Genomic DNA, 72,089 nt, shown 5'->3' on the forward strand with positions numbered 1-72,089 from the left:
CTCATTTTCTCCTATAAATAGTCTTTATGCCCTCAAAAGCATCTCGGTTACAGGTGCCAATGTTCTTGGGTTATATTTAAAAGCTTAAAGAATTTGAGCCAAAGGAAAGGGTCTTCATTCTATCCTATATATGACAGGAGACTTACCAACTCTATACTGGATACAAAAGCAGTTGAGTTGTGGTAAGTAATGAGAAAACAGGTATAGATTAATTGGTATGTTATAGAAACTTCACTTTATAATTCATTACAGTCTTTTTTTCCTGTGTATCTCCTTCTTCACTACTGCCGTAGGTATCATAGGGCTTGTCTCCCAATATCTATTCTTGTGGTTGTTTTAATCATTTGACCCGCCTCCTGTCAAGAGGTAGGGTGTGTGCTTTCTTCCTTTGAACCTGGGTGGGCTCCAAGACTGGCTTGACCAATAAAGCACAGTGAAGTGATACTATAGTTTCCGAAGTTGTCATAAAAAGCCTTGCCACTTCCTCCTTGGCCTCTAGGAACACTATGGTTCTTGGAACCCTGAACCACCCTTTGAGTACATCTGTCCTGGGACTGTCGTGCTGAATGCTCTGGAAGATAACCCCCTCTGAACCTGTCCTTCCACCATTCCAACCCAGGAGCCAAGCATGTAAGTGAAGATGCCATCTGGGGATTGAAGGTGCTTCAGCCAGAGCTTCTCTAGCCTCCAGCTCTTTGAGTCATCCCCCAATACTCTAGTCACCCAGCTGAGGTTCCATCTCTCTGTGCCCTTTCTACATTTTGGACCTATGGAATCTCATGAGTATAATAAAAGATTGTTGTTTTACACCACTAAGTTTTGGGGTGGTTTGTTATATAGCAAAAGATAACTGGAACATCTCTTGGAATCTATTTTAGTTGAAAAGATGGCTGTTGGGCTAAAGGCTGTATTTTCTAGCGTCCACTCTTGCAGGTGAGTGTGGTCATGAGTCTTTCTTGCCTGTGGTGGGTGAGTGGAAGTGATGCAATTTCCAAGTCATGTCAATAAAATGTTAGTGCTGGTCCTCCACTTGCTCTCCCTCACTGCTTCTTGTTGACTGATATAGTGATAATTGAAGCAGCTATGTAGGATCCACAGATATTCCAGAAGGCTGTCACAGACTGAATTCCCCAGGTAGCACATACTGAGCAGAATTCAATGTGCAAAATACTCATTAAATAGTTCCATGGGGATCAACACCTGTAAAGAAGGGGAAGAAGGCAGAAGTGGGCAGAGGGCAAAGTTAAACTGCAATGCAGGGCCAATGACAGCCTCAGTCAGGCCCATAGAAAGCCTGGATGCTAAAACAGCCCTTCACATTTGTCCTCCACTAGGTCTAGATGGCCAGGCCTTTATAATCCCACAAGTCAGTTATTAGATTTGGGTCACCCTAGCCTTTGCCTCGGAGAAGGCAATGGCAACCCACTCCAGTATTCTTGCCTGGAGAATCCCAGGGATGGCGGAGCCTGGTAGGCTGCCGTCTATGGGGTCGCACAGAGTCGGACACAACTGAAGCAACTTAGCAGCAGCAGCAGCCTTTGCCTAGATGTAATCATAGTGTACTATCTTTTTTTTTTTTTTTTAACATTTGGCTGTGTTGACTCGCATGCTCTTTAGTTGTGACACGTGGTCTTAGTTGCCCCACAGCACGTGGGGTCTTAAGTTTCCCAAGCAGGGATAGAACCCACATTCCCCGCATTGCAAGGTGGATTCTTAACCACTAGACCACCAGGGAAATCCCTGTACTATCTATTTCTACATAACAAAATAACATAAAATTTAATGGTTGAATTAAATCCATGGCTGATTCATGTCAATGTATGGCAAAAACTATTACAATATTGTAAAGTAATTAGCCCCCAACTAAAATACATAAATTTATTAAAAAAAAAAATTTAATGGTTGAAAACAACAAGTATTTATTAGCTCAATTTCTGTGTCAGGAATCCAGAAATGTATGGGGTTGCAATTAAACCCCAGGGCTGCAGTCATCTCAATTGGCAGCCAAGATTCAGCTCACTTACAAATGGTGGCTGGAAGGCTTACCACACAAGATCTCTCTGTAGGCTAAGTAGGCTAAGTATCCTCCAACATGGCAGGTAGTGATCTGAGAGGGAGAGAATCAGAGCGAGCCCAAGACCGAAATCACAGATTACGTTTAAAACCTAATCTCAGCACAAACAACTCTACTCATTAGAAGTGAATCAGGAAGTCTGGCCCACACTCGAGAGATGACAACAAAGGGGAGTGAATCCCAGGAGGCAGGGATCACTGGGGCCATCTTAAAGGCTGCCAAGCATGCAGAGGATGCATACAATTTTGTATCCTATTTTTTAGCTTTCATCAACTTAAGTTTCGTTTTGCCATTCGTTTATATACTGTTTTCAAAAATTATAAAAGCAATATATTCTTATTGTAAAAATCTTCAAATATTCAAGTGATAGAAGTGTACTGTTTTCTTTTTTTGCCATATGGCATGTGGAATCTTAGTTCCCTGACCAGGGATCAAACTTGCAACCCCTGTAGTGGAAGCAGAGAGTCTTAACCACTGAACCGTCAGGGAAGTCCCGACAATCCTTTTCCTTAAGCTGTTTCCTCAGAAACAGCAAACTACCCTGAGGTAGTTGCATCTAAGTTACCTTTCACACATAATAAACATGTATGTATGTCTCTTGTAGTCCTAGTACTTATTACACCTCACACACAGCAGATACTCCGCAAATGCTACATAAATGTTGGAGCTGAATTGAAGGCTTTTGAGATGTCACTGAACCAGGAGTCAGAGGGCTGGTTCAAATCACAAAATCTCTCCCTAATTTACCCCTTCTCCTCTTTGGCCTCCAATTCCATAATTATCAAACGCATGTGTCATACTAGATTTTTTCCTATAGTCCTTTTCAGATTTAAAAATACATGTCTAAGAAGGAAATGGCTCAGAAGGTAAACAAATCCATCTGCAACGCGGGAGACCCTGGTTCAATCCCTGGGCAGGGAAGATACCCTACGGAAGGAAATAACAACCCACTCCAATATTCTTGCCTGGAGAATCCCATGGACAGACAGTCCTGGAGGGCTGCAGTCCATGGGCTTGCAAAGAGTTGGACAAGACTAAGCAATTAACACTTCACTTTCACTTTCTTTCAAGAAGTAAATTGTTATTCATCTTATGATCTCTTTACAAACCAATTCAAGTTAAATATTATAATCACTAGTCCTAGACCACCGACTCGATGGATATGGGTTTGGGTAGACTCCGGGAGTTGGTGATGGACAGAGAGGCCTGGCGTGCTGCAATTCATGGGGTCGCAAAGAGTCGGACACGACTGAGCAACTGAACTGAACTGAGTCCTAGACCATGCATTTTACCCTCTTTTTAAATGCCCACATATGTTTCATTTTATTTTAAAAATTATAAAGATGTCAAAGATTCTGAACATCAATCACAGTTTGAAGATCAGTTATAGGTAATTAAATCTTTAATCTTTTTGACTTCAAAAAGTCTTTATCAAGGTTCATTTTTTTCATGAGTACTTGTTTCCAAAAGTTGGGTCAATCACAAACCTACGGTCTAGCTATAAGGTAGGATTAGCCTTACAAAATGTCCTAAAAAATTGTCATACTTATGCATATCATTTATTTCTGCTTGGACCCTTTCCCAGCCACACTGGGCCTTTGGTAACAGGCATTTGTAATGATTTTGCTAGTGACATTTTAACAGTGGTCATGAATGACATTGTTAACATTAAAAAACAAAACAAAACAAACCTTACCTCTTACCACTGCTTTGGTTGCTAAGTTGCCTCAGTTCCTCTCTCCTTGGGAACTTGAATCCTGGTGGAGTTAATTTGTTTGGGCAACAATAAAGCTGACAGTTTATATTGCTGCTGCTGCTGCTAAGTCGCTTCAGTCATGTCCGACTCTGTGCAACCCCATAGACGGCAGCCCACCAGGCTCCTTCGTCCCTGGGATTCTCCAGGCAAGAATACTGGAGTGGGTTGCCATTTCCTTCTCCAGTGCATGAAAGTGAAAAGTGAAAGTGAAGTCGCTCAGTTGTGTCTGACTCTTCACGACCCCGTGGGCTGCAGCCTACCAGGCTCCTCCGTCCATGGGATTTCCCAGGCAAGAGTACTGGAGTGGGGTGCCATTGCCTTCTCCGGACAGTTTATATTAGCCAAAGGCTTATGCTAGCAAAAAAATCCTCCTGTCCCCTTTTATGTACATCAATAGCTCTCACACTCCTTCTGTTCCCTTTCTATCAGCATATAGTTTTCCCTCTTCTGATATCAGTGCTTTATATTGTTGCTTTCAGAGTAATCTCTTTTAAGGGTTAGAATTCAACAGATTCAGTAAGTCTTATTCTAATAAAAATTCCATCAAAATCTGCAGAATTCTGCATAATAAATCTTCACAACCCTGGTGGATAGTTTGTAGTAGCAGTATTCTGTTGATTGGATTGACCTTGGACAAGTCATTCAATTCTCTTGAATTAAAGAAACAGTTTTCTTTAGGAAAACAGAAGTTAGAGGCTTGACTTTCCCTCACAAAGTTCGAGGCTTGACTTTCCCTCACAATTGACAGAATTGAGTTTTTCACTTGGTTCACTTAGGATGGGGACTTTAAGGACTCCCATGGATGGTTAGCTGCAACTTCCCGAAACTCAGCAAAATTTTGAACACACGCTTTCACTATAATGATGGTTCTCAGTTATTAACCACACTGAACATTTACTATATGTCAAGAAATAGGCTAAGAAAGTTTTAAAGACTTTCTAACTTAGTCCTCATTACAACACTGTGAGGTTCATAGTAGGTACAATCATTAGAATTTTTATCATTTTACAGATGATGAAGCAATCTTCAATTTTTCTAAGGAACATTTCCAAAGTTGAACCAACAAGGTCTGTCTGACCTTGCAAGAAATGGTGTTTAAATAACTCAGCAACAAACAATAGTAAATTATTGCATACTGAGTGTTATTAATGTTTTATTAATGTATTCATTATAATACAATTCACAATAAATTTGAAGGGCATTCTGTATGGAGTTAAGGCTTTTAAGATTTTTCCTATATATCTATTCAATTCTTTTAATTGTCCCCAACATTTTTTGAGGCAAAATGGAACAGTAAAAGTATCTCTAGTTAAACATTCTTGCCTTTAGTCTTTAACTGGGTAAAAATGGGAAAGTTATTTGATATTTCTTGGGTCTTAATACCGATTGTTAGCATGGCTTTAACTAGACATAATGTACCTAAAGCTCTAATGGCACATATTAGTGGTCTTCTCTAAATGGTATTATTCCAGGGACTTTCCAGATTGCCATCTTCACCTAAAAGGACTTGGCTTTGATTCTTTGTAGTTTTCTCATTGTTGACTCCTTCATTGCTTAGAATTAAAATTCCATCAACAGCGTTATTCTTATCTATACATATTTTTCTTCTATCTGGATCCATTCTTCAGAAAGTCTTACAACCATCTTCAATGTTTATGCTCACAATAACCTTAATATGGGCTCTTCCCTGGTGGCTCAGATGGTCAAGAATTTGCTTGCAATGTGAGAGAAGGGAGAAGGGAATGTTACCCACTCCAGTATTCTTGCCTGGAGAATTCCATGGACAAAGGAGCCTGGCGGGCTACAGTCCATGGGGTAGCAAAGAGATGGACACAACTGAGAGACTAACACTTTCACTTTTCAACCTTAATATTTTGTATTAAGTGACTGATAGGTGCTCATGGGACAGACTTTCATATTTAATTTATGCAAAACCAACAAATTTTAATGAGTACTACTTATCCCAGACAAGATAATCTTTATGAAATTACAAGCTCAACACATGCTGCCTACATGGCAGCCCTAGGATCCTGGACCATCTTAGTCGTATCACCATTTCTCCATCTGAATGCAACATTCCCTCACCAAGAATCCTATGAAGTCTATACTCATTCACTGAAGAGTATTGTGTAAAATAAAAAACCGAAAGTGTTTGCCCCTGTGAGGTCAGCAACAGGCTAAGGGGTAAAGAAGGTAGAGAAAGATAAGGAGTTTGTATTAAATTCAAAGTCTTTCAGTAAGAAGTTATATTTCAGGCAACTGAGAATTTAAAACAAAGTACACAACTTTATGACTGAAATGAATAAAATAATTCTGGAAAAGCTGTTATGGGTGACAAATTCTGAACAATTTTTGAAGATGACAAACTATATTCTAAAAATTTTACCTTTTCTCGTATCAGTAAAATTGCAACCTGTAGTTGGGCTAATAAATCTCTGGTGAAAGCAAAAAGGAATAAGGATTATAAAACAAATGATTCTGAATATAAGATTCCAAAAAAAATTAATACAGTATTAGATCATCTCCTAGATTATTGTAAGTTTTTTACTTTTTTTTTGACAAGTGAAAATTATGAAAGCTGTTAGCTTTGTCTTTTATTACTGGAGTAATTTAGTTGACTTAAATACTATAGATGGCGTTAATATAATAAATATGGAACATCAATGAGAACCTAAATTATATTTCTTGAGACCTCACTCATTCTAAGGGATGTGTGTGCAATCTATTATACAAAGAAAAAATCACATAAATCACCATGACATTATATTGTATAAACAGATTTAAGAAAAAAACAGAAAAATGTGTTATCCATTAAGCTTCTCAGTACCAATTCTTAGAGGTAACAACCTATGGAATCTGTATTAATGAGAGGAAATTATGTCCAACACTTAAGAACAATGGGCTTTGAATTTGAAGTCAGAGAAGCAGGTTTGATTCTATGACTTTTTTTGCTGTGGACTCAGGCAAACTATCCACTATCTCTGGGCTTCACTTTCTTCACCTGTAATATGAGATAATACTGTCTCACACGGAGGTAACAAGGACAAAACAAGATGATGCATGTAAAACCAGAGTGCTTAGTACACAGAAGATCCTGAATAATCATTAAGCTATTATTACTATGATTATTATTAGAGTTGTCCAAGATACATACCTGATGTATGATTTTATTATATATATTTTTTCTATTTACCCAGTTTGACAGAATACTTAAATCTTTTCTTTAGCACTAGGATAAAACAGGAGCAATGGAAGCTATTCTTATTTTATCCATTTTACAAGCATAAGTGATCAATGAAGATAAAAAAATTCATATTTTAAGGATTTTCTTTTTTATGTCACAAAGATTATTAGTGCTTTTACATGAAAAGTCCTCTATATGATGTTTATTAAACTATTTAACATTTACACTCAACACATAATTGTTTTGAAACCTCAAAGTTCTCTGATAATTGCAATATCATTTTCAAATAAAGCATGGTAGAACCTTAAATATTACATCAAGATTATTTTTTAAAGAGATACACCTTCAAGAGATCGTGCCAACATAACTGTCCATTAACTAGCTGGGCCTTAGTAGATGTTTCAGCATATGGATGGTTCCTCTACTGCATGGGCACCCTCTGTAACAGCTTTGACACATTTAGCCATTGTCTGTGAGGCTCTGCTAATTGAATCTGAAAGATATCAAGAAAATGTGCATTTTGATAATATAACTTCAACAGAGGCACATAGTAAATAAAACTTTCCTACTGCGCATATTCAGCAACAGCAAACAACAAAAGGACTATAAAAGTCTATGTAACAATATGTAAATATTGTAAAAATCAACTGATAAATTCAGAATATAAGCCCCATAACAGCTAAATGGTTTTAATAAGTACTCATAGGAATGATTAAATAACTAGATATAGCCATACAAAGAGCCAGTATGCAACCATTAAGAATATTATAGAAAAGTGTTGAATTAACAACAGGAAAAGAATATGCATATATACTGTTATTGAAAAAAAGGTTACAGAACAGTATACTAAAATCCATAAATCATACACTTTATGGGTGAATTTTATGGTATGTGAATTATATTTTGATAAAGCCGTACAAACCCTCCCTCCCAGGGTAAATGAATAATCTCATTTATATTTAAATAAATATATGTGTATATTCCTGGTTGACTGGCCAAAATGTTAAACATAAATATAGTTATTTCTGGGATGGTAGTGTTTTTCCCTTGTTATGGTGGCCTTGGGTATGTATTCTACAATGAACATAACTTTTACAATATAACTAAAAATCCTATTAAAAACAATATTAGATACAAACTGCACCAAAAACTTAAAAATATCTACCTGCTTTTAGACAGAAAATTGTTTTAAAATGTCTATCAACTACCTCATAACCTAGATGTTCTATCATGTATTATAAAATCTGTAGGTTAGTCTGCATCCCTTAAGAATATTCTTAACAATTTACATCAGAAGCACCATTTAACACATTTCACATTTTAGTGTTTTGATTCTTCTACTGTAATTCTCAGAAAAACCTTCAGTTTTTTGTCACTCAGAAAATTATCCCCATATTGCTGTATAGTAATTCTATATATAATAGTGAAAGTTTATATTTAAAATCTGCTAATTCTTACTGATTTTCAAACTCTACTTACATTTCAGAAAGAAAAGAAATTAGAGTAAAATCAGAATATATAGTTATATTAGTTCTGATATTTGAAAAATCTTGTGAGATTAGACACATCAAATACTACCACTAGCACGTGAGAATCATAACACTAAATTAGGTGATTATATCCCTTCCCACCTCCCATTAATGGCAGTCATGCTAACAACTGCGCACCTGTCATGTAGAAGTCTTTTATTGTTAGCTGAGGTGGGACAAGTGGATCAGCAAGAAGCTGTTGGTTCACTAGCTGCAAAAAAGGAATGAGAGATCAGTAATAGTACTGAAAACTAGCACTGCTACATCAGAGGATACATTGTTATGAAAACTGCAAATAGACAAGTTTTTACCTTGGAAAGCTCACTTGCTTGCTGGAAATAATTAGCTCCTTCAACATCATCATATCGAACAAGATTAGGAGAGACTTCTTCCAATCTGTTTCTCACTTGATCCAGAGTATCATATGGAAGAGTCATACCTGCGATCTATAACATAACAGGTTCCAAAGCATTAATACTTATAAATTTCAAATAACACATCATTGCAACTATGGTAAAATAAGGCAGTACTAGTATGAAAAATATACTGGTGTCCATTTGCATGTATATTAAGCAAGTGGTTAAGTGGGGAATATCAGAATATTCTTCTAATTCATAACTAGCTGTCAACACATTAATAATTTATTTTTAGAAAACAGAATGATTATGAAATAAATGCTTTGCTAAATCTGAATATTTCAGCTAACCTGCTATTGCTCATACACAAGGTTTATAGACAACTGTATATTATTACTTTAAATCTCATGATGCTTCTTTTAATAGTAAGAAGTGAGTCTTTTTAGGCAAAAGACAAGTCAAAAATAAAAAACACCAGTTTCAAATTCCCATTGTCTTTTTTTTTTTTTGGCCAAGTCACACAGCTTGTGGGATCTCAGTTCTCTGACCAGGGATTAATCAGTGCCTCTGGCAATGAAAGCGCACAGTCCTAACCACTGCACTACCAGGGAATTCCCCAAAGCCCTGTTTGGGGCTTCTCATGTTTCTCCTACAGATTGCTTAAATCATCTCTGCATTTCAGACCTGCATCCCCCTAGACTCAGGAAATCATTCTGACAAGCTAATATGTCAAACATGCTACTAGCAGCATCACTAAGGACAAATACCTCAGAAAGGGCTCTTATAATTTTCCAGTCTTCTCTTGCCAAGCCAGGAGGTGTCACTGCTACTTTTGTCTGCTGAGCTCGGCCCTCGGTATTGACATAAGTAGCAGACTTCTCTGTGTAAGCAGCACCAGGGAGAATGACATCAGCTATAGGAGCTCCCACGTCGCCATGATGTCCTGTGAAAGAGATGGAAAATGGCAAATCACATTTTAGCACAAAACTGATTACGTATTAAACATGAACACAGTAGATATCCTTTTAAAATTTCATTTTTATAAGTGTTAAATTCCATCTTATGAAGTGTTTAAAAATTTATTGTTAAAAAAAATTAAAACAATACAGTATTGAGTATATGGAATAAAAATTAAAGCCCACTGGGCTCCCAGTTAAACTCCCTTCTCCAAAAAAAGGTACTGTTAAAGCCTTTGGTATCAGATCAATATTTACAGATACACAAATACATAATACCACACATACACATCTAATGGGCAACTAGGTATATTATCTCACTTGATGGTTACAAAGTGGAAATGCTCAGGTGTCTGCTAGTGAGATTTGGTAAAGTAAACTGAAATGGTGCAGGAACAAGAAGTGTGTGACAGGGGCATGACAGGAATACTACTAAAAAGAGCATGAAGAGAAGATTACAGAACATAGTATGCTAAAGACTATCAGTCATTAACTAAAGTGTTGGAAGAAAAAAGAAACTTTGCTTAAGTGAAAGAAAGCTATAGAACAATACATAAACTTTGATCTCATTTATATACTTTTGTATATGTATAGAAGTATGTATGAAGCATGCATATCTAAAACATCATCAATGATTATCCCTGGATAGAACTAGGACAGGATTTTAGTTTATGCATTTTGGTTTAAGTTTATCAAATAAAATCATAATGCTTTTTATGTGGCATGGCAATAAAAAGCCTATTATAAATTAATGTTGTTTCTGTATAAAACCAGGTTTCCCTGGTAGCTCAGCTGGTAAGGAATCCACCTGCAATGCAGGACACCCCAGTTTAATTCCTGGGTCGGAAAGATCCCCTGCAGAACGGATAGACTACCCACTCCAGTATTCTTGGGCTTCTTTGGTGGTTTAGGTGGTAAAGAATCCACATGCAATGCAGGAGACCTGGGTTCAATCCCTGGGTTGGGAAGATCCCCTGGAGGAGGGCATGGCAACCCACTATAGTACTCTTGTCTGGAGAATCTCCATGAACAGAGGAGCCTGGCGGGCTACAGTCCATGGGGTTGCAAAGAGTCAGACACGACTGAGCATGCATGCACAAAGTGTAAAATATAACAAAGGACTCATGATTTTTTAATTTTTACACTGTTTATATAAAAGTGCTAGCCCTTGAATATATAATCACACTAAATATTCTTTGAAAAACTGAATTGAATGCTATATAATATTTCATAATTTAAATTACTATTACTGGGGGCATTAAGTTTCTTCCAATTCTTTGTTATTAAATAATGTAAGGTGATAATTCTTAATAGCAATAGCAACTATGTAACTAATAAAGCCTATTTTTAAAAATATAAAATCTATAAAAATACATATTGTTTTGAAACTGGTGAGTGTATAGGGGAATTCTCAAATGGAAAACATTCATTACACTAAATATACTGCCATGCAGTTTCTAATATACAAAATGTACTATTCTCTTCTGTTTCTAATGTCACAGATGCTACTAACCTTGATAAACAATGAAACAATCCTTTGGCAAATCCTGTCGAGTGATACAACTTCCATCTGCTCCGAGGAGAAACAGCATTTTGGGGGGATTCTTCCGAACTGCTTCCACCCCAGGCTTATAGCCAAGGTCCAAAGCAGCTACTTGGCTTGCAATCCTATAAAACAATTATGAGATTTTAGCATACTTGCTGTTCTCATTATAAAAAATTAAATGTGATTCTTGAATAATACCAAGTCTTGTTTTTCTGTTCGATGCTGTCAAAGATCTTCCCTCATCTTTTTTTACTCATGTGAAATAAATGTCAAAATCAGACAAAGCAGTCTTTTACTGTTTTAAGAATGCCAAACAAAGAAATAAGATGCTGAGGACACTGTTTCTTCATGACATGACACTTAATAGAGTAATTCAGGAAACTATGCCAACCGCAATTGTCTTAAGTTGATTTTTATTCAATACAGTGACTTGATGAGTCAAAGATAGTCATTAGAGTAGAAGACTGTGAAAACCTAAAAGGAAAAATTTAAATACCACTCATAAAACTGTAATTCAGAGAAAAGTATAATTAGTACACTGGTGTATGTCCTTGAGGAATTTTTTCAATGAATATATATTATTGTTACACAAGCAGATAAAAATCTTTTAAAGAAGTTTCAAGTAATTATACTTTGAACATTTGGGAGTTTTTGCTCTAGCTAGGTATTATCAATTTTCTTTATAGAAATAGTAGCCATTTTGAGAACCTACTATGAATAAATCTAGCCAATCTTTATGTATTTGTTACGGGAGGAGGGCCGATCAAAGAAACTCCCACTAGATGCTGCTTGCTCTGTAAAACTCTCTAATAGGACATCAAAAGAATAAAATACTTTGAGAGTATTTAACAAAAGAAGTGTAAGATTTGTATGATGAAAATTACAAAACTCCAAAGGAAATTAAAGACCATAACAAATGGAAAGACATCCTATGTTCATGGATTGGAAGACTTAATGTTGTGAAGATGGCATTATTCCCCAAACTGATCTATAGATTTAATGCAACCCCTATCAAAACTCACAGCTGAGTCCTCTGCAGAACTGAGAAGCTGATCCTAAAAGTCACATGGAATGCGAAGGACCCTGAAAAACCAAGTCTATCTTAAAAATGAACAAAGTCAGAAAACTCAGACTTTCTAAATTCAATTTCAAAACTTAGCTCCTCCTGCCTCTCTACCTACACAGTATTTTTTTTTTTAATATCTCTCATCCTGAGCCTTGATGTCTCACAAAGATCTGAGCAGAGACTCACATTAACTCATGACAGAGCCAACCTCATCTTGGAAAACGAAGTGGGTAACATAAGTTTGCCTCTGAGAGAATGATGAGTAAAAAAAAGAAACTACAGGCTGATTAAAAGATTCTTCAAGAGTGAGAAAATATGCTTTACTATGAAATAAACTTACTGTAAGAAATTTTTAAAAGGTTTATAATTACTCTTCATGTTCTCAACAACCATTAATTAGAAGGTATGTCTTAACAAACTGCATTGAAACAAGCTGTTCTCATGAAAATGAAATCTTATGTAAGAATGAAACGAAATTAAAAAACAAGTCTAATCACTTAAAAATTACAATGGCATTAGTGCTCTCCATAATCAAAGCTCACAAATGACAAAAGATAAATAAGAAATTCTCCCTAAACACAGGAAAAAAGTGAGAAAAATTATGAGAGAGAAGAGACAAAAGTCTGAAAGGCCAACCAGTGCAAAATAAATAGAAGCTTCTGCATGAGAGCAAACAATAATGTAAAAGTAGACAAACTGGCTTTTTCTGAACTTACATGAAAAAACAAATAAAAATTTTCAATTTGAAAATGGGGAGTTCTATGATATTCCCAGGCAAAGGTGATGTCAAACAAATGTCACTTAGTTATATCCCAGTATAATTTTTTTTTTCCTGGCCAGGCTGTACTGCAGAGCATATGGGATCTTAGTTTCCTGACAAAGGATTGAACCTGTGTTCCCTGCACTGGAAGCAAGGAGTCTTAACCACTGGACTGCCAGGGAAGTCCCTCTAGGAATCCAAAGGGTGGGAAGGCAGACAAGAACACATACATATATAAAATCAGGTTATCAGAGACAAAAAAACCACACAAAAAAACAGGTAAGATGAGATCTTCTCTAAAATGTGAAAGGAAGGGTGAAAAAAAATACTGAGTATTAAAGGAAAAAAAATCTGTGATTTATGTATTTAGCCAAGTGGTCCTCAGTGAAAAGGAACCATAAAGACATCGTTAGACATGCTGAAATAAAAGTTATTATGTTATTGATTTTCAGACAAAAACAAAAAATATTAATACAGACGTATGTTCAAAAGTGAATTAAAAATAGGAAAATAACTAGTCTCTTTTCTATTCTAAAAATTGTGGCTAGAAAGGATCTGGAGGTGATCAATGCAAATAAACTAAAAAATATGAAGTTTTAAAAAAATGTTTATATGATGACCTATGATGCCAAATTAATCTATTAAGAGGGGAAATATAACACTGAAATGAATGTTTAAGAATGCATTCGAACACTTTTAAAATAAAAAAATTTGCTTATCATGGAGTGTTTATTTCATTATTGTTTAGTTGTCCAGTCATGTGCAACTCTATGTGACCCCATAGATTCTCCAGGCAAGAATACTGGAGTGAACTGCCATTTCCTTTCTCTGGGAGGGTCTTCCCAACCCAGGGATCGAACCTGCACCTCCTGTTTGCGTCTCCTGCATTGCAGGCAGATTCTCTACCACTGAACAACTGGGGAAGCCCACTGAGTGTTTACTCTCAATCTTTAAACAAATTTGAAGACTTGAAAAGTAACACTTAAGGTAGAAAGAATTGTGTGAAATGGGAAACTCATTCACTAATGCAAAATTGGTACAATCTTTCGAAAATAAGTTGGAAATATGCATTAAAAGCCTCAAAAATGTTTATCCTGTTCACTGCAACAGTTCTACTTTCAGAACAATTCTACTTTATATTTATAAAGAATTTATAATCACAGGAGGAAATTCTTATTTCAATTTTTGAACCACAGTATATTAATATGATACAAATTTTCAAGATTTTTTTCTAGCATTTACTACAATTTGGATATTTTAAATATTATTTATTATCTTGGGTTCTTCTCACACAAAATAAAAGTTGCTATTTCACATCTGCTACTGAGATAATGTCACTAAATATTAACTTTTTAAAAAATAAATTTGACAGAGTACGGGAACACATATACACACAATTACAGATTACAAAACAACTATTCAACTTACCTATGAAGGATATTCATAACTTTCCAATCACCAGTAACACCACTACTTGTCCGAACCTTTTGAGCAATGTTGGAAACAGCTGCAAGAATTGCTGCACCATCATTTCTTTGGAGTGCAGAACTGCCTAAAACCACCATTGGTTTTTTAGCTTCCTGTAGGACCTATTTTTAAAAAGAACTTTGAATTAAAAAAAAAATTAGAACTAAATCTAACCAAATTTGTATCTACAATATGCTTTCCCAAGCTTTGGTTCTAAGATGAACATCGTGATTTGCTAGTAAACATATGGATATACATACAAACCGGATTTACTCAAAAACCTCTTGCCAGTGCTACTGTGAAATAGCTAAATGAGTATTAGACAAAATAGTTTCAACAAGGAAGCACTGGGAATAAAAGCCTGAGCCAAACATCCTTCAGTCAGAATGACTATGGATAGGTCCCAGAAAAAACCGGAGAATATGTGCACAGAGGTTCAGATGATACAATGTTTAACAAGAGAAATCAAGCTGAAGTACCACGTCTACCGTCTTCCACCTACTTTCCATGTTCCAGTCAGGGAGGAAAAGGTAGGGAAAGCAACGGACATAGATCACAATGCAGAATACTTTAAGGGCTTTGCTTTAAACCACAGTAACTACCTGAATATCAGAAACTGAGAAGGAATGCATCCCAAGTGCAAAAGAAACTACAGATATGGTGGAGGACAGAAAAATTAGAAGTAAAGCTGTAGCCTGTTATAGTTCACTCTCCTGCCCATCCATTGTTTGATAAAGGGCTGGTCCCAATCAACGAATCAGCATGAAAATCATTTCTAGATACTACAAAGAAGAGGACATTCATCTTAAGAGGAGTTTCCCAAGAAAATGTGAAGAGTTTTCAATAGCCTTAAAAAACGAGAAACAGTTTTCAACAGCCTCAAAGAAAAAGAAATATTTTAAAAAAGAGCTCAGAGAAGTTACATAATAGACAGTATCATAGAGGATTTTCATCAGAAAATTCAAGAACTAAAAGAGAAACAAAGCAGAGATGAACATCATTCCAGAAAAAACAAAAAACAAAATTTAACATGACTGTAAATACAGGAGCAAGAAGTATATAGGAAACTATATAAAACAAATTGAAAAAGAACAGAGGAATAAAGAAAAAAGTGACAGAAAAGACAGAAAAAGGGATTCCATATCTGCATTAAGAGTTCTTAACAGAAGTAATTAATGGAAAATACATCTAGATCTATTATAAAAGAAAACTTTCCTGAAGAACACTCATCACCTTCTGGGGAATGGGGAAGGGAACTATAGAGAAGAGAGGGCTTCTTCTCAATAAAAATTTTTTAAAAATATTTTTGATGATAGTAATAATAAAGATGTTATTCAAAACCGACAACAAAGGAGCTGGGTTTGGCTGCTTTGTCCCCTCACACTTGACTTTCTTTTGCCTACACCTGGAGATGTAAGTGAAGCAACCATCTCGAAATCGTGAGGAGAGGCTCACACTCAAACACATGTGGGTGAGCTAGTACACCGAGGACAGCAAAGCAGGAAGGCAGGCTCCTGCCTGGATTAGATCCTTGGACAGCTGCACAATATGTCAAACTGCCTACCTTCAGAATCACTGCTATGTGAGAAAGAGAAACCTTTTTTATATTTTTTTAAATAATCACTAGCCCACATGCCACATACAAGCACACATACAACTCCTAAAATAAAGAGAATCTTGAATATTCAAACTGAAGGAGGCAGCATATCCCATTTAAAAAAAAAAGGCTAGGGAACCACCATCATTAAGATATATTCTAGTGAAGTCACTAAATTTCAAAGATAAAAAACCAAGTATGAAATATCAACAAAAATATCTAGACAACAACAACAGGACAGGGTTGAAACAGAATAATACCTCAAATCAGGCTTCTCTACAATAACAAAAGGCAGTGTCTAGAATTCCCTGGTGGTCCAGTGGCTAAGACTCTTGTCATCCCAATGCAGGGGGCCAGGGCTCAATCCCTGGTTGGGGAACTAGATCCCACATGCCACAACTAAGAGTTTACATGATACACTAAAAGATCCTGCATGCTGCAACTAAGACCCAGCACAGCCAAATAAATACACTAATTTAGAGGGGGCCCATTTCTATAAAGTTCCAGATGTTCAAGCTGGATTTAGAAAAGGCAGAGAACCAGAGATCAAATGGCCAGCATCCGTTGGATCACTGAAAAAGCAAGAGAGTTCCAGAAAAACATCTACTTCTGCATTATTGACTATGCCAAAACCTTTGACTGTGTGGATCATGACAAACTGGAAAATTTTTAAAGAGATGGTAATACCACAGCACTTGACCTGCCTCCTGAGAAATCTATACGCAGGTCAAGAAGCAATAATTAGAACTAGACATGGAACAACAGAATGGTTCCAAATTGGGAAAGGAGTACGTCAAGGCTGTATATCGTCACCCTGTTTTTTTAACTTATAGCCTGCATGCTGCAGTCCATGGGGTTACAGAGTCGAACACGACTGAGTGACTGAACTGAACTGAACTGAAATAAAAATGTAGAGTATGATTTCATTTTTTTGCTTACCTATCCATCCATCTTTCTCTATATAAATAGATGACCATAGGACATTTCATCAATACTTGTTTCTAGTGGGATTTTTGATTATGCTTACTTTCTTATATATTATTTTCTATATTGCTATATATTTTAACAGCAATCTCACAGTTATCACGAAAACAATAAATTAAAAAAATAAAACTTAAAAATCATATACACATAACTTAAAAATCTTATACATGTAACTTAAGAGCACCTGGCTGAATGGATGGCTACCCGAAGCAATGTCTTGAAGAATTTTGGGAGAATCTCCCAGATGGTCATATCTGTAAGTGAGATCCACTGGGCTGCCTATAAGGGCCACTTTTAAGTCATTATGAAGCCAGCTGAAATAAAAACAATGAGGTTTTTAGAGCTAAATCACTAAGTTGGTACAGTTATTGGTCTCATCAATGCTAAGTGCTACATCTATTTAAATTAAAAAATGTTAAAAAGGATTAAAGCTTTCCCCAAACATTAACAGATATTACTGTGTACTTTTCAAAATAAAGTGTTGTAAAAATACAGGTATACCTGTGTTTGGTCGCAGACCACAAGAAAGCAAATATCTCAATAAAGCAAGTCACACAAAGTTTTTGCTTTCCCGGGGCATATACAAGTTATGTTTATACTACACTGTAGCTTATTAAGTGTATACAAGTATTACGTCAAAAAAACAATATATACACCTTAATTAAAAAATACTTTATACTGAAAAAAAAAAACTTTATTGCTAAAAAATGCTAACCATCATATGAATGTTTAGCGAGTGAAAATCTTTTTCTGGTGGAGACGCTTGCCTCAATGCTGAAGGCTGCTGAATCATCAGGGTGGTGATTTACGTAAGACAAGGATGGCTGTGGCAATTTCTTAAATAAGACAACAGTGAAGTTTACTATATCAATTAACTCTTCCTTTCATAAGCAACTTTTCTGTAGCATGCAGTGCTGTTTGATGGCATTTTACCCAAAATAGAAATTCTTTCAAAATTGGGAGCCAATAATCTCAAATCCAGCTGCTGCTTTATCAACTTGAGTGTATGTCACATTCTATATCCACTGTTGTTATTTCTACAATTTCTTTATAGAATCTTCACCAGGAGTAGATCCTATATCAAGAAACAACTTTCTTTTTGCTTATCCTTAAGAAGCAACTCCTCATCCATTGAAGTTTTATCATGAGATCACAGCAATTTAGTCACATCTTCAGACTTCACTTATAATAACTCTAGCTCTCTATTTCCACATTTGCAGTTACTTCAACTGAAGCCTCTCAAAGTCATCCAGAAGGGTTGGAATCAACTTCTTCTGAACTCCTTTTTAACACTGATATCTTGACCTCTTTCCAAGACTCAATGTTCTTAAGGCATCTGGCATAGTCAATCCTTTCCAGAAACCTTTCGATTTACTTTGCCCAAATCCATCAGCAGAATCCTATATATCGCAGCTACAGCCTTCTGAATAAGTATTTCTCAAATAATAAGACTTGAAAATTGAATTACTCCTTAATCCATGAGCTGCAGAATGGATGCTGTGTTAGCAGACACAAAACAAGATTAATCTCATTGTATATCTTCATCTGGAAAAGGCAATGGCACCCCACTCCAGTACTCTTGCCTGGAAAATCCCATGGACAGAGGAGCCTGGTAGGCTACAGTCCATGGGGTCGCTAAGAGTCGGACACGACTGAGCGACTTCACTTTCACTTTTCCCTTTCATGCACTGGAGAAGGCAATGGCAGCCCACTCCAGTATTCTTGCCTGGAGAATCCCAGGGATGGCGGAGCCTGGTGGGCTGCCGTCTATGGGGTCGCACAGAGTCGGACACGACTGAAGCGACTTAGCAGCAGCAGCAGCAGCATATCTTCATCAGAGTTTTTGGGTGATCAGGTACAATTATCAATTAGCTGTATCTTGAATCTTTTTTCCTTTGCAGTAGGTCTCAACAATGGGCTTAAAATATTCAGTAAACCATAATGCAAACAGATGTGCTGTCAATGAGGCTTTGTTGTTCCATTTATCAAGCGTAAGTAGAACAGGTTTAGCAAAATTCTCAAGAGCCCTAGGATTTTCAGAATGGTAAGTTGAGCACTGGCTTCATCTTAAAGTCACCAGGAGCATTAACCCCTAACACAGCCTATCCTTTGAAGCTCTGAAGTCAGGCACTGATTTCTCCTCTCTAGCTATAAAAGTCCCAGGTGGCACATTTTTCCAATAGAAGGCTTTTTCGTCTACACTGAAAATCTGTTCTTCAGCGCAGCCACCTTCATTATCTTAGTTAGACCTCTGGGTAACTCGCTACAGTTTCTACATTAGCACTTGCTGCTTCACCTTGTACCTTTATGTTATGGAGACAGCTTCCTGCCCTAAATCTCATGAACCAACCTCTGTTAGTTTTAACTTCTCTTCTGTAGCTTCTTCACCTTTAGAAATGAAGAGAGTTAGGGCCTTGCTCTGGATTAGGCTTTGAGGAAATGTCATGGCTGGTCTGATCTTCAATCCACACCACTCAAACTTTATTCATATTAGCAATAAGGTTGTTTTGCTTTCTTATCATTCACTGCACACTTTGGAGTAGCACTTTAAATTTTCTCTGCATTCACGACATGATTGTTTGGCACAAGAGGTCTGTTTTTTGGCCTATCTCTGCTTTCATTATACCTCCTTGAGTAAGTTTAATTATTTCTAGCTTTTGATTTAAAGTAAGTTGTGTAAGACTTCCTTTCACTTGAACACTTATAAGCCACTGTAGGTTAACTGACCTAATTTCCACACTGTTGTGTCTCAGGGAATAAGGAGACCCAAGGAGAGGAAGAGACATGGAGGAGTGGCCAGTTGGCAGAGTGATCAAAACACACCAACATCTACTGATTAAATTCACCATATTATATGGATATGGTCTATGGTGCCCCAAAACAATCCCAAGAGTAACAGCAAAGATCACTGATCAAACATCACCATTAACAAAATGTAGTAATAATAAAAAAGTTTGAAATATCGTGAGAGTTATCAAAATATGACAGAGAGACACAAAGTGAGAAAATACTGTCGGAAAATAGCACTGAAAGACTTACTCGACCAACAGCTGCCATAAACTTTACATTTGCAAAAAACAGACTGTATCTGCAAAGTACAATAAAGCAAAGTATAACAAAATAAGGTAAGTCTGCACACACCAAGGGAAGTCAATGAATTAACTTGCTGTGTTAGAATGCTAACTCTAAGCTAGCTATAAACAAAGACTTTAACTTTAGAATAAGTGATGTTTTTCTTTTGCCATATTTACACAGCAGAGTCCTAATTATCTGCTAAGGACATTTAAATAAAAGTTCATAAAAAACAAACCACATCATTCATATTTATTGTCTACTGACAAGGAAGTATGGATCCAGCTCCTCCAAAAATAGTAATAAATGTGGTAACCATATATTCTGGTTTGTCAGAGACAGTAGTGGGTTTTACCTGTCACCCAGGAATAATAACTCCCCTTTCTACTCTCAACATTGTCCCAGTTTAGACAACCAACTATATGGTTGAGCTATTACAAGTTTCTAAGATATAAAAAGATAGAGAGGCATTCTACAAAATAACTAGTCTGTACTGAAGAGTCATGACACTAACTGCAATGTGTAACTCCAGACTGGATCCTGGGCAGAAAAAAAATTATTATAAAAGAAACTGTGGGAAAAAATTCAGTGAAATTTAATCACAAATAGATAATAATATTGTATCAATACTAAATTCTTGATTAAATGAAGACTCAAATTCTTAAATGGAGAATATCCTTGTCCTTATGAAACCCACACAGATGTGTTTAGTTTGGGATTAAAAGAGCATCATGTATACAGCCTACTTTCAAATGATTATGTTCACACAAATATATAGATGGAGAGAAAAGAAAAAAATATAATCATTGGCATTGATTAATCTGGGTGAACACTACACAAACATGGGTATACAAAAAACTTTTCAAGTTCCTTGAATTATTTCAAACTAAAAAGACACAAAAATGATTAGCAGGGAAGAAGTAGGGAATGGAGCTGTTAGAAACTGCCCTTCAATTATTTTTTGGAATCTCACTCCCCCTATTAGGAATCAGCTAAAACAGTCATTTTTCATATATAAAACAAATTATCATGTAAATGTTTTTAAAACCCAGAATATTATTACTAACCTCTTTCGAATTCTAGCATTAAATAGCGGTGCCTCAAAACGTGGATTTGTACCAACTAGAAGGACAACATCTGCCTCCTCCACACCAGCGATTGTAGTATTAAGAAGATAATTGGAACGTAGATCTGTGCTAGAAACATTAAATATAAAATCCAAGTTTACTTTAAAATTAATACACACTGACAATCCATGAAATACTCTGTCATTAAACCCATGGCTCACTGCCCAACAAAAAAATTTTTGCAGTATTCTTAAACTGCATCAAAGGTTTAAATACTTTATTAATAATTAGATTTTATAATAGCTCCTGGTTTGACTTTGGTCTATATGTGAAAATAAACCAGTAGGTATGCTGGAGTATCCAAGTTGTCACTTGTAAGTCACTGATGCCACAGATGTGTTGGTTTAAACATAACCTATAAACAGAAAGAAAAAAAGAAAACAAAACAAAACACCTAGATCCTAGCCTCAAATTTCTCACCCAGCTCCTGCTGTGGGGAAGACCTCTTCAGTGCACAGGGTGTCAGAATCCACTCTATTAAGTAAATCTTTGAGAGCTATGAGGGCTTCAGCATCCACCAAGCCACCTGCAATCGCTGCCACATCATTGCCTTGAAAACTCTGCAACTAGAAATGGATGAAAAGGCTATCACCAAGAAACCTTCGTTCAGAAAAAGACCACAACTGACTCATTCAGAAAACAAAACAATAACGTCATTTTCAAGTAAAATAAAAGCAACAAACTTCTGACGAAAAAGCTTTTACACCAATTATTAGTCTGAAAGCGAGAAGCAGAAAGTGTATGTGGGGCCAAGGTTAACAACATTGGCTTGTAATAAAGTTGTTTGTTTTAAATTAGGAACAAAAGGCATCAAAATGAGGTCAGGAAGATGAAGACTTTGGAGTTATATAGTTAAATACAATCTTCTGAAGCAGCTGTCATTCCTTCAAGCCCTTTATGCATCTTGCTCTGGCAAGCTTGTTCATGGCTCATCTACTAGAGACCATCAAAAGCATTCTTCATTTCTGGTAGTGTTTTCGATCCCTAGCTTTTGTCTTTTGTTTTTTCTTAGAATTTCCATCTCTCTGCTGACACTGTTCATCTATTTTTGTATGTGGTCTTCTCTTTCCAATATGGTCTTTAACATTTTAGTCATAGTTTAAAAAATACCTGGTCTGATATATCCAATATTCTTGTCACAGATGACTCTGGGTCTAATGCTTGTTCAGTCTCTGCAAGCTGTGTTTTTACCTTTTAGTATGCCTTGAAAGTCATTGTTGAAAGATGGATGTGATGTACTGGGTAAAAGGAACTGAGGTAACAGGTGTTTAGTAAATATGGTGGTGAGGTTGAGTGGGCAGGGGAAGTATTTTCTAGTCCTATGATTAGGTTTTAGTCTCTCAATGAGCCTGTGCCAGTGGACAGTGAACTTTCACAGTTTCTCTCATCCCCCACCCCCACATGGTACAGGATTGCAAGAGGTGGCTGAGGTTAGGTATTTCACTTCTCTCAGGTAGGCTAGGCTCTGATTAGAAACCCAGTAAATTAGGATCAGGGCTTCCTAGGTGGTTCAGTGGTAAAGAGTCTGCCTGCCAATGTGGGAACCTTGGGTTATGACCCTGGGTCAGGAAGATCCCCTGGAGAAGGAAATGGCAACCCACTCTAGCATTATTGCCTGGAAGATCCCGCAGACAGAGGAGCCTGGGGGGTCTAGAGTCCATGGGGGTGCAGAGTCAGATATGACTTAGCAACTAAACAAAGAAGTCATCTTACCTAGGTAATATGGTAGCCCTGGTAGGCATCCATCCAATGCACTCTCTCATATATCATCTTCTGCATGACTACCCAAGCAGCACACAATAATTGCCTGATTATGGGTCTTTTCCTACTAAATGATTGTGGAAGTAGGAACCATGTGTTGGGATCTTTACATCCCTACATCTAGCATGACATCAGATGGCTCTCAATAAAGGCTTGTTAAATGGAAGGTAATCCTGGTAAGAGGAAAGAAGTGAAGAGAAACATAACTCCTCTTCATTAGAAAGATGTTCCCTGTGGGACCTCCCTAGTGGTCCAGTGGCTAAGACTCTGTGCTCCCAATGCAGGGGGCCTGGGTTCAATCCCTGGTTGGGGAACTAGATCCCACATGCCACAACCAGAGAGCCCGCATGCTGCAACAAAGACAGAAGACCCTGTGCGCCACAACTCAGACGTGGTACAGCCAAAAACAAATACACAAAAGACGTGTCTTGGGAACCGCAAATACAGTTATTCTATATTTCAACGTTTTACCATTCCAGCTACACGAGAGAGCGCATCCTCCCAGGTGGTATGTGTTAAAAGTCCCTTTTCACTTCTGACCATCGGTTCGGTAAGTCTTTGACGTTTTAGCCCATCATAGGCAAATCTAGATAATAGAAATTATACCATTTGTGGAATCTTTCTAAAAAGGCAACCATAATTTTCAAATTTAAAATCTAAAAGAAATGTAATTTAAATGCAGTGTTAGTTAAAGGTCAAATAGAACAATAAATATATGGATACAAATAATTATTCCAGATTTTTCTGGAGATGAATTAATATTTTATAAACATTATCTGAAACTAAAATGCCACCTAAAATGTCTGAGGTCTTATCATTTATTTTCAGCTACCCAAAGAAACTTAAAATTACAATCCGTTTGGTAGCCGAGAAAGTCAAATCATTTATAAAACCTGAATATCTCTAGATATATCATAAAATTATGTTATGCAAACTCAAACTTGTATTTAGCTTCTATTCTCCAATGAAAAGGAGACAAACTGAGATAGATTAAGTATCTTAATTTACTTCAATTTCTCCGTCTGGGAGAAAAAAAGATATTTCTCAATATGAAAACCAATAAATATGAAAGCCAGTAATATACCTACCATTATTATTAATGTCAGTTTTGTCCAATTCGCTATATATCCTAACAATCCAGATTTCAATAGTTTATAAACAGTAATTTGCAAATATAGAAGACTGTTCCTTAAAATGAAAATTATTATAAAATTTCCTTTAAATCAACTGCAAAAGCTAAAGGAAAAAACATAGCATATACCTGGTTTTATCAGAGATCCACTCTTCATTGATGTCCTCATGCATCCTTGGCAAAATCCTCATTACCTCTCCAGTTCTTGTGCTGACCACAATATTACTTCCAACTGCATCCATTACATCAATGGATTCTGTCTTTCTAAGAAAATAAACACATATATTTACTAGTTGATTTTGAGACTAAATGGACAGAGTTTCTGTTACCTGGTTTACCAAAATCAAAAAACTTTAATACTCTCCTTTCCTTACATATATAGACACACACTCTCATATTTGAGCAGACCACAACACAAAAACGAAGCTTTAAAACTGTTATCTAAAACAGAAGCGACTTAGAAAGGCTGTAAATAGCCAAACTGTGAAAACTTGACTATCAAAATAAATACATTTTTGGGTATGGCTGATTAAGGAGCTTGACAAATCCTCCCTCCAAAAGCAAAAATAAAGCCAGACAAAACTGACAAAAGTAACCAATTCAACTCTCTGGAGAGCTAACAAAAGCATAAAACATCATGTTTTTATGTTTAGAGAAACTGTTCAACTTCCAGAAAGAATGGTGGAAACCAGTGGTGTTCTGGCTTAGGACTATTCTTATTGCCCTTCTCACCACCTTGAATTGGAGGTTCTGGTAGGATGGGGCAAGCTATAAGACAGGGGATTTTTTTCTTGCAGATAAAGACTCACTTGATTTGGAGAAATGGGAAAAGTTGTCTATGGAAGTGATATACCTTGGAGGTCACTGAGCTGAGGAAAGTCAAGGACCTACCAGCATGAGGCTGCAGTCACAGTCAGGGTAAGCATTCCTAGCAGAGGCATTTGTGCAGCTGAGACCAGAGACAGCCCAGGCTATTCACACTCTCCTGGACAACACAGAGACCCAAAAGACCTAATGTAAAGTACAAGTTGGGCAGACTTGAAAACAGCCTGAACTCTGAATATGCTTTTCTATCCACACACAGGGGTAACCCACGTGGCTCAGTGGTAAAAGAATCTGCCTGCAATGCAGGAGATACAGGTTCGATTCCCGGGTCAGCAAGATCCCATGGAGAAGCAAATGGCAAACCACTCTTGCCCATATTCTTGCCTGAGAAATTCCATAGACAGAGAAGCCTGGCGGGCTACAGTCTATGGGGTCCCTAAAGAGTCAGGCACAACTTAGCAACTAAACAAGAACAACAATCCACACACAGATCCACTGGCAGAGGATGGAAGCTTTATTGGCTCAAAGAATTTGAGCACGATCATTATCTGACTACTAAGCTATACAGACAGAGAAGCAACTCCTAAGAAGCCCTGTCTAAAAATAAAAACAAGAGTATTAAAATGTTCAACGAAAGAAGGAAAATCATGTTTAAAGATGAAAGCGAAGAACTTCCCTTGTGGTGCAGTGGTTAATACTCTGAGCTCCCAATGCAGGGGACCTGGGTTCAACCCCTGGTCAGGGAACTAGATCTCACATGCCACAATTAAAGATCCTGCATGCCACAACTAAGACCTAGCACAGCCAAATAAATAAATAAAAATAACTATTAAAAAAAAGGATTAAAGGGAAATACGAAACCATGAATCAACAAGTGAAGATCCCCAGTGAGGATACAAAAATTATTAAAAAAAAAAAAAAACTAAACAGAAATTCTGGAGTTGGAAAGTATAACTATAATAAAAAGCTGACTATAGCAGTTGAATAGAAGATTTGGGATGGACTTGATATATCAACAGAATCCATCCAATCTGAAGAACAAAGAGAAAAAATATTTAAGAAAAATGAATAGTGTCAGAGATCTGTAGTACATTAAGTGTACCATCATATGTATTATGGAGAGGAGAAAAAACTCTCTACTTAAACTTTTCAGTTATGTACTGTCTCCTCCCTGCCCAAACCCCCTAAAGCTTTTTTTATACATAAACACATGGTTTAAAGCCTGGAATTTTAAGATGCTCCCATATACCCTGGTAGGAGTTTAAAATTAGAGGGCAATTTAATATGTTTCTAGAACCTGAAAAGTATTCAAATTTATTTCAATGATCTATTTAATTTCTAGTTTAATCAGAAGAATCAGAGATAGAATCAGAGAAAATATAAATATATTTATCATAGATTTGTAATTATACAGAAATAGAAATACACTAAAAGTCTAATAAGAACTGATTAAGTAAAGTATGATATGTATACATGGTTGAAAATTTAATATACAATGAGAGGAAACTATAAATTTTTAAAAATTAACACAATTTTACTCTTTGGAAGATGTAAATAATTTTGTGATTAAGTACTCTGGAATTAATTTCCAAGGAAACAATAATTGACTTGCACAGGTTCATCCTATCTATCTAACAGCTTACATTCCAGTCAAAGGGTTTTACTTTAAGCAAACAAAAACTTAGCAGACCAAAACAATTAGAACTCAGGAAGAAAATGAATCAAAATGTTTTGAACAGTACTGAAGTAAAGGACAAAAAATACAATGATACATACCTTGTTTCCCAAGGCCGAGCGGTAAAGGCATAGGGCTTAGAGGTCAGGGCACCTACAGGGCAGATGTCAATGATATTGCCAGAAAGTTCAGACATGAACATCTTTTCAATGTATGTGCCAACTTGCATATCGTTTCCTCTGCCTGTAGTTCCCAAATCATCCACTCCTGCAATCTCACTTGCAAACCTACAGGATAAAAATGCACCAAACAACTGGTCAAACCTGCAAAATCACCTCCTTTCTTATTATCACAAAGATAATGATTTTTAAAACACTAAGAAGGTTTGTTTTCAATGGTAAGTGCAGTCCCTGAATAAAAATTAATAATAAATGCTGGCATTTGAGGTATAACACACATATAGGAAACTGTACAAATCATGTGTACAGCTCAACAAGTTATCACAAAGTTAACGCTTGTAGATTCTGATTTTTAAATCCAACCGAAGTGGCTATTAACTAAAATTGAAAACTTATTCACTCTATCGGCTTATATAAAAAACAACGAATACAACATCCCTCTTTTTCCACCAAATAAAAGTTGCTATCCTTTCCAGTGTTATTATTCCACCAAGTTTTGTGACTATTAGAGCTAAGAATACAAATGATATTCCAGGAGAGAGACAGAAAAATAATTACCTGATGCAGCGAGTACACTGTATACATCTAGTCATAATGGTTTTTACCAATGGCCCAATGTTCTTGTCCTCCACAGCACGTTTCCCCTCTAAAAACCGGCTCCTATCACTTCCAAACATCATGGACTGGTCCTTAAGTAGATTATGAAAGAGTTAACCTAATTTTGCTAACAAAATTAAAACTTGAGACAGCCAAAAGAATTAAGAAACTAAGACTACATACCTGCAGATCACATTCACCTCCCTGGTCACAAATAGGACAGTCCAGTGGGTGATTTGCTAATAAGAACTCCATCACACCTTCTCTGTACAGAAAATTGTAACATATAAACTTAAATAAATTGCTGGCATTCAAAATGGTTTACATATAGGCTATTTAAATAACCATGACAGATGTATGTTCTCATACAGTTAGCATGGATTTTATATTTACTATCAGAAACACCACTGTCAACTATCACAAAAGTAATACTAAATACATAATTTTAAAAATGTTTATGAATCTGGACTAAAACATCATTAGAGAACCTATAAAATTATGACTTTTAACAACACAGAATTATCAAAAGTTGCTGAATGGGCCTCAGAAAACTCAGGCATTAATTCAGAAAAATATGAATGCAAAGCAAAAACAAACACAATCAGTGCCAGTACAGTACAGTATCACTGCAATAATCTCAGTTCAATAAGCCCCAGACTCACTGCCATCACAAGCTGAGCAAGGTTCTAAATAAGAGTTTTTAATGCTGATTCCACTACAGACTCAAAAACATAAACACCTGACTTCACCTCCTCTATGTGTACTTACTTCCAACTGCTGCTAGAAGCCAAGCACAACTTCTTCAGAGTTTGATACTGAATTTCTCATCTATGGTAAGGTCTATATATTGAAACATGCAATTTTCTGCCAAGAAAAGTCACTATGCTGAGTTAACGATAAAGTACCTGGCTTTCTTAGTTTTCTCAGAATTTGTCAGGATATTCCAACCTTTCATTACCGGCATGGCACAAGCAGCTACAACCTGGAATTTCAATGGAGAACTCTCTAAGTATTCGTAATTATACAAATTTTATTTGTAATTATAAGTAACCCAATATATAAAAATATTAAATCATATATTTGAAAACAAGCAAAGAACAGAGTATTTTTCAAGACTGAGTTTTTTAGTTTTCACATTTATAATATGATAGTCTGGCACTTTACATTTCTCTTAGAAATAAGACATCATCTTAATTTTATTATAATAATTAATATGATTTTTTAATAAGAGGCTCTGAAACAAAACATCAAATAACTGTGTTTTGATGAGCAGGCACTACTGAACTAAAATTGCATAAGCCAAAACAGAGTCAAATTGAAAGTGAACCTTTTCACTGCAACTCTTTTCTCTGGTGAAAAATGGCACAGTATAAGCACTTCCAATGTGCTGCTTGGCAGCTCCACATCCTAGTTCTGTGCCATACAGTCATTTGGAAATACTGACTGCTCTAAGAAGGTCCCTTTAATTTCTAAACATTACAATTATATGGGACTTGCACTTATAAAGTACTTTCTTCAATATGTTTCCAGTTGTGAAATGAAGAGAATCAATCACACAGAAAATAAATTTATAGATAGAAGTAAACAGGACCAGACTCTTGGTTACAATAATACTGATTCTAAATAAAGTTTGCTGCATAATTTAAAGTTTTCTACCTTCTACAGCATGGTGTGTACTTTTAGGTATTAAGTACCTTAGGAGCTTTCTCAATTTCAACTAGGCACATCCTGCAGTTTCCAGCAACAGACAACCTTTCGTGATAACAGAATCGAGGAATCTGCATGCCAACCTTCTCACAAGCCTAGAAGAGAAAGTAAAAAATATTTGCACTAGAATAACTTGACCTCATCCGTGTCTTGTCTAAAACACAGGAAAAAGAAAACAAACAAAAATCAAACAAACAAAAAAAAAATGAGGCCATCCACTACTTATCTAATTACTCCTACCTCCAAATATCTGCATCTTCATTCTAACTTCATCCTCAAAGAGATTTCCCTCCTTTTCTTTGGTCTTGACGCCAACCTCTGTCTGCTCTGAAGATACCTCTTTAAAGATCCTCACCATGCCTGAAAACTGGATAAAGCATCCTCAGCCTGTGCTTGACTACTCACTTCTCCTCTGAACCATTCTCTACAAAGATTCCTCCTTGAAACTCTGTCCCAGTGGTTTCATGTCCCTGGATTTCCTCATTGACTAGCTCTCCTCCTTTAGATTAGACTTCATTTCACACCATCTAAGTGACTGTAATTTGGTTCTGTCTTCGGCCCCATATATCCCACCCAGGACTCCCCACTGTTGGCTAAGGGCTATTCTCAGTTACCATTTGCCTAGTGAGGGGGATTAGTTCAGCTCTACCAATTATCCCTGCTCCTTCTCTGAGCCTATAAATGCACTTAAATTTCGAGAGTTAGTTATTCCATCCTGAGCCCTCACCCTCACTCTAAAGCAATCTCATCAATTTTCAATATTTTTAACAACTTGGTAAAAATGCACCAGGTCTTCCTGTGTGCTAGATGCAGTGGGTCAACTGTCCCCACCTTCACACTAGCTTGTTTTACATAATGATTACATTCGAACCTTCATCTGCAATCCTGGCAGTCCTCCACTTCTTTAGATGTAGGCAGGCATTTACATGTGTATGCTCTTTAGACAGCTAAATTCTATCTATCTCTGTCCCCTACTTCTCCAGATTTTCCCCACCCAGGGATCGTACCTGGGTTTCCCGCATTGCAGGCAGATTCTTTACCATCTGAGCCACAGGCAAGCCCTGTCCCCTCCTATATATCCCCAAATAAGATAACAAAGCCCAAAATCACAAAAATTCCTCTGCTCTTCATAATTCCAAAACGCCTGACTATCTACATCTCACTCTCATGAATATACCCTTTTGTTTCCATTTCCATTGCCACTATTTTGGGCCTTCTCATTTCCTGCTCCACTAATGCAAGATATACTCTATCCTTGTCTCATTCTAATCTTAATCTCCAAACCACCATCCTCTACAGTCAATGTCACACTGCTTAGTAGCCATGAAAACTCTTGATGGGCCAAACTACAAGCTCTTTAACATTGCACTGACTATCTTTAATGACTAGACCTTCTCCAACACCACAGTTCTGATTTCCTGTTATCTCCTCTTCTACACATACCTTGTTTCACCAGTACTAAATGACCTGAAGTTTCCTTGTCCACATATAAACACCTCTTCATCCTTTAAAAACTTCTCAGGGATTACCTGAGATATTTCTGACATTTCTTCTACCACCTCCTATTCATGCCAAAATACTCTCCACTATACTCTGAACATATTTTTGTTATATATTTATTGTTTATATTTCTATGCCTGACAGTGCAAAAGTTACTGCTAAAATGAATAAAGAGCATTTAGCTCTGCAATGATTTACAATGGAATAAAACACTACTTCTCCATGACCAATTTTGTTAGTTCTGGAAGAAACTGGAGAAATTAAGTGTTTAGGGCATAAATTCAAGAACTTACTACCCTCCATTTACCTCCTTTGTAGGACACATTCCTAGAAATATTGTTAAAAATAGGAAAGTTAAATTTGCATCAAGCAGGCTCACAACAAAGATTACTTTTCTCCCAAACTTATTCATACTAGCTAATAATTTATTTTACATAACTTAAAATTTCTAAATGGGAATTTATTTGTAAGGCAGAAGTGAAACAAAAGAATTGCCATAGTTCATTAGGAAAGTCAGAAACAGAAAAAGTTCATTCTGATAGGCCAAGATTTCAAATCAAAGTTATTTTCATATAATTTTCCTATCTATAGTTCTTTAATGAGCATTTGTCAAGGAATCTTGAAAATTTTAAAAGTAAACAGTATCAAGAAAATAAACTTTTTTTTAAAATCAGATCATGCACACAAATAAAGAATTAAAATTAATGCCTACTTGAAGGACGGTAGTTCCTGGTTCCACCATGACAGACTGACCATCAACAAATACTTCAATTAAGTTGCTTGCTGCTGTGGCAGTTGTTCGAACTGATCATCAAAAAAATTGAGGTAAAGATGAAATTAACAGAGTTCAAGTTATTATAGCAGAGGATAATGGATTAATTAACTAACCTACAGGTCTATTTTTTCCTAATTTTATACTATTCCCTTCTACTTCTCTAGATGCAAACTTTTACAATACTGAATTAGAGGAAAGCTTTTCCAGTCCTTAACAGCAAATGGAATATAGTTGTCTATTTCTAACAGCAGTTTAGGCTGTAACTTTTTTTTTGGGCCCTGCTGTGTGGCATGTGTACAATCTTAGTTCCCCACCAGAGATTGAACCATGCTTTCTGCACTATTAGTGTAGTCTTAACCATGGGACTGCCAGGAAGTCCCAGCTATAACTTTCAATGCCACTGAACACATGTTCCAGGGAAGATCACTTCTCAAAAGCAGAATGACTGCTTTTTCCATTCTGGCACTGATGGGCAATTCCTACTACTTTCCATTTCTATGAACTGTTTAAAGCTGTATTATTCTATTCAACTATTCTATTTTTAATAAAAACTATTATATTTTTAAATAAAAATAAACCACTGACTCAACATTGTTTCTACTTTTATTTAAAATCTATTATGGATTTAGGGTCTTTCAAGAAACATTCCATAAACCTATGAATTTACAAAGATAGACAGTTTAGCGCCCACAAACACAATTTTAAAAAAAGATACTCACCACATCCTTTAGAAGACTTGGAAAGGCCTACTAAGGCCCTTCTTACAGGTATCCTTAACATACTGCTAAGACTAAAACAAAGAAGAGCTATGTTATGATAGAAAAAACAATCCCAATAACAAACTTTTCAGTAATATTTTACAGGTTTAAAGCACTTCATATACATATTTTATTCCATCGAACATTTCACAAGTCCTGATATTGTTTCTCAAATTACAGAGATGAGAATACTCCATTTCAGATAAAGTAACTGACTTTTCCATCATCAAGAAACTAAGGAAGAGCTGCTAGTATATAAATATGAGCCTTCTAATTCTATACAAAGGGCCATTTTGTTGTTTTTAATTATAAACAAGTGGTCAAACTTAAATACAACTATGTAGTAAAATAAATTTCAAGAATTAGATTATCATTAGTTGCTGTGTAAAATAAAGCCTACCTTTCTGCCTTCATTTCCTGCTAATACACATTCCAAAACGCTATGTTCTGAGCAGTTATCTACTAAATGCTCCTGAGATATTCTGAGCTGGTTCACAAGCCTAAGCTTGAAAAAGTCTGGAGTGCCATTTTCTGCGTCAACTAGTACATTTATCTTTCAGATTTGCAATTATTTGTTTATGTGCTTGTTCTACACACCCCCCACCCCCACCCACTATATTATGAACTTCTTGAATCTTTCTATCCCTACCCACAAGGCTTGCACACAGTAAGCTCTAACAGAGTGGTTCTTTACAAGACACAGTTTTATTTCCCAGGGAACATTTAGTAAGGACCAGAGAAACTGTCTGTGGTCATGATGAGGGGAAACCTATTGGCATCTAGTGGGCAGAGGTCAGGGTGCTACTAAAGATCCTACATTGCTCAGGACAATCTCCCATAATATAGAATTACCTAAAGTGCTGCAGCTGAGAAGCCCTCTCTATAGGATTTGCTGAATTACTGAAATAAATGAAAGTGGATTACATAACACCAATTAAAGGTGTACATAAGCAAACACTGAAAAGTTATTTGATTTTTTAGAGTTTCCTCTCCATTCACTTGATCATATGGATGAAGCATTGCTGGATCAGAACAGGACAGATTCAAAATCAGCAATCAATATTTCATACAACAGTGTACAAAGTTTTAATTACTTTTTTGTTCATGTCCAATACAATATGAAACTGGTGCCTACTTTAGCTAGGAAATCCACGAGGACTATTTGTATTGAACACCCAGCATCATATGGAAGACTGCATAACCCCAACATAAGAAATACAGATTTGCAAAACTTTGATAAGTGCTTTACACTTATTTGGCTACCTTGCAGGAGTAGAAAAAATCAAATATAAGATGGGAAAGTGCTAATGATGAATCATTTCTAAAACTAGACTGGACACACTTTGGTATAGGGATAATACCACTCCACATTCACCATGTAGCCTGCATCCTTCCACTTCTCTCCCTCCAAGGTACTATCCTATTCCAAGCCACCATCATCTCTTGCTTGGACTATCAGAACAGCCCCCTAACAGGTCTTCTGGCTTCCACACTGCTCCCATTGCCTCTCCCATCTTCCCAGGAGCCATGGCCTCAGACTGAAATGTTCTTTCCTCAGATCTTTCTGGGCCCTCCTCATCCTTCAAATTCTGCCTTAAAAGGTATTTCTCAGGGAGATTTTCTTTGACCAGTCTAACTAAAACTATTATTAACTACTCCCCAGTCATGTCACCCATTTAATTCTTCCTTGCAGACTCACTTCTAGTTTATAATAGACGTCCAACAACTATTTGCTAAATGAGTTCTATCTCTACCATCTGGCCATCACTTCCACCTTCCTGGCATTAAAGAGTGTAGGTGCTCTGGCAGCCCTGTAACACCCTGCTTAAAGATGCACAGACAATTCAGTGGCGAAAAATAAAAAGACTTTCAGTAAAAAACCAACTTGATATTTATTCATCAGAAACAGTTCATGTTGCATCTTGCATACGCTCAGAAACTTTTGTTTCTGAGCAGAGTTGTATCTGATCCACGCTTTTATAGTACATGTACATGCATTAGATCCCCCAAACTTAAACAACGTAGCTTTGTCATTTGCAGTGCAACCTTCGGGCCAACTGTTTAAATGTCCTTTTCTTCCCCACCAGTGAAAATGCTAAGAAGTGCTACCCAATGCAGCCCTTGCACAAAACCAAAAAACAAAACAAGAGGCATGCACAGTTGCTAAGGCAACAGCGGCCAAAGATGCCCCGTACCAGGTATGTGTTAATTTGGGGGAAAAGGCTCAGTCTTTAGGCCTAAGTCGCTGACACAGGTCCTCTCCAGGAAAGGGACTGTCTTGCATTCCCGTGCAAAGGGAAGGTCACCCACAAGGTGCACTCGGGCCAGCGTTCCCCAGGGCCTCCAGGTTTCCTCCTACTCTCTGCTCCATCAGACCAGAGATCTTGCCTAACAGTCCTCACCTGCCGGCTCTCGGGGGTTCCCGAGGAGGCGGGGTGGAACGCCGCGCAAAGTCAAGGACAAGAGGAGAATGAGTGGGCTGAGACAAAGGAAACAGTCATGTCAATAAACAAACGCCGGGGGCCGGGGCACCTCAGCCTTCTCACCCAAACACGACCTCACCTCCTCCCTGGAGCCGCCGAAGTCACCCTGCAGAACTGCAAAACACTGACCCCTTCAGAGGCCGGGTTGCTTATTCAATATGGCGGTCTTGGGTATCTCCGCCAGCCGGGCCTGGAAGAACGGAAAGCCGGGAGGGACTGGAAACCCCAGTTCGACAATTTCCGGCTGATGGAGTTCGGCAACTTCCGTCTGCTTGACAGGGGGGGCGGAGGGTGTAGCACCCGGGAGGAGGTCGGGGTGGGGTTGGGGGTGATGGGGGCCGGCTCGGACCCGCAGTTCCGCCGGAAGTGGCCTGTCGGCTGAAGCCGAGCGTCTTCGGACATCTCCGGCACCCCCCCCCCGGGGGCGGTTCCTATAGTCTTCGAGAACCTTGGAGGTAGCAATTTAAGAAATACCCATTTTATTAATTGATTGCCAAACGCAAAGAAAGGCCAACGGATAAACTGCGGGCCATTAATTCAGAACCTTTGCTTTTTACGTTGAAGAATCTTAACGCACTTTGACCTTTAACCTGCGGCCAGGGGCCTCGGAGAGAAACGCCTCCGTTTCTATATAAGGGATTTCCGGCCTTTTGTGGCCCTTTTTTCTTCTTAGCGCTCGCTGCTGACCGGTTGCGCGCCTCTTTTTCTCCGCTGCCTCCCAGTTCTAGATTAGCCGTCGCCATGGGTTTTGGAGACTTGAAAAGCCCCGCTGGCCTCCAGGTGCTCAACGACTACTTGGCGGACAAGAGTTACATAGAGGGGTGAGCGCATTGGCCCGGGTCGGGCAGGGCCGGGTTGGTCGGGCCACGTGGCGCCGCCTCGGCTGCGGCTGGAGGAAGGGAAACCCAGTCCCAGGGCTCTCCTGGGGGAGGGGGTTGCGAGGGAACAGGGGCTAAAATGTGCTTTTTCCGCATGCTTAACTCCACTAGGTTTTTCCACGTCTTTGCTCAGTTAACAGATGTAAGCCTGTAGCTCCATGTTAGCAGTTGCAATTTCTGAAGAGGTCTACTGGGCAAGCATGCCTCAGGGTATCGCGGAGAACCAAATAAATGATCCCTGATCCTAAGAAGCTTATTTCTTACAAAAGACAAAGCAGCTTAGGTACCCTGGTGACGAAAGGGCGAGTTCGTAGCGTTTGTCATTCATTTGCTGGTGTTTGTATCTCTGCTTATAAAAGTGTGTGTAATTACGTTTGTATCATCGGCAGGTATGTGCCATCACAAGCAGATGTGGCAGTATTTGAAGCCGTCTCCGGCCCACCACCTGCCGACTTGTGTCATGCCCTCCGTTGGTATAATCACATCAAATCTTATGAGAAGGAAAAGGCCAGGTAAAATTATCTTTGTGTTTGCTTGAAGAATAGAATGCTTTCAGAGCTTAAACTCGGGGTTTTCACGTGACAAATTAGGGTTCAGGATATTTTAGTTTTGTTGGAATATTGTGAGTTAATTTCTCCATGACTTGAGAAGGGCCAAGAGACCAAAATCCTCCCATTTTTTTCACGTAGCAGGTAGAACGTGACAATATTGAAGAAGAAAATTGGTCAATCTAGGAAATAGAAAATTTTATTCAAGCCACACTGAGGATTATAACCTGTGAAAAACTCCTCCAAAACCTGACAACTGTTCCCTCCACATAAGTAAGACAAGGCTGTACATTAATTAATGTATTATTTAATGACAGTTTATATAATCTAGATCTACAGGTGCAAAGCAGTTCATGATTCATCATGACCCAAGATTAAGAAGAAATATTTCTTCAGGGGGGTTGGTTAATGCACATATACAATACAGCCTAGAGGGGAGGGAGGTGGTTCAAATGGACTAAGAAAAATTTTATGTTTAATTTTTATTTTGTCTTGCCACAAAATATGAATCTTACTTGATCAAAAACAGCAATTCATCTTTTCCCTACACTGCCCTGCCAATGTGCCTGACCTTGACCTGGAGGGGGGCCTACCTCTGGGATGAGCGGGCCCTTCTCCAATCTTCTGAAACGGCTAACAAGAATGGAAGTTTGGGGAGGTGGACTCCAGTTAACTAAGAATGGAACTGAGCATACTTAATGAAATCTCAAATAGAAATACTCATTCTGAAAGTAAATCATTGTCCATATTGGATATAATGTTTCACCTGGTACTGATGTTTGTTGGGTGAGGAGCCAAACATATATATAAAAGTATTTACCAGGGAGGGTTGAAGGGTAAACTCCTAGTACAAAAGAGACTCTTTAATTGTAATGAAAACAAGCTCTCATGTGTTATGTGAAAGGGGACATCACACTGACCTAGTAATAGTTGATTGATTTTTTTTTCAAGCCTGCCAGGAGTGAAGAAAGCTTTGGGCAAGTATGGCCCTGCTAATGTGGAAGACACCACAGAAAGTGGAGCTACAGATAGTAAAGATGATGATGACATTGATCTCTTTGGATCTGATGATGAGGAGGTATGGCATAACTTGACTTATGTGTGTATCATTGTGCTTAAGCACAGACTCTGTAGCCAAAATCCCTGGGTTTTAACCCTGGCTTCACTTAAAATTACCTGCCTTTTTAAAAATTCTGACTGGCTACATGATGAATAAAATCAAATCACCATCTTTCGGCTGAGCTCGTGATGGATTTGCTTTTTTCTGACAAAGTCAGTCTTTCTTACAACCCACCAGGTTTAAACTGAGGAACAACCCATTTTGTGAAATACATGAAATTTTTTCCTTCACAGGAAAGTGAAGAAGCCAAGAGGCTAAGAGAAGAACGCCTTGCCCAGTATGAGTCAAAGAAAGCCAAAAGTGGGTCATTTTATAATTTGTGTCTAATTGACTTAATAGATTTCATAATGTGAATAATCTTTTTAAAAAACGAACCTCCAAAGTAATTTCCTTTCCTCCCCATTTTGTTGAAGTAGAGCTTCAAAACTTCCACAGCTACTGGTCTGCAGCTGTTCTTAAAGGTAGCAGCTGTGGCATTCCACTGTGGGAAAGAAACTGTCACACAACTCAACACCTCTTTCTCAGCACAACAGAAAGTGGGCATGTGTGTGACAAACACAAGGTGTGTGTTCTATACTTTCGTGTGGCTAAGGAGATGATCCGTTTAGAAACAAATTTAAGATTTGTTAAGTGACTTGGAGTAGGGCAAAAGGAATTGTTTGAACAATGCTGTTTCCTGTACACTTTTTAAATTTTTTTAGAACCAGCACTTGTGGCCAAGTCTTCCATCTTATTAGATGTGAAACCTTGGGATGATGAGACCGATATGGCAAAACTGGAGGAGTGCGTCAGAAGCATTCAAGCAGACGGCTTGGTCTGGGGCTCTTGTGAGTTTAGTCTTCTCTTTTTGACACTGGCATCTGCATAGTTTCCAAGTGTGTCAATTCTAAGATTTTTCTTGATCCTCTTTTCAGCTAAACTAGTTCCGGTTGGGTATGGCATTAAAAAACTTCAAATACAGTGTGTAGTTGAAGACGACAAAGTTGGAACAGACATGCTGGAGGAGCAGATCACTGCTTTCGATGAGTACGTACAGTCTATGGATGTGGCTGCATTCAACAAGATCTAAAATCCATCATGGATCAGTGCCCTTAAATAAAAGTTTGAAAGACAACCCTTGGCTCTTGATTTCTAAATAAGAAGGTGGTACTTATATTCCATTTTTGAGGGAAGAAATTTCAGTGGCTAGGTAATTCATAAATAATGTAAATTTAGGTCAGCATTGTCGTTCAACATTTAGCCAAAAAAGAGGGGGACTACCTGTTATGAATACTGTGGCTATGCATAGATGTAAGGTAGATTTTATAAACAAAAGTGGACTTAGGACAATTTCTCTACCTGTTAGTGACGTCCTCTGTAAGTGGTGATACAGCTTTTACTGCAGTAGTTCAAGTGTTTATATTATTGGAGAGGTATACTTGACTGAGAATTTGTACTAAGTTTTTTTTTCCTTTGATCACATCACTTGGCTTTTGGGACTTTAGTTACCCAGGTCCAAGGCAGTTAACTGCCAGGAGTTGATTTTAAATTAATATGGCCCATATATAATGGCTCAATTACAAAGTTACCTGATATGTGAGCTGACTCCTCAATGAGAATATTCATAATATCTTGAATCAAAAGAAATAAATGAAAAACAGGTAAAGTGCTTATGGCAATACCAGACACGTGGCAAATAATATCATTTTGTTGGATAGTTAAACATTTGGAGTTAAAGGAATTAAAGGCCAAGACTAACTCATTTTGTAGTTGGTGACAATGGCTGACAGTAGTTTGTGGTGACCTAACATCTTCAAGCTAGGGTCTACTTGTGACTAAAATCACAATTACAAGTCCCAACTAAAAATGTTACGTGTTACATGAGTTAGGATGTGTGACTTACTAAAGGACACCTACCTAACCCAGAGCTTGATTTCCCAGTGGCACTAGTGGTAAAAAACCCACCTGCTAATGCAAGGGACATGGGGTTCAGTCCCTGGGTTGGGAAGATCCCCTGGAGAAGGAAATCAAAGCCCACTCCAGTATTGTTACCTGGATAATCCTATGGACAGAATAGCCTGGTAGACAATGGTCCATGGGGTCGTGAAGAGTTAAGACATGACACAAAGTGACAGCCTGTAGGCCACCTAGAGGAGGGGAGGATTCTCAGAGTTTGTCATGAGTTGCAACCTTTATCAAGGCAACATTGCAAATTTTAAGTGATGCCTTCTGTACTGTTGAGGGAGAATTTGTGTTGAGGCTGTGTAGTAGTGTGTTTGGGAAGGGAGGCCTAAAGATTCTTCAAGAGGTGGGAATACCAGACCACCTTACCTGCCGCCTGAGAAATCTTTATGCAGGTCAAGAAGCAACAGAAATGGACATGGAACAACAGACTAGTAACAAATTGGGAAAGGAGTCAAGGCTGTATATTGTCACCCTGCTTATTTGACTTACATGCAGAGTACATCATGCAAAATACCAGGCTGGGATCAAAATTGCCAGGAAAAATAATAAAACTCAGATACGCAGATGACACCATCCTGATGGCATAAAACAAGAACCAGAGCCTCTTAATGAGAGTAAAAGAGGAGAGTGAAAACACTGGCTTAAAACTCAACACTGAAAAAACAAAGATCATGGCATCTGGTCCCATCACTCCATGGCAAATAGATGGAGAAACGAGGGTAACAGTGATAGACTTTTATTTTCTTGGGCTCCAAAGTCACTGCAGATGGTGACTGCAGCCGTGAAATTAAAAGACGCTTGCTCCGTGGAAAAAAAGCTATGACCAAACGACAGCATATTAAAAAGAAATACTACTGACAAAAATCCGTCTAGTCAAAGGTATGGTTTTTCCAGTAATCATGCATGGATGTGAGAGTTGGACCATAAAGCTAAGTGCCGAAGAATTGACGTTTTTGAACTGGTGTTGGAGAAGACTCTTGCGAGTCCCTTGGACTGCAAGGAGATCAAACCAGTCAATCCTCAAGGAAATGAGTCCTGAATATTCACTGGAAAGACATGCTGAAGCTGAAATTCCAATACTTTGGCCACCTGATGCAAAAAACTGACTCCTTGGAAAAGACCGTGATGCTGAGAAGATTGAAGGCAGGAGGAGAAGGGGACGACAGAGGATGAGATGGCTGGATGGCATCACTGACTCCATAGACATGAGTTTGAGTAAGCTCCGGGAGTTGGTGATGGACAGGGAAGCCTGGCGTGCTGCAGTCCATGGGGTCACAGGGAGTCGGACATGACTGAGCAACTGAACTGAACTGTGTAGTAGTGTTTGGGAGGGAGGCCTAAAGATGGGTGATTGATCCCTAGGCTGTGATTCATGAGTCTAGCTTGGGTGAGGAAATAGGACATTCTACCTGAATTTGTAAGTCTGACTCAGTCTGTCGGGGTGGGGGATCTTCAATACTGAGGTGGTGCTACAGTTGAATGAATGTGCTGAGAGGAGAGTGGTACTGTAGTCAGATGATATTCCAGTATTGGAAACAGCTGCATGTTAACAGTTTGCAATATATTGAACGTTTGAGTATATATTATATATGTATTTTTAAATGTTTTTTACTTATTTGGCTGTAGCCGGTCTTGGTTGCAAGAGGAGACAACATGATGAGAGGGATGGCATCACTGACTCAATGGACATGAGTTTGAGCAAACTCTGGGAGATGGAGAGGACAAGGAAGCCTGGCGTGCTGCAGTCCATGGGGTGGCAAAGACTCGGACACGACTGAGCAACTGAACAAGAAGTCTTGGAAGTGGCATGTGGGATCTAGTTCCTTGACCAGGAATCAAACTCAGGACCCCCTCATTGAAAGTGTGAAGTCTTAACCACTGACCACCAAGGAAGTCCCTTGAGTATATATTCTTTGCAGCAGTAGTTTTCAAAGAAGTAGAGCTTGGGAACTGTAGACCTCCAAAAATGTTCATTTTGTAGTCTGTAGGCCAAAGAGATTACAACAGACCCTGTCTAAAATCACTGGAGCTCTTTTCAGGTTTTCATGATTATGAGAGCCAGCAGAGGGCAGCACTTGATTTTGTGGTGAACAGCGGAGCCTGGGGATTCTGTAAATGATATGGAAAAGCAGAGATGTAGTAGTCTAGTGAATAGCCAAAAGTAATTCACAGTCACTGACTTGAGTACCAGATAGCTTGAGTACCAAGTAGCTTGACCAAAATGTTAAGTATGAAAAGTCATTAATTTTAAACTAATGATTAAAAATGTTTGTAAGGGGCTCCCCTGGAGTCCAGTGGTTAAGGCACAGTGCTTTCACTGCAAGGGACACGGATTCCTGATCTGAACCGAGATACCACAGACCATGCTGCCTAAATATAGGAAAAACAATGGTTAAAAGTAAGAGTTAAAAAGTTTAGAATAGTCAATTCAAACCACACCTGTCTGGTAAATCTTAGAATTACAAAGTATATGATTTTAAGATATTGACTCCATGGCCTTGAATGAAAAATTAATGGTATCTTTTAATTAATGTCATTTAAGGAGATAACACATTAATATCATTCAAAATTCTCGAGTTTATACAGTGAAGTCTTCCCTGTCCCCCAGGTTTCCCATTCACTTTCATAAAAGCAACCAAGGTCACCAGTTTCTTAGGTCTTTCAGAGCTAGTCTAAGCATATGTATAGACTAATTGTAGCCTACTAATTATAGCATATGATGCAAATTTCTGCATCTTAAGTTTTGTCCATAGAAATAGACTTAGATATCTTTTATTCTGTAACGGTACATAAAAGACTTCATTTTTTTAACAGTTATATAATCCATTTTCTCATATCTTACTTAGTCTGGTTATTGGATCTTTAGTTTGCTTTCAGTTTTTTGCTATTATGAGCAATGCTCACATATTCACATGAGCCAGTATACTGAATTGTTTTTTTGAACCAGTATGTTCAGGAGGCATAGGTATACATAGAGAAAGAGATTTTGTTTTCCTGTTTCTGGCCTTGGAATAAGAACACCATCTTTTTTGATATGCTCCCTGAGTGATTACCTGATGCTGAAACCTTATTTATTTTTTCATATTCATCCATCCAGTATAAGAACTGGGCACAGTGTGGGAATTCAGACTGATTCATTCAGTGTCACTATGTTAGATGTTATAAAATTACAAAAGGAGTAAGAAAATAGCCATAGGGTGGTGGTTCAAACATCCTTAAAATCGTTAAAAGTTATTTTGTGATTAAACAAGTACAGTCATCCTTCAGTATCCAAGGGTGGATTGGTTCCAGGAACCACGCCCAAACCTCAGGTACCAAAATCCAAAGATGCTCAAATTTCTTATATAAATATAAAATATAGTATTTGCATATAACCTATTAGCATCCTCCTGTATTAAATCATCTTGACTATTTATAATACCTAATACAATGTAAATGCTAGGTAAATAGTTGCCAGCACGTGACAAATCGAAGTTTTGCTTTTTGCAACTTTATGGAATTTTTTTCTTTTTTCAGATATTTTTGATTTGTGGTTGGTTGAATCTGCAGATGTAGAACCTGCAGATAAGGAGGGGTCACAGTAATCCAAAAGTCCAGAGAGTCAGGGAAGACTAGAATTGAATAAAAGTTTTTTACAAGAGTTAGGACTTGAGTCGGATAGATCTTAATCAGTCATTCATTTTAAAAAAAGAAAGTTCCAGGATGGTGTGAAAGGCAGAATGAGAAGGCAAGAATGAGAACAATTTTTGGAGGCAATTAGACCAGCTTGGCTGGATTTTGTAGTGTCAGTTTGGGATTATTAATAGACAGGGCCAGGTTGTAGACACATCTGAGTTACAGGCTGGCTTATTCTGTGAGGGCAGTGGGGAGCCTGGTTTCCAGCCAGAGAATGACAAAGGCAGAGCAGAGGTGGAGGTGGGAGTGGATGGGAGGGGTGGAGGATGGTGAAATAGATGAAAGGAATTAAGAGGGACAAATTTAAAATAAGTCACAGCAATGTAATGTACAGTGTAAGGGTTATAGTCCGTAAAATTGTAGTAGCTTTTTATGGTGACGGGTGTTTACTAGATTTAGTATAGTGACCAATTTTAATGTACATAAATGTCAAACTACTATGTTGTACACCTGAAACTAATATAGTATTGTATGTCAACTACATTTCAGTAAAAAAAAAAAAGCTCTGATCTGGAGATCTGTGGACAGAAGCAGCAGGGAAATAAGAGGACTGTTTTAACAACAGAAAGGGCTAAATCATGGCCTATAAAAGTTTTTATAAATTTAATAATTTACTTTAGAAAGTAATGGAGACTATAGCAGCAATGAAAATGCTTGATTTTTTCACTGACTATGAACTATAAGCTTATGGACAAAGATACAAAAAAGAGTTACATTAGTGTTTTTGGATGTGTGTATAATTTTTTTCCAAACAAATACATTTGGCAATGACAGTTATTGTCTGTAAAATAAGTATATAAAAAAAAGTGCATGCCTCACATACTTCGTCTAATATGAACCTCATTATAAGCCTGTGAGATAAAGCAAACACTATCATCAGTACTTACAGATAAGGATACACCTCTGAAAGATCATTCCCCAGTCATTCACCTAGTAAGTGAGAGAGAAGGAACGCAAGCCCATGTCTTCATGGGCCAGGTAATATATTGGCAACAGAATGGGGAAAGTTCTTCATTCCTGCATTCAGACAGTTTGATCCTGTTTTGTCTAACCCTTGCTTCATACCCTCAACTAGCTAAGGTAAAACAACAGTATCACATAACGATAAGCTTAAAATGAAAATTAAGAAAGATAAACAGATATTCTCTCCATACATGCCCTGTATGAATAATAGTTGCATCTAGAAAATGTCCCAAATGGAAGTCTGTCATTTGGAATGTCATTGTCCTGAATAGCTTTTAGCAAAGTGAAGTGAGGGAAAATCGCTAAGTCGTGTCCGACTCGTTGCAACCCCATGGACTATACAGTCCGTGGAATTCTCCAGGCCAGAATACCGGAGTGGGTAGCCTTTCCCTTCTCCAGGGGATCTTCCCAACCTAGGGATCGAGCCTGGGTCTCTTGCACTGCAGGTGGATTCTTTAGCAACTGAGCCACAAGGGAAGCCCAGCTTTTAGAAAAGTGAACATCAAAGGAAACTGTCCACAGACTTCTAAGTGTGCATCCCCAAAGAACTACTGCACACGTGGAAGAATATTGAACGGTGAATTACTATTCAAGCCTGACTCCAACCTGGGAATCTTCTTTACCATCTGAGCCACAAGGGAAGCCCCCAACCTGGGAATCTTCTATCCTTGCTTTGTCCCTATAAAATGGGACTCCTCTCTTTTCTGAACACAGCCTGTTTTCCGTCCTCTAAACATATGCTCTTGTGGCGCCATCTACCTGAAATACTTTTTCACCTGCACTTGTTAAAATTACAGTCATTCTAGCTGCACTTAAATCACCTCTTTTAATGTCTTTCATTCTACTTTTCCTGCCTCTTGTAGCCTCCCAGCCCATAATATCCTTTTATAGTATTTCTAAACTTTATACATTTAAAAAAATATTTATTAATTAGGCCACAATGTGCAGCTTAAAAGATCTTAGTACTCAGACCAGGGATTGAGCCTGGGGCCTAGGCAGTGAGTGCACAGAGCCTTAACCACTGGACTGCCAGGAAATTCTTAATAAATACACATTTTAAAATAAAATTCATAAAATTTGAAATTTTTTGTATAAGTTCCCTTCTTCTTCCTATGAGATTTTTTTAATATTCATTCAAGAGGAGAAAGGGCTCTAACATTAATAAGTAATTACTATGTCAGAAGATGAGAGTTTCACTGAATAAGTATAATACCAGGTAATATTAAGTATTTATAGGACTAAGCACCCACTTGAAGTACTTCACATTTGTCAGTTCATTTAATTTTCACAATAACCCTATGTAGTAGGTACTACTATTATGAATCCATTTTGCAGATGGGGGAAACTGAGGTCTAAAAATTTAGGTCAATTTAGCCAAGGTCATAGAGCTAGGATAAATTGGGAGTCATAATTCAAAGCCAGATATCTTGCCTCAGGAGGCCCTAAAACTTGCCCTCTGTTTGGCAGTTTCCTTCCATTGAGAAGGAATCAGATCTGTCTTGTTGGGTTCATACCCCAGTCCCTGGGAGCCGTGGGATTCTTTACTCTTCTGCCAACTAGGCACGGACCTTCCTTGCTTCCTCCTCAGACTGCCCCAGTGCAGTCCTCTTCCTCCAGTCCCCTCTGTCCTTTCATTCATTCATTCTACTCATTAGAGGTTATTAGACCCCTGGAGAGCCCCACTATCCAATTCCAGCTGCCAGAGGAGGAGGCTTGAAGTCCCTAAATCTGAGCCCAGCCTTGGGTCCTACACTACGCTCTGGATCTTCCCTCAAGTTGAGAATAAAAATGAACTCCTGTTTCTGCTAGAAAGTGCTTGCATTGGTTGCTACTTTCAACTAGTAGATTCCTATAAGTTACACCCAGACTATCAGCTATTTTATTTATTTTTGGCTGTGCTTCGTCTTAGATGCTGTGCTTGGACTTCTTACTGTGATGGCTTCTCTTGTTGCAGAGCACAGGCTCTAGGGCACATGGGCTTCCATAGTTGCAGCACTTGGGCTCAGTAGCTGCAGCTCCCCGGCTCCAGAGCACAGGCTCAACGGTTGTGGTGGACGGGCTTAGTTGCCCACAACATGTGGGATACTCCCAGACCAGGAAGTCAACCCGTGTCTCCTGCATCGCAAAACAGACTCCTAACCACTGGACCACCAAGGAAGCCCCATTATCATCTATTTTAAAAGCCACTAAAATTGGAGTTCTTTGCTTGCGGTATAAGGACTCCCTGAAATTTTATTTAAAAGCATTTTTTTCTGGGGAAAGGACCCATAACTTCTCATTAGACTTTCAAATAAGCTCAGAATATTTATTAATTTTGACTTTTCAAGTTTCCCTTTTTAATTTTAGAGACGATGATATTTTTTCAGGATCTCAAACATTTTCACAGGCCCTTGGAAAGCTCACAGGCTTTAGATGCTGTGCCCATAGCATGGGAAAAACGGAATTGCTCTGCACAGGTTCCTAACTCACAAAGCTTAGGAAGCACTGTCTTGAAAGGTAACTTCCAGACCACCACCGCTCCATAATGTACTTTTGACCCTGATAGCTTAATTACCTTCCTTCCTGTTCCTCAGCTGCCTTCTTTCTCCCCCAGCCTTCAGAGTCAGTCTCTCTCTGCACAAACCAGGGATGAACCTACATAATTCTCTTTTCTTTCTTGGATCCTCCAGCTTTTCTCCTGATCCTGGGAGCCCATCCCTTGAGGGTTGCGGGGTACACCAAAGTGAAATATTGCAAATCCTCGTGCAGAGGGCTGGAAACTCATAATGAGCCTTTCTCTCCCAATCTTCCCTTAACCTGTACTGGGTATGGCAGGAGGCAGGAAGCTTGGGAATGGCAAAAGTTTGGCATATGCTGAGCTATGCCACATATTTTATTTTTTTCTTGGAATAATTTCCAAACCAGATCTGATTGTCTCATGGGGCTAACATTAAAGAACATAGCCAGTAAATGATCTGATATTAGCATTTCTAAAAACTAAGAGATGAAATTAAAAAGAAAGATACATATCTTCCCTCACAACTTTCAAATAAAATTGAGGAATTATAGAAAAGTGAGTATTTTAAAAATTGCAGTGAGTAGCAGTTTGTATTTATAAAAGATCAGAGAACCAGCAGAGACATGGAAAAGAGTAGCATCTTTAAGGAAACCCCAATGCCAAGCCACATAGATTTCCAATGTTTCTTCACTGGCACACTGGAGTCCATCTCTTTCCTCTCTGAACAGGCTACACTCTTCTTGGCTCACTTGTAGTATTTACTACTGTCTATCTTGCTTTAGGATTGTTCTTATACAAGTTTACTCTCACTCTCTATAAGTACCTTATTCATCTTGTGTGCGTGCTAAGTTGCTTCAGTCATGTCCAACTCTGGGCGACCCTATGAACTGTAGCCAGCCAGGCTCCTCTGTCCATGGGATTCTCCAGGCGGGAATACTGGAGTGGATTGCCCTGCCCTCCTCCAGGGGAATCTTCCCAACCCAGGGGTCAAGCCCACATCTCTTACATCTCCTGCATTGGCAGGCAGGTTCTTTACCACTAGGGCCGCCTCTTGACATCCCTCAAGATATCTATCTACTAAGGTTTTATATAACTCTTAGTCATCTATTTGCTAAAGGGATAAATGAATAGAAGTCAAAATACTATTGTAGTCTTAAATGCAACAGATTTGATCATGAAAAGGTCATTGACTTGAAGGTATACTTTATTAGTCTTACACTGTCGTCTATATAAATATAGGAATAGAAAGTGGAAATATCATACATGCCTCCTTTTCCTGAAATCTTTCTGATATTGGGCTGGCCTACCTACTATCTGGATGTCAGTGTTTCATGTTTATAGCAATATTCTACATATTTGCACATATCCAGAACTTTCCATAAACCTTTATATAAAACATTTATAATAGTAGTGAGAGGTGGGGTCTGTGTCCCCTCTTCTTGAATCTGATCTGGCCAGTGACTGCTTTGATCAATAGAGTACAGTGGACGTGTGCAGTGTCTGGCATAGCCGTTAAGAGGAGTGGAAGTTTCCACCCTGGTCTCTTAGAGCCCTGTATTACCCTAAGTCTGGCTTCCCTGAGGTGCCATGCCGGAATACCCATGTGAAGAAAGAAGAGGAGAAGATACAAGAAATGAGGGGAGGAGAAGAGGGGAAGGAGAAGCAGGAAGGGGAGAGAAGGCGGAAGGGAAAAGAGCTGCTTGGCCCATCCAGCTGAGGCCCCTGATAGTGTGAAACAGAGAGACAAACCTCCCTTCTGTGCCTTGTTTAAATTCCTGATTCTCAGAATCGTGAGAGACAATAATATTAGTTATTTTCTAGATTTTGGGGCAGTTTACCAAGCATTCATAGTTAACTGGGACAATTTTAACCTACTATAATCAACTATCACTTTAATTCATAAAGGCACATACACAGATTACATGAAATAAAGAAATTAAGTACATATGTTGCATTTTAAGAATAATAGGTTACTTGTGCAGAATTAAAATGAGCTTAAGCACCCCTATTTTTATATTTTTGAAATCAATCATACATTTAATGCTAAAATTTAGAACTTTTAAAAAGTCATTAAAATTAGAAAAGTAGTGTTGGTTAATCCACTATGGTATAATTAGCAAGAATAAGATAATTTAAGTTGCTGAAAAGAAAAATGAAGATCCTTCTTATGTTTTATATCTAAATAAAAATAGGATGCCAATAAAATTACCAAAAAAATAAAAATAAAAAGATACAATCAGCTCTATGTCTTGGAACCAAATAATCTGAAAGCATGTCAGGGGAACCACCCAAAAGTCGTGTGCTGATGGGTGGGAGGGCAAGAATTCACTGGGCTGTTTCCAGGAGACTCAGATTCTTGGTTTCAGAGTTCCTGAGCTGTTCACTCAGGGTGCCTGAACAGCTCACCTCCCACAGTGTGTATTTTAGTATCTCAGCCACTGAGGCCCGGAAGCGCGCTTGGAACTTCTTACTAATCAGGACGTAAAGGATGGGATTCAAGCAACTATTGAGGAACGCCAGGCCAGTGGAGAGGGGGATGCCAGCCTGTAGCACTTGGTGGAAATGGCTATTGTGATGAATCGTGAGTTCCCAAATGCTAAACAGGTGATAAGGAGTCCAGCAAATCAGAAAGGCCATGACCACAGCCAGGATGGTCCAGAAGTGCTTACTGGAGATCAGGATGCTTCGCTTCTTCACCTTGAAGATGAGGCACAAGTAGCAAATGCTCATTGTTAGCAGAGGGAGGAGGTACCCAACAATAACTTTCACCCAGGTCAGCACATGATGCCTCATCAACCTGAGGTCCTCATCATGCTCATGGAAGTTGTTATAGCAAAGAGTGTGGTTATTCAACTCCAGAGTGTCCCGGAAGTACAGAGCTGGCCCACCCATTAGTGAAGCCAAAAACCAAACAACTATAATAACAATCAGAGAGTTCCTGAGGGTACGGTACCGATGAGATAAGACAGGGTGGATCAAGTAGATATAGCGGTCCAGGCTTATCACCATCAGGAAGAAGACACTGGCAAACATGTTCAACTGGGCAATGAAGGAATTGGCCTTGCACAACCAGATGCCAAAGGGCCAGTGAAAATTCATGGCCACATAGGAGATGTACAGAGGTAGGAAGAGAAGAAAAATGAAATCTGCGATGGCTAGATTGAGGAACCAGAGAGTGGTGACTGTCTTCTTCCACTTGAATCCTGTGAACCAAATGACAGTGGCATTTCCTGGAATGCCCAGGACAAATGCCAAACAGCACAATACCAAGGAGACCCAGTGAGTGGCTCCCAGGTGTGCTTTCTCCTCTGAGTCAGTCTCTGGGGAGTAATATTCCAGGGCATAGGAGTAGTTCTCAAAGTCTTCAAATAATGTCTCCTCTAGATCTTCCATGATCTTGCAGAATGAACAAATCTATGGAAGCAAATTTAAAAAGAAAGAAAACAACTTAAAAAAAATTTATTTATAGAAAACAACTTAGAAGAAGTGTTTAGTAAATGACAAAGGACATAAGGATAAAAATACTTTATCTTAATAGGCACTAATAACAATTTAGGGACAAAAGGGAGACATAACGATAGAAGTAGAGATTTTGTACGACCCCCCTCCTAGAGTAATGGAAATAAAAACAAAAGTAAACAAGTGGGACCTGATTAAACTTAATAGCTTTTGCACAGCAAAGGAAACTATAGGCAAGGTGAAAAGACAACCCTCAGAATGGAAGAAAATAATAGCAAATGAAACAACTGACAAAGGATTAATTTCCAAAATATACAAGCAGCTCATACAACTCAATACCAGAAAAACAAAACAACCCAATCAAAAAGTGGGAAAAAGACCTAAACAGACATTTCTCCAAAGAAGACATACAGATGGCTAACAAACACATGAAAAGATGCTCAACATTGCTCATTATTAGAGAAATGCAAATCAAAACTACAATGAGCTATCACCTCACACTGGTCAGAATGGCCATCATCAAAAAGTCTACAAACAATAAATGCTGGAGAGGGTATGGAGAAAAGGGAACGCTCTTGCACCATTGGTGGGAATGTAAATTGATATAGCCACTATGGAAGATGGTATGGAGGTTCCTTAAAAAACTAGAAATAAAACCACCATATGACCCAGCAGTCCCACTATTAGGCATGTACCCTGAGGAAACCAAAATTGAAAAAGACACATGTATCCTATTGTTCATTGCAGCACTATTTACAATAGCTAGAACATGGAAGCAACTAGATATCCATCAACAGATGAATGGACAAAAATGTTGTGGTACATATACACAATGGAATATTACTAGGGCATCAAAAGAAACGCCTTTGAGTCAGTTCTAATGAGGTGGATGAACCTAGAACCTATTATACAGAGTGAAGTAAGTCAGAAAGAGAAAGATAAATATTGTATTCTAACCCATATATATGGAATCTAGAAAAATAGCACTGAAGAATTTACTTACAGGGCAGCAATGGAAAAACAGACATAGAGAATAGACTTATGGACATGGGGAGAGGGTGAGATGTATGGAAAGAGTAACATGGAAACTTACATTACCATATGTAAAATAGCCAACAGGAATTTGCTGTATGACTAAGAAACTCAAACAGGGGCTCTGTATTAACCTAGAGGGGTGGGGTGGGGAGGGAGATGGGAGGGAAGTTCAAAAGGGAGGAGATATATGTATACCTACGGTTGATTCAGGTTGAGGTTTGACAGAAAACAACAAAATTCTATAAAGCAATTATCCTTCAATAAAAAAAAAAAAAGGAAGGAAGTAGAGATTTTGTAAATGAGAGAGAACTATGAATAAAATACTTACTTGAAATATTCGGCAAAATATTTCCTAGAAAAAAAAGGATTCTTCCAAGACGGACACAAGTAGAAACAAAACCTGAATAGACCTACAATCATTAAAGAAATATCATAAATTACAACATTTTTTTTCAGACTTTCCTGGCAGTCCAGTGGTTTAGACTCCTTGTTCACAATGCTCTGATCAGGGAACTAAGATCCCACATGCCACATGGTGTGGCAAAAAAAAAAAAAGCATTTTTTTTTTTCATCTTATGAACTAGAAATAGTATATTTCTTGGTAGGAATTGTGATTAACACTCTAGGTGTCCAAGTCTCGGTGGACCTAAATTTTGCTATAATCAGTCTCAAAGCTGTGAAAGTTTAATTTTGTAAAATATTCAGTAAGTGCTAAATTAAAATGATTCACACTATAGGTGCAATTTCTATGTTCATAATGTTTGCAGGGCTGACTCGAGAGAATCTAACATTCAAGTACTTATTAAGTTCTTACTAGGTATTATTATTTTATGGAAGATGCAAAAGAAAACAGATTAAGATTTATGTGGGATGACTTCAACCTCTTTATTTGTACCCATGAACCTGTTTACAGAGAAGAGAAGGAGATGCAGATATAGAGAACAGACTTGTGGACACAGCAGGGGAAGAAGCAGCAAGGAGAAATTGCGAAAGCAGTGGTGACATACATACACTATCATGTGTAAAACATGTAAGCAGAAAGCTGCTACATGACACAGGGAGCCAGCCTGGCACTGTATGATGACACAGAGAGATGGAATGGTGGGGGAAGGGAGGCTCCAGAGAGAGGGGCTATATATACAACTGATTGATTCACGTTGATGCACAGCGAGGCCACTACAACGTTGTAAAGCCATTATTCCTCTAATAATAATAATAATAAAAGACTTCTGAAAAAAAACCTTCAGTAGTCTGACTTCTTAAGATCTGGACAGAGTTCCACTTGCTTCCTTGGCTAACCACCTGGATGTCACAGGCAAGCAGTGGAGATTTTGACCCACTATTTGGCACTCATGGATGTTCTGATTGTGTTTATGAATTCAAATAAGTTCATCAGAATTATATCAATATGAAAGACTTTTCAACTAAGATACATTTTGGAATGAACTTGACAATGACCACTTAATTTCTACATTAACTTCCTGTAAAGTGCTTTTAAGGGAAAGGGTACCCACTCCAGTATTCTGGCCTGGAGAATTCCATGGACTGTATAGTCCATGGGGTCACAGAGAGTTGGACAAGACTGAGCGACTTTCAACTTTCAAACTTTATTTAAATTTTTATTGTACTGGTATTTCTTTGTTTTGAATTTGAATTCTTTTCTACATTACAACAGAGATTTATTGTTCAGTTTTATTTTTCTTATTTTATCTATACCAAATGTTATCTATTATAATTTCATCCAAGGTAAATTTTCTTCTGTGGTCTCTTTTTTCTTTCCTGTTATCAAGTCTAGTTTCTTAGGCTAAGAAAACTTAAATGTCAATTTTTCAACCAAAACAAAGCTTATTGGGTACAATTCTAGCTTCATCAATTTATTTTGCTATTTCTATCTGTAGTATTCAAAATCAAGTAGAAAAAATACTAGTAGTTATAGTCATTTCATGGAGCTATAATCACTAATAGGGCAGATATATAAGATTTGAGATTATAGTAGGGTTAGAATGAAGAGGTCAAAACATATTGTATTGCTCACAGCCTTCTCAAGTTCAGTTTGACTAACACTGAATTCATCATCTTATCTAAATTCATTTGAGGAATCTAACTGAGCATAATAAACAAAAGCAATTCATTAACATCCTCCCAAACCCAAACTCAGCCAACTTCGCTTTATTTTTCATTATTCAGCTCAAATGCCACCTTTTCTTGGAAACATTTTCTAACATTACCTCCCCTCAGATAATTATATTAATGATACTTAATAATAACTATTATCATATGCAGTAGTCAATGCTGTTGGTAATATCCTAGATGCTAGGCATGTATGATCTAATTTGATCCTTGGAAAAAATCATATAAAGTGCATAAGTACTACTATTTTCCTATTTACAGAGAAAAATACTGAAGCTTTGAAAAGCTTAGTGACTTTCCCGGTATCATGGCAACCTCTAATTGGAGAGTCAGAATCGAAACTCAGCTCCATTGAATGCAGATCCTGAGCTCTTAACCATGTGACATTTCCCCTCTTCTGTCACACTGCTCTTGCCTGTACTTAATACATTATGCTTTCATTGATTTCTCTTTAATTTCTGCTCTACCAAACTGTGAATTCCTCAAGAATGATTGTCATCTCTGGACCCCACAGTGCTTAATACAGGGCTTAACACATCACAGGTGCGTAACATGTGCTCAGTAAATGACTACCTCTGCTGTGCTTAGTTGCTCTGTCATGTCTGACTCTGTGACCCCACAGACTGTATAGCTTCCCAGGCTCCTCTGTCCATGGGGATTCTCCAGGCAAGAATACTGTAGTGGGTTGTTATGGCCTCCAGGGGATCTTTCTGACCCAGGGATTGAACCTGGGTGTCCTGAATTGCAGGCAGATTCCTTACCAACTGAGCCACCAGGGAAGCCACCTTTTTGGTGCCTGTGACCTATTCTTTAGGCTATTAGCAATCCTGAAGCCAAATGGCCTGGAATCACCTTACAGAACCCGAAGGAATGAGTAGATGGAATCTCATTCCCCAAACATAGAAAAGCCATTGGAGGACCTCTAATTGCACACAACCACTATTTTCACCAAGTCAGGAGCTGTCACTGCTGACCCTGCTGGGCCAGAATGGTCATAGGGTCTGCTGAAGGATGCCAACCACCCTTCTTCCCAATTCTCTTGGGGCAGGCAGGAGAATTACCTTGAGGATGAGTGATCTTTCCAAACAGAATCCCTTCAAACAGAAAGCCCTGTTCCAAAGAAACTGCTAATCTTCCAGAAAGCAGATGCGTAGGTTAGATGCAATGACCAGTTTAGGCTTGGAGAAAGATCTTCAAGAGGAGCTGCATACTGCCCAGCCGAAGCCTTCACAGGAAATATGAGCTAGGAATTCCCCTGTGACTTACAGCAGATGTTTTTGTGTGTTGGTGATGGTGAGAGGGAGGGGTGGGATGGAGAAAAGAGAGAAGTAAGGCAGAATTCAAAGACTACCCTACCAAGTCCTTGGCTAGACAGTTAACCCTTGAGGACATATTCTTAATTATATGCCTTGCTTGTATTGGGTTGGCCAAAATTTGTTCAGATTTTCTGTAACATCTTACAAAAAACTCAAATGAACTTTTTGGCCAACCCAATACTTTGCTTTACAGTTTACAGGTGCCTCCAGATCAAATTAAGTTTCCAAACGGTACTTAGACCTACCCAAATATCTAGAGACTAACTTTATTAGTTTCCTAGGGCTGCTGTAACAAAGTGCTCTATGTTGAGTAGCTTAAAATTACAAATTTTTTGTTTTAAAGTCTGGAGAAAACGGTTATCCAGGTGTAGGCAGAGTCATTTCCTTCTGAGGGCTATCAGTGACAATCTGTTCCATGTTTCTTGCCTGGATTCTGGTGATCTGTTGGCAAACTTTGGAAGTCCTTGGCTTATATATATGATAAGATGTTTAGACCTCTTGATTCTATGCCAGTGTCAGGCCTTCCCCTACCCTCTTTCTCTTCTTCTTATTGGCTGAATGAGGATGCAGTGATGAGTCATCATATACCAGGTGGATGAGGAAAACATGATAGTTGACGAGATAGAAGCCTGGGGCCTAGATGATCTCATGGAGCAGTTTTTGCCATTGACTATGACGGGCTGGTGAGACTCCTGCTTTATAAGGAAATGAGGAGCAGATCTAGAGTTGTAATAGACCTATGTGACTTAGGCAGAGTTAAATGACCTCTGCCCTTTATTTCATAATTTAAATGTCACAAGGGCAGGTAACTTTAATGGGTACAATAGTCCAAGTTGGGGAAATAATGGGATTTGGGTGAACCAAAAAATAGTGGACTTGATTTCAGTGGAAAGCAGCCTCAATTTCAGCCAACTGTTTCCATGTGGGAAATGAGGGCTTAGTGTTGCCAGAGTTTTGGATGAATGGATGAAAATTTATACATATATATACACACACACACATATATATTTTAAGGTATTTCTTTTATTTATTTTTTTGGCATGCCTTGCAGCATGCTGGATCTTAGTTCCCCCCAGGGACTGAACCTGTAGTTCCTGCAGTGGAAGTGCAGAGTCTTAACCATTGGACCTCCAAGGAAGTCCCTGAATATCTGTATTTTTAATGTGAAAAGTTCCCAACTCCTACTAAACTACTGTTTTAAAACAAAATAGTTGTGGGTCATATTCAGCCCAGCTATAAATCTGTGACCTCTGGAGGAGGCAAACTCTTTGAAGACTTTGAGCTTTTCAACAGTGAAGGAGAGGAGGCTGTACGTTAAATGGAAATAGAAACTCTGAGTTGGCCTCTGAGAATTACTTGCCCCTTGGTGCCAGTGAGGCAAGCATAAGATTTAATGCTACTCAGGGCCTCTCCACAGACCCTCATTTTAACCTTCTCCAAATTGATATAAGAGTTGAGATGACTCTTCTTTCCTCTAGGGAAAAAGATGCTATCTATGGACAAGTTCCTGACTTTAGCGGGTTTCTGTTAGAGTTACTAAGGAGGACCCTGATAAGAAAGGCAAAACAATGGATCATTACCTAGAACCAGAGCCCTTCCTTGGAGCTGTAACAAAGCTCCTGGTTCTCAAAAGGGAATGATGAGTAAATTCCCTGATAAATGACCCTCAGCCTGCTTTCTGCCATCTCTGGTTAGACCACTATTTCCCTGCCCCCACTATTTCACTGTTCGAATTCTCAGAGCTTGGGCCTTTCAACTTCCACCAGTAAGCTCTGCTCTGCCCCAAACTTGGACTCAACTATATTTCTTGTTCGAAGTGTAACTTGGCAGCCATCCTGATCCATGGTTCTATTTCTGCTCCATTCTCTGGTTTGAATAACTGGGTTATTGCCTTGTTCCTAGTCCTTACTCCAGGTTCAAGCTTTGGATTGCTATACCTTTGGTCCTCTAGAGAACACAGTTACCACATTTCCCTCATGCTATTCCTTTCCTCTCCAGGAAGATCCATGCTTCTCTCCCAACCTTGGTTAGACTGCCCACTTACCACCCCAGGTGTCACTGCTCTGACAGCAATTCCCATTCTCCATCACCGCCACAATCTACACCTGTGAATCTCAAACTGGGGACAACTTTGCCTCCCAGGGGATATTTGACAATATCTAGAGACACTGTTGATTGTCACAACAAAGGATGGGGCGGGGGGGAATGCTGCTATCTAGTGGGCAGGGACCAGGGATACTGATAAGCATCCTAGAATATATAGCCCCCCACAACAAAGAATCACGTTACCCCAAGAGTCAAGGATGCCAAAGTTAAGAAACCCTCATCTACACACACACTGGGCTCAGTCTGAACTCCTTTCTTCTATCTCCTGCTGCTGAATTTGCTCTTTATCCGTGGGCACTCTCATCTTGGAGTCCTGTCTTGGCCTGGTCCACTCTACCCCACTAAACCAACTGCACTTTGTAGAGACTGCAAACTGTTAGTCTGTATTTGATTTGGTTGAAAAAGTGTTAAAAAAAATGTATGCTTGATGTCAATGCTAATGTTAAACATTAATAGACTTCACAAAAATAATTGCAATTTCTAGCTTCTTTGGAAAATGTATATCATCTGGTAATAACGGACCTGTATTTCCTATAGCAGCATTTGCATTCCATTTCAGACAAGGGATGTATTCTCTGATTTGCCATGGTCTAAATCACGGATATGCAGTCTTTGCTAACACTATGCCTTGTATATAGTAAGAAATAAAATTATTGAAAAAATAAAAGCTATACATATGTGAGAATGCAAATGAACTGTATGATAATGCAATCTCAAGAAAATACCTGCAATCTCAAAGTAAAAATGTGGTCTACAGAGAAAGGATATTACCTTGGGCATTTCTGCCAATTTAAATTTAAGGGCCTATATTTAAGAACAAGTATTTTTAAACTTTTAAAAACTGATATTCAAGCAACTATACTCCAATAAAAATTCTAAAACAAAGCCCCTGACATTCTGCTGTATCATCAAACATACTGTGTTATACTTATCTATTTATTCTTGATAAGAGAGAAAGAGCAAAAAGAGTTACAGAAAGAAAATATGGGGGAATTTTCCTTCAGTTTCACCAAATGTATACACACATACAGGGCTTCTCAGGTGAGGCAATGATAAAGAAACTGCTTGCCAATGCAGGACACACAAGAGATGTGGGTTTGATCCCTGTGTTGGGAAATCCCCTGGAGGAGGAAATGGCAACCCACGTCAGTATTCTTGCTTGGAAAATTCCACAGAGGAGCCTGGTGGGCTACAGTCTATGGAGTTGCAAAGAGTTGGACATGACTGAGCACATATACATGCTACATACCATACACACACACAGGTGCATATTTAGGCACATAAAACTTTTTCTGTTTTTGAGAAGAGGACATGTGAATGAAGACTCAGATGAAACTGGAGGGATGTCCGAACAATAGAAAAAAACCCTGTCTAGGCAGTAACCAGAAATGAAGATGCGTAGCAGGCCAACTTAGGTCTTTAAATCCAGATTTAAAGGAAACATTCACATTCATTAAACAGGAAAAATGAAACTGTCTTGACTGGCTGTGGCTTTCCATTGAGACGTCATATATTTTTCTCAATTTGGAAGTGCACAAAACATCGCCAAGATGAGTCCTTTTGACTTGACTGAAAAAGAGGAAATAGCTACCGTATTTGTCTTAAACCATATGTGCTGCTGAAAGGCGAATAAATAATTCTGACTGAAATAAAGACTTATACAGATCTCCATGATCTGAAATCTTTTGAGTAGCCACTGAAGTGAGTGCCAAGCTGTATTGTGGACATGAATATAAAAAAGGTCCACCTGAGTCCATTAGAAATGTGTGAAAAATGCTTGGTGTGGAGCAAAGTTCAGAGAAGCACCCCCTGAAGTTTGTGGTTTGGTTTCCAAAGAACGTGGAGGAGCATGTTTACCGCAGGAATTCGGTTGCTGTGGGGAACCAAGTTGTCACATTCCTGGGTTACAGTTACATTGACACTCAAGCAACAAATATCTACTTCTGGAGCACAGAGCAGTTTATTGAATTAAGCAAATTGGTTTCTGATCTATGCAGACTTAATAGATGATAAAGCTGAAACTCTTTCCTGAATAGATTTCACTGCAAGAGTCCTGGCAGAAAAAATAGTGATAAACATTCTATAAAATCCAGATGATTTGGGGGAAGAACATCTGGTAGAAATGTGTATCTTTAAACATTTAAGTGTGGTTTTAAATGAGACTTGACTGCAGAGGGAAACATTTAGTTTATTTACCTTGACAAAACACAAAGATTCCTTCTGGTAGAACATTTGGTGAATGCAAAGAAGTTTAATTTAGTTTCATATTGTTGAGTTAGATGGGTTGTCATGGACCACTGCAAAAATGTGTACGTAACAGAATCCTAAGAACATTTAGGATCTAATCTGCTTCAACCAGAGAGAAGGTTTTGATGTTGCTGACCATTGTCTGCCTATGTAGAATTTCCCATGCTATTGTTATTTAGTCACTAACTTGTGTCTGACTCTTTTGCAATGCCATAGACTGTGGCCCACCAGGCTCCTTGTGTCCATGGGATTTACCAGACAAAAATACTGGAGTGTGTTGCCATTTCTTTCTCCAGGGAATCTTCCGCACCCAAGGATCGAACCCATTGGCAGGTGGGTTCTTTACCACTGAGACAACGGTGAAGCCCCAGAATTCCCCATTCTGAAGCCTCAGAATTCCCCATAAAGAACTCAAGAATGCACCTCCTGTGAAATGTATCTCCCATGAAAACCATAGGGAACCTTGAGGGTATCTATACCCTGCTTCTGATTGAATGACAAAAATAAGCAGAAAGAATCAATGGACATGAGAGAGAAACTCTTGGGTGAAAACCAAAGATCCATCAATCAGCAAACATATGTGATCAGCAAACTGTATCTCTCAAGAGCTGTCTACTTAGGGAAGAGACTTTGTTCAAAAATGTGTCTGTGTGAGAGAGAGAGAGAGGGAGAGTAGGGGAGGGTTATTTGAGGTTATTGCTCAATTTTTTCACTCACTATCAAACATAAACAGTATACCACACCCCAGTTTGTGCTCAAGATGTTTGGCACCAGCAGAATATTTTGTTGCCCTTTGGAAAAATGATCTCTGCTTGGAAGGTGTTGGGATACAGCAGTATTTTATAAACATTCTGTGTTTATTCACCCAAGAGAAGCAAGGGAGTTTTAAATGGAAATTGAAGGTTGAGTGTGATACTAATGGTTAAATGGTTATTGTTGGATTGCTCCTTTCCACCCCAAGCCCTGGCAGAGCCTATCCTTGAATAAGAGGCATCTAGTCTATCTGTGGAGAAGGCAATGGCATCCCACTCCAGTCCTCTTGCCTGGAAAATCCCATGGATGGAGGAGCCTGGTAGGCTGCAGTCCATGGGGTCGCTAAGAGTTGGACACGACTGAAGCGACTTAGCAGCAGCAGCAGCAGCAGCAGCCTATCTGTAGCTCCCATGTCATTTATTCCTTAGAGCCACACATTAAGACAAATGTTAGTATTCCTTATTAGAAAAATGGGCATATTAGGATAAATGGAAGTGTTTTGGTTTGACTGGAAAAGACACAACCAATCAAGGGAATGTTTTGGTAATGAAGACCTTTGAAAGTCATGCCCAGGTAGTTAAGATTTTATTCCACTGTGAGTTGGGAGCAAATAAAACTATTTGTAGCAGTGAGTGTCATCACTGAATTTTTGTAAAGATCATCTGGAGGCAGTTTGGGACATATTGACACACTTGAGGTCAAAGATGGAAGGGCCCCTAGACAGTGAGAGTTAGAATGGAGATGAGGGAGACATATTCGAAAGTCATTCATTTAGGAAATCAATAGAATCTTTTAGGAAGCTTAGCTAAGCTAGGGTAACGCTCACAATAGCTTTTTATTGACTTGGCATTGAAACTCAACCCTGGATTTAAACACCAGCTAATTTCAAGGATTTCCCTGGTGATCCAGTGGTTAAGACTGTATTTTCACTGCAGGGGACATAGTTAGATCCCTGATAGGGGAATTAAAAGGCTTCCTAGATGGTGCTAGTGGTAAAGAACCTGCCTGCCAATGCAAGAGATGGAATGGATGTGAGTCCGATCCCTGGGTCAGGAAGATCCCCTGGAGAAGTGCATGGCAACTACTCTAGTATTCTTGCCTGGAGAATCCAATGGACAGAGCAGCCTATGATCCCATGGGGTCACAAAGAGCCAGATATAACTAAAGTGACTTAGCATATAGGGGAACTAAAAACCCACAAGTCATAAAGAAATGAGGGTAAGAACCCTCTTACACTGTTGGTGGGAATGCAAATTAACATAGCCACTATGGAGAACAGTATGGAGCTTCCTTAAGAAACTAGGAATAAAACTACCATACGACCCAGCAATCCCACTACGGGGCATATACTCTGAGGAGCTGCTGCTGCTAAGTCGCTTCAGTCATGGCCAACTTTGTGCGACCCCATAGACGGCAGCCCACCAGGCTCCCCTGTCCCTGGGATTCTCCAGGCAAGAACACTGGATTGGGTTGCCATTTCCTTCTCCAATGCATGAAAGTGAAAACTGAAAGTGAAGTAGCTCACTCATGTCCGACTCTTTGCGACCCCATGGACTGCAGCCTACCAGGCTCCTCCGTCCATGGGATTTTCCAGGCAAGAGTACTGGGGTGGGGTGCCATTGCCTTCTCCGACTCTGAGGAGACCATAACTGAAAAAGACACATGTACCCCAGTATTCACTGTAGCACTATTTACAATACTGGGGCATGAAAGCAACCTATATGTCCATCGACAGATGAATAGATAAGGAAGTTTTGGTGCATGTACATGATAGAATATTACTCAGCTATAAAAAGGAACACATGTGAGTCAGTTTAATGAGGTGGATGAATCTAGGGCCTATTATACAGAGTGAAGTAAGTCAGAAACAGAAAGACAAATATTGTATATTAACGCATATAAATGGAATCTAGAAAGATGGTACCAATGATCATGCAAGGCAACAAAGGAGACAGATGTAAAGAGCAGACTTTTGGACTCAGTGGGAGAAGGAAAGGGTGGGATGATTTTAGAGACTAGCACTGAAACATATGTATTACCATAGGTAAAATAGCCACTGGGAGTTTGCAGTATGATGCAGGGAACCCAAAGCCAGTGCTCTGTGACAGCCCGGAGGGATGGGATGGAGAAGAGGTGCGAATGGGGTTCAAGAAGGAGGGGACATAAGTATACCTCTTACTGATTCGTGTTGATATATGGCAAAAACCAGCATGATATTGTAAAGTAGTTATCCTCTAATTAAAAATAAAATTAATAATAATAAATGGAGTTAGGGAAGAGAAAATTTTTTCTTTAGTTAAAAAAAATTGAACCAAGTGGACATCAAATGAAACCTATTTTCGTCCTGTTGGGATTAAGGTCTTTTTCATAAAAGGCACTTGCTGATTGATTTGCATGTGTAACCCTCATGCTCCATTAGGACAGTTCAAGAGAACATAGCACATATTTGAAAGGTCAGTGCCTACTTACATAACAGTTGATTTCAAGTTCTACCCAGAGGTTTACGTACTGATTTGCACAATCTGTTAAGCTCTGTGGATCTGGGGGGAGGAAAACAGAGTGAATGATTAACCTTAGGTCAGGGAAAATTTTTCAGGCTTAATTCTTTTTGCAAGACTTTAAGATAATTAACACATGGGTATAATTTAAATATCAGACCAGAAAGGGGTCTATTGCCTCTAGAATCAGAATGCCTGACTTCAAATCCCAGTCTTATCGCTTCTGGCTGTGGATTTTTGGGCAAATCACCTACTACCTTGAAACATCAGTTTCCTCATTTGTAAAATGAGAGCAGTAATAGTTCTAAGTCATAGTGTTGCTATGATGATTGCATAAGGAAATCCTCAAAAAATGGTGAGCTCAGTACCTGGCACACAGAGCATGCTCAGTAATTATAGCTATTGATCACTATCATTTTTTAAATGTTTCCTGTGATAAAGAAAGCAGAGTGCCGAAGAATTGATGCTTTTGAACTGTGGTGTTGGAGAAGACTCTTGAGAGTCCCTTGGACTGCAAGGAGATCCAACTATCAATCCTAAAGGAAATCAGTCCTGAATATTCATCGGAAGGACTGATGCTAAAGCTGATGGACTTGATGGACATCAGTTTGAGCAAGCTCCAGGAGTTGGTGATGGACAGGGAAGCCTGGCATGCTGCAGTCCATGGTGTTGCAAAGAGTCAGATACAACTGAGCAACTGAACTGAACTGTGATGAGAATTCTTAGGATTTATTTACTTTTTAATACTTACTTATTTAGCTGTGCCAGGTCTTAATTGTGGCTCTCGAGATCTTCCATCTTTGTTGCAGCCTGTAGGATCTTTAATTGAAGGATGTGGGATATAGTTCTCTGACCAGGGACTGAACCTGGGCCCCCTGCTTTGGGAGTCTTACCCATTAGATTACCAGGGAAGTTCCAATTACTATCAGTTTAAGACTAATAGCAGTATACAATAGAGGGTTAGAAGGGAAGTAGAAAGATAATGGGATTTCGTTATATCACTTTAGGAGAATAGTGAGAAGACTTAAGGAGAGATTTTAAAACTTGTTTTGTTTTGTGTGTTTTATATTATGAAAAATACTGAATCTGGACTGAGATCACACGTTGCCAGATGCCTGTCCTCCAAAGGCAGTTGGATAACCCTTGTGTCTGGCCCCAAATGCGAGTACTATCCCCATATCTGACTAAGAGTGGTGAGAAAACAGAAAACTGTAAAGCATTATATTTCTCTTATTCTTTAAAAAAGCTATTTTTCACCTTTTAGTAAAAGTCTAGGTCTTTATCTCGTTTCTCTCCAATTTTTTTTCCTTTTCTTTTCTTCTTTTGCTGTGCCACATGGCACATCAGATCTTAGCTCCTCAACCAGGGATTGAACTTGCAGCCCCTGCAGTACAAGAGCAGAGTCTTAACCACTGGGCCACCAAGGAAGTCCTACTTTCCTCCAAATTTTGTCTGGAATCTGGGAAAGAATCACCACAATTAACAATGTACTGTTTCAAAGCCTTGGTCAGAGCAAATTTTAAAATTTTTCTTCAAAAAGGATTTTTGTATATGCAAATATACAGGAATATATGCAGGAAGAAGTGGGCACTTAATTTGGAAACCTTGATGCTAGAGGGCTTCTGTAACTTTATCTTTGTAAGGCATATGACTAGCTAGCTATTGGAGATCTGAATTGTTCAATTTATGTTATGGATATATCCATCCATATAAGCAGTCAAAACTAGAGCTTTAACCCTTTTTACTTCCTTCTGGGCAATGTTATGTTTACTGAAGAACTGATTTTGGAAGCAAAAATCACAATAAGGTACCTAACAGATTATAAAACTTCTCATGGATACCATCCATGGTTTAGACAGTAAAAAAAAAAGGTCAAACACAACTATGTTGGTGTGCATCAAAAATCTTTAACCATGACCTGACATCTCTGGAGACAAACATATGCTTCAGAAAAGTCAGGGACACACAGTAGAAGTTTGTGCTGCTGCTTTAATACACTTCTGTTTTCTGAAGCCTTGGCACTAAAGATGTTTTGATCTTAATCACATATTGTTGTGACATTGATAGAAATCTAGGAGAAACATCCAGTTTAGGATGGAAACTGAACTGGCCAGTTACTACATGTTTATTTCAATTTTTATCAAGGTATTTCCTTTCTTTAAAAAAGAAAGGTGGTGGTGCAGTGGCTGAGACTCCAACCTCCCAATGCAGAGGGCCCAAGTTCAACTCCTGGTTGGGGAACTAGATCCCACATACCCAATTGAGAGTTCACATGCCACAATTAAGATCCCACATGCCGCAACTGAGATCTGGAGCAGCCAAATAAGTAAGTAAATATTTTTTAAAACAAACAAATAGCTAATAAAATTAAAAGAAGAGAGAAGGCTAGTCTCCAAAAGGAGAAAAAACAGTACTCAAGTATTTCACAAAATATATTGAAGTTTCAGCCACTTCACAAAACAATACTATTCATCATACAGAGAGACGGTTAGTGAACTTGGTAAAGTGAGGGGAAGGGAAATTTGTGTTGGTAGCAAAAGTAATGTTTTTTCAAGATAGCAGCAAAAAAGTAGGAGAAGGAGGGAGGGACAACAGTTCTAGAATTTCCCCCCATTCATACAAGATTATGCCTGAAAATATTTCTGCTGTTTTTTTCACTTAGAAGAAGATAGAAATGAGTATATGATCAAACGTAGTAATGGAAGGTAAAATAAAGCACCAGTTGAAAGATTTGCCCATTGATAAAGACCAAACAGTTGGATACCAAAATTATCATTGCAATGGTTTAGAAATATTCTTCATGAACACTTTTAATTATTTGACGGTAGTGAAAGTAAGCTAGTAGGCTCAGCACTCCACTTTATCACTGTCAGTCTATAGGAGGTATAGTTGGTTGAAGTCTGCAAAAACAGATTTTGAGAAGACCATTAGAAAAAGAAGCAATGCAAAAGAAAGGACTCAAGACTAAATTACATTTGTTGCAATGGCTGAAGGAATCAGTAAGAAAGGAAGGCTGTTTACAACAGTCAAGACATGGAACCAATGTAAGCATCTATCAACAGTTGAATGGATAAAGCAGATGTGATATGTATGTACAATCGATATTATTTAGTCATTTAAAAGAATAAAATAATGCTGTTTGTAGCAAAATGGATGGAACTGGAGTCTATCAGACTAAGTGAAGTCAGAGAAAGACAAATACCACATGTTATTGGTTACATGTGGAATTTTTTTTTAAAAAATGATGCAAATTAACTTATTTACAAAACACAGACTCGCAGATTTAGAGAATGAATTTATGGTTACCAGCTGGGACAGGCCGGGAGGAGACATAGATTGGGAGTTTGGGACTGACAAGTGCACACTCTTATGTTTAAAATAGATAACCAACACGGACCTACTGTATATCACAGGAAATGCTACTCAATATTCTATAATAATGTAAATGGGGAAATAATTTTTTAAAAAATAGACTTGTGTATATATATATAACTGAATCACTTTGCTGTACACCTGAAACTAACACAACACTGTTAATCAACTATATTCCAATATAAAAAAATTAAAAAGAAAGGAGGTCTGAGAGATGTTTTCACATACTTGAAGATGAACAAAAAATAAAACATTTATTCTGTGTGGTTCCAATGTTGAAGCCAGGGCAAAAAATTACTTGGCACAATAGCTAGGAAAAGTATGGCTTCAGTTCAGTTCAGTCGCTCAGTCGTGTCCGACTCTTTGTGACCCCATCAACTGCAGCACACCAGGCCTCCCTGTCCATCACCAACTCCCAGAGTCCACCCAAACCCCTGTCCATCGAGTTGGTGATGCCATCCAGCCATCTCATCCTCTGTCGTCCCTTTCTCCTCCTGCCCTCAATCTTTCCCAGCATCAGGGTCTTTTCCAATGAGTCAGTTCTTCGCATCAGGTGGCCAAAGTATTGGAGTTTCAGCTTCAATGTCAGTCCTTCCAATGAACACCCAGGACTGATCTACTTTAGGATGGACTGGTTGGATCTCCTTGCAGTCCAAGGGACTCTCAAGAGTCTTCTCCAACACCACAGTTCAAAAGCATCAATTCTTTGGTGCTCAGCTTTCTTTCGAGTCCAACTGTCACATCCATACATGACTACTGGAAAAACCATAGCCTTGACTAGACGGACCTTTGTTTGCAAAGTAATGTCTCTGCTTTTTCAAATGCTGTCTAGGTTGGTCATTACTTTCCTCCCAAGGAGTAAGCGTCTTTTAATTTCATGGCTGCAATCACTATCTGCAGTGATTTTGGAGCCCAGAAAAATAAAGTCAGCTACTGTTTCCACTGTTTCCCCATCTATTTGCCATGAAGTGATGGGACCGGATGCCATTGATCTTAGTTTTCTGAATGTTGAGCTTTAAGCCAACTTTTTCACTCTCCTCTTTCACTTTCATCAAGAGGCTCTTTAGTTCCTCTTCACTTTCTGCCATAAGGGTGGTGTCATCTGCATATCTGAGGTTATTGATATTTCTCCCAGCAATCTTGATTCCAGCTTGTGCTTCATCCAGCCCAGCGTTTCTCATGATGTATTGTAGAATCCAAAACTTACAGCTGTTCAAAATCTATCAGCCAACAAACCAAAGAAAGAGATCCATGGCACAGGGTGGGCACTAAGGGGGCTAAATTGCTGCTGATGGGGACATTTTAGAAGGTATTGACATCTGTATTTAGAGGGTCTTTAACATCATCCATCAAGGACAAGAATTTATGATAATAGATATTATTTTTGAGCTTTTATTCTCTACTTACTGATTGGGAAACTGCAGGTGAGGAAACTTAAGGAAATTGCAAAAACCATTCAGTTGGCAAGTTGGCATGGTTAGATTCTTACTAAGATGTGTAAGTGCCCAAGTTCTTACCCTCTAGGCACCCAAGGTATAAGAATCCTTTCTCCAGAGTGTTTAAAGCAACAGTTTCTAAGAACAACACTGAAATTAGAGAATAATTCTACTTTCCTTTTCTAGAGCCATAATTGGCTGAATAAAAAGCAAAATAAATAAACCCCTCTTCCTTTCAAGTGAGGAGGATTAGACAGGAGGAGGCTCAGAATGATGTAAGAAAAGAAAGGTGTTTTGGGGACTTCCCTAGCGATCCAGTAGTTAAGACTCTAATCTTCTGTTGCAGGGGGCATGGGTTCAATCCCTGGTCATCCCTGGTCAAGGACCTAAGATCCTGCTTGCCGTGAAGCAAAAAAAATAGTAGCTACACTGTTTTTTAATTAGACCCTTTCTCACCATTCCTCACCCCACACCCCCACCTCCAGGCCTGGTGGACCCAGCTTATGAGAAGTTTTTGTCTTTGAGCTTCTGTTGTGGCTACACATTAGAGCTGTGCCAGAGATCCATATTTATCCAGAATCTGTTCTATTCCTGGGCGTGGTTCTAACTCTGCTGTTAAAGTTACTGCAAATGTGGAAATGTGAAGAACAAAATTACCAGACCAGGAACCTAAACCAACGCTCATACAGCCATGGCAGCTGGGTTCTGAGGACATCCAGGCAAATGCATGTTCCTTACTGCTTCAGAGCAGGCAAAGTCTTAAGTCCCCTTGTGGCCTGGACCACATAGGTACTGCACTTGCCCAAGAGCCTCTTCTTTCCCCCAGGACCCCACTGTGATTTCTTCACGTCCTACAAAGGGCAAAAGTATTTTCAAATGGTGTATATCCAGGACCCGGACCATCACTTCAAGCACAGGACATGGGTGAGAGAGAGAAGAAAATCAGAAAGAGGAAGAAAAATTTAACCCAGTTTCTAGTTCTGATCAAAGCCCTCCAACCAAACCCCACTGTGAGACTCTCAGGACGCCACTTTGTCCTCACCTTGCAGAGCCCTTGAGGGAAACAGGGTTCTTTCCCCCTAGAAGTTAGCATGACCCACCATTGCATCTCAAGTTTTTCCTCTCATCTTCAATATGTGCCTTATTAAAACAAATGAGAGCTATTTTATCTCAATACACTCCTACGTGGATCTGTGTGATCCATCTCTGAACATCTGGACATGTTACTCTATTTACTCCAGGATTCCTTTAGTGCTATCCCAGCCCCAGAATATTTTCATATTGGCTTTCCCCATTGGTCCACCCACAAATTCAGATTACATGACATAGGGCCAAGACTTGGGTGAGGCAAGTGAAGTTGGGTCATGCAAGTACAGGGTCAGATCCTGACTCCACTTAAAATTTTGATATTTTGTTCAGCATGGACTTCTTGTATTCATTTTGTTTACTGAGATTTTTGGTGTCATGACGCTTGACCCCATTGACGTTCATTGGTATTACGTAGACTGGTGTGTTGAAAGAACACTGGAACTCAGGAAAGATGGTTCTAAATTTTTGTCCTATGTGTCATTAGTTCTGAGACTTTGTATGAGTTACCTTCCTACTTAGGATCCCAGGTGCCAAATCTGAAAAATACAGGTGACATTGAGTTTAAACTTTTATGAGAAGGTCAAATATGGCAGTATAAAGTATTCTAGCCCTTTTATTCTCTGTGCCTCCAAGTAGCATCAAATCCAGTGCTTTGCGTAGAGTGAGAATTCAAAAAATGTCTACTAGTAAGCGGTTTTTTGAACACTGTAACACAAATATGGACCAAAGCCCAAAACAAAAAACCTACACAAATTAAAAACACTTTGCAAACGAAAACAAAACCTCTCCAGACAAGAATGCTGTCCTTCCCTCATTCTCTTTCGAGAAAAAAAAAATGGATTTGAATTCATTTAAGTGTGGCAAAATCTTGTTGACTTTCTTCCCCCCAGGAAATATTCTATTCAAATATCTCGGGTTCTGAGTGAACCAGACTTGTGTAATCCTTCATCCCTCAGAGATTTCTTTCCATCTAAAGACACCAGTACCACCCTTGGTGAGTCACAGTTCATAAAATGTAACATCTGCGAGAAAAGTTTATAAACACACAGCCGTGCCTGAAATTGTCATAGAGCTGCAGAAGACATGAGACCTCCCCTTCCTAACTAGATCTTCATACAGTATTTAAGTTTGCATAATTAGAAAGTAGGGAGAGACAGTATTTTTTCACATAGCCCATATTCCTTTTTATTTTCTCCTCTTTTATCCTTGACGAAGGAAAGAAGGAAGGGAGGGAGGGAGGAAGGCAAGAGGGGAAAGACAAGGGAGGTAGGAAGATACTGAAAAAACATATGATTTTATTTTGAAAGATATTTTCCTTATTCTTAGCTCATTTTAAATTATGGCCATTTTTTTTTTTTTTTACATTTACTTACTCTCTGACCAGTGGTAGAAAATCGAGGCAATGACAATTTTTTAAAAATATATATATATTTATTTTATTTATTTGGCTGCCCTGAGTCTTAGTTGCAGCATGTGGGATCTTTAGTCTGGCATTTGAACTCTTCGTTGCAGCATGTGGGATCTAGCTGCCTGACCAGGGATCGAACCTGGGCTCGCTGCATTGGAAGCATGGAATCTTAGCCACTGGACCACCAGAGAAGTCCCAAGAACCACTTTTGAGACCTCAACTATGTTATTTTGCAAACTGGTTCTGAACACAGTAAAAATATTCAGTAAATAATTTTAATATATTTAGTTTGTTTCTTTTGTATTTAGTATTACTCACCTTGCCTCAGAAACACCTTGCCTCTGGTACTTCAGGAAAATAAGGGTGACCTTCTTAAGGTCATTAGTATGGTGATTCATGAGAAAGACATAGGCATATATCTGGCATATGTAAGCATATACGATCTCAGTACAGATCTTCCTTGATCAGGTTTATATCCTGATAGTGAAAAAGTGAAAGTGTTAGTTGTTCAGTTATGTCCAACTCTTTGTGACCCCATGGGCTGTAGCCCACCAGGCTCCTCTGTCCATGGAATTCTCCAGGCAAGAATGCTGGAGTGGGTAGCCATTCCCTTCTCCAGGGGATCTTTCCTATCCAGGAATTGAACCTGGGTCTCCAACATTGCAGGCAGATTCCTTACTGTCTGAGCCACCAGGGAAACCCAACATAACTTGAAAATACTATAAGTCAAAAATGCATTTAATACACATAACCTTAGGAACATCACAGCTTAGCCAGCTGACCTTAAAAACATGCTCAGAATATTTAGCCTACAGCTCGGCAAAATCATCTAACACAAAGCCCATTTTATAATAGTGTTGACTAGCTCATGTAATGTACTGAATACTATGCTGAAAGTAAAAAACAGGTGGTTGTCTGGGCACAGAATGGTTGTATCAGTTGTTTACCCTGGAAATCACTTGGCTGCCTGGGAGCTGCGGCTGCTGCCACTGCCCAACATCACAACAGAGTATAGAAGTATATCATACACTATACACTGCTAGCTGGGAAAAGATCAAAATTCAAAATTCAAAGTACAGGGACTTCCCTGGTGGTCCAGTGGCTAAGACATAGTCCAGCACAGGGCACCTGGTCAGGGAACTGGATCCCATATGGTGCAACTAAGAGCTACTATGCTCCAACTAAAGGACCCCGAATTGCCACAGCAAACATCGAAGATCCCGCATGCTGCAACTGAGACTTGGCACAGCCAAATAAATAAATAAAAATAAATATTTTTAAAAAATCTTTAAAAACATTGGAAGTAGAATTTCTACTGAATGTGTATCACTTTCACACAATTGCAAAGTCAAAAAATTGTAAGTTGAATCATTGTAAGTCAGAGACGGTCTGTACTTTGGATAATTCAAAAGCCAAGTAATTCTTCAAGTACTCAAGCACAAGGAAGCAGTCAGAAAATATCCGGGCACCTGTACAAATAACACAATATATGTATTAAATGAACAAAATGCAAGCAGTATATTTCCTGACAAGGAACTTGGATGAAACTCAGAAGCAAACCACTTGATACCCTCGATGCAATAAAATCTCTTTTTAAAAATTCTACTTTTAGAACAAGTTCCTCTCTTTTCTGCAAATCACAGATTTTTCTCTAACAAGATAAAGTCAGATAAACTACTTCAAGTCTAAAGTATGATTCCCTGAAACTATGTTTAATAACTCATGTGACTATTTATTAAAAGAAAAAACCTTGGCATTTCTAAGCTCCACTTCAATGACACTTAAGAACAGTCATATTAATGGTAACCATAGATACCCTGAGTCTAAAACACTTTAGTTTTGCTTGCATTCAACATAAAGTTTTGAAGGTTCTAGAGAGATATTCAGAATGGTTATCCTACTGCTTCTAAAAAAGTCTAATTCCACCGTACTGACCTGGAAAATGGGGCTGAAAGGCAGTGTCCAGAATGTCCTTTAGAATTTACCTATCTTCTTTCACTTCAGAACTCGCTTGTTAAGCAATACCTGCACTGAACTTTATGCCAGTTACAGCACAAAGCAAATCATCTTCTCAGACAGGTTTTCCTGGCTGTGATGTGCTTAGGCAGCAGTCACAGGACCTGATTTTCCTAAAATGGATTTGGTAAGCCTACATTAAAGAGATACCTACCTATGAACTAATGGTTTATCCCGTGCCTTTTCACCACCCATGAGCAAGGGGTAGATGTGATGCACCCAAAGGTTTCCCCTCGACCCCCTTCACCTGCATTTTCATGGGATGGGCACCATTCACCAAATGTACTGAGATCAGTGCCCTTGGGTGACCTCTTCTGACCTCTGGACATGCTAAATTACTGCCTAATGCAAGCTTTCTCCTTGACCATGAGCTTAATGAAACTCAAGAAAGGGATGCGGCAGTTTAGAAAAACAGAGGAGGGCGTGAATTTGCCCTTGGCTGTTTTGATAGACTTGAGGGAGTATTTGTCCAACTCTGCTTGAGTTGTCAGAATGCACCTGGAGGTACTGTGTTCTTTCCTGGAAATTAAATTTATGAAGAAGGACACACTGGAATATGTCCAGCAGAGAGGGAACAGGATGAAGGGAAAGCTTAAAATGACATCACGGGAGGAGTGTTGGATGAACTGGTTCTAGCTATTTATTCTGGAAGAGAAAGAGCAGGGTAACATTTTTTTCATGCAAAGGCGGGAACTATTTTATCTGGCCAGAGGGTAAAGCTAAGACTATGAGG

At 38.6% G+C, this 72,089-nt stretch overlaps 3 protein-coding genes and 2 non-coding genes across 7 annotated transcripts; 3 read left to right on the forward strand and 2 right to left on the reverse strand.

Moving 5' to 3' along the window:
* Positions 1–6,047: 6,047 nt before the first annotated feature.
* NDUFS1 (NADH:ubiquinone oxidoreductase core subunit S1) lies at positions 6,048–35,058 on the reverse strand. 3 transcript variants are annotated; one of them, XM_081577765.1, is made up of 20 exons: positions 34,946–35,058; positions 34,786–34,862; positions 32,345–32,415; positions 31,563–31,654; positions 29,338–29,445; positions 28,549–28,625; positions 27,827–27,908; positions 27,605–27,735; positions 26,969–27,154; positions 24,497–24,631; positions 23,707–23,821; positions 21,895–22,040; positions 21,415–21,543; positions 17,460–17,589; positions 14,656–14,816; positions 11,369–11,523; positions 9,667–9,842; positions 8,855–8,989; positions 8,682–8,754; positions 6,048–7,507 (listed from the first exon to the last, which is right to left on the reverse strand). In XM_081577765.1, exons 3-20 carry the CDS (start codon positions 32,403–32,405, stop codon positions 7,416–7,418), a joined length of 2,184 nt encoding a protein of 727 aa, XP_081433891.1. In that variant the 5' UTR covers positions 32,406–32,415; positions 34,786–34,862; positions 34,946–35,058; the 3' UTR covers positions 6,048–7,415. The 3 variants fall into 3 exon arrangements, with proteins under 3 accessions (XP_081433891.1, XP_081433892.1, XP_081433890.1); XM_081577766.1 differs by having other exon boundaries at positions 29,338–29,482; positions 31,534–31,654; XM_081577764.1 differs by lacking the exon at positions 34,786–34,862.
* A 463-nt stretch (positions 35,059–35,521) lies between these two features.
* EEF1B2 (eukaryotic translation elongation factor 1 beta 2) lies at positions 35,522–38,526 on the forward strand. The gene is made up of 6 exons (XM_081577767.1): positions 35,522–35,687; positions 36,134–36,256; positions 37,244–37,370; positions 37,646–37,712; positions 38,114–38,239; positions 38,327–38,526. The coding sequence occupies exons 1-6, from the start codon at positions 35,608–35,610 to the stop codon at positions 38,479–38,481; spliced, it is 678 nt and encodes a 225-aa protein (XP_081433893.1). The 5' UTR covers positions 35,522–35,607; the 3' UTR covers positions 38,482–38,526.
* LOC145543983 (small nucleolar RNA SNORD51) lies at positions 37,490–37,569 on the forward strand. Its single transcript, XR_014081211.1, has one exon. It is a non-coding gene; the product is annotated as a small nucleolar RNA SNORD51 (small nucleolar RNA).
* On the forward strand, positions 37,840–37,973 carry LOC145543990 (small nucleolar RNA SNORA41). Its single transcript, XR_014081218.1, has one exon. It is a non-coding gene; the product is annotated as a small nucleolar RNA SNORA41 (small nucleolar RNA).
* Positions 38,527–46,641: 8,115 nt separating the features above from the next.
* Positions 46,642–54,346, reverse strand: CMKLR2 (chemerin chemokine-like receptor 2). The gene is made up of 2 exons (XM_081577768.1): positions 54,177–54,346; positions 46,642–49,905 (listed from the first exon to the last, which is right to left on the reverse strand). The coding sequence occupies exon 2, from the start codon at positions 49,882–49,884 to the stop codon at positions 48,817–48,819; it is 1,068 nt and encodes a 355-aa protein (XP_081433894.1). The 5' UTR covers positions 49,885–49,905; positions 54,177–54,346; the 3' UTR covers positions 46,642–48,816.
* Positions 54,347–72,089: the final 17,743 nt, after the last annotated feature.

The sequence above is a fragment of the Giraffa tippelskirchi genome, chromosome 3 (genome assembly GCF_054371585.1).
Source record: "Giraffa tippelskirchi isolate mGirTip1 chromosome 3, T2T-mGirTip1v1.2.pri, whole genome shotgun sequence".
In the NCBI taxonomy this organism is placed as follows: Eukaryota; Metazoa; Chordata; class Mammalia; order Artiodactyla; family Giraffidae; genus Giraffa; species Giraffa tippelskirchi.

Bases quoted from the DNA above. Each gene is read 5' to 3' on its own strand.
- NDUFS1 (XM_081577764.1), bottom strand. From the start codon at position 32,405: ATGTTAAGGATACCTGTAAGAAGGGCCTTAGTAGGCCTTTCCAAGTCT. The intron at 23,822-24,496 runs GTATATGCTATG...TCTATTATCTAG, and splicing joins TGGATCTCTGATAAAACCAG to ATTTGCCTATGATGGGCTAA. The intron at 17,590-21,414 runs GTTAGTAATAAT...TTTTTATTTCAG, and splicing joins AATGCTAGAATTCGAAAGAG to CTGGCTTCATAATGACTTAA.
- EEF1B2 (XM_081577767.1), top strand. From the start codon at position 35,608: ATGGGTTTTGGAGACTTGAAAAGCCCCGCTGGCCTCCAGGTGCTCAAC. The intron at 36,257-37,243 runs GTAAAATTATCT...TTTTTTTTCAAG, and splicing joins TATGAGAAGGAAAAGGCCAG to CCTGCCAGGAGTGAAGAAAG. The intron at 37,713-38,113 runs GTGGGTCATTTT...AAATTTTTTTAG, and splicing joins TGAGTCAAAGAAAGCCAAAA to AACCAGCACTTGTGGCCAAG.
- CMKLR2 (XM_081577768.1), bottom strand. From the start codon at position 49,884: ATGGAAGATCTAGAGGAGACATTATTTGAAGACTTTGAGAACTACTCC.